This window comes from Monodelphis domestica, chromosome 8, assembly GCF_027887165.1.
Source record: "Monodelphis domestica isolate mMonDom1 chromosome 8, mMonDom1.pri, whole genome shotgun sequence".
Taxonomy (NCBI): domain Eukaryota; kingdom Metazoa; phylum Chordata; class Mammalia; order Didelphimorphia; family Didelphidae; genus Monodelphis; species Monodelphis domestica.
The window spans coordinates 17139631-17200578 of NC_077234.1; the positions used below are offsets into that span (position 1 = coordinate 17139631).

At 41.2% G+C, this 60948-nt stretch overlaps 1 protein-coding gene across 3 annotated transcripts; it reads left to right on the forward strand.

Annotated features, from left to right (window-relative positions):
* Positions 1-5662: 5662 nt before the first annotated feature.
* On the forward strand, positions 5663-52566 carry VN2R653 (vomeronasal 2 receptor 653). 3 transcript variants are annotated; one of them, XM_056806797.1, is made up of 6 exons: positions 5663-7578; positions 40941-41232; positions 43487-44359; positions 47393-47620; positions 48841-48964; positions 50883-52566. In XM_056806797.1, exons 2-6 carry the CDS (start codon positions 40975-40977, stop codon positions 51863-51865), a joined length of 2466 nt encoding a protein of 821 aa, XP_056662775.1. In that variant the 5' UTR covers positions 5663-7578; positions 40941-40974; the 3' UTR covers positions 51866-52566.
* The last annotated feature ends 8382 nt before the right edge of the window (positions 52567-60948 follow it).

A 60948-nucleotide genomic window follows, 5' to 3' on the forward strand; every position in this document is an offset into this window, starting at 1 on the left:
AGGAAACTGAGGCATAGAGAGCTTAAGATTTGCTCAGAATAGTACAGTAAGCCTTTAAGGGAGAATTTGAACTCAGCTTCTTCTGACACCATACTGCCTAATTGAATTGAAATAACTTAGCTCTTTTTGGCTACCTTGTCACTCTGTTGAGTTATATTAAGTCTATAATCTTCTCAAACTTCCCCTTTCCCTCCGGTCATTTTAGTATGGCTATTGACTCATAAGTCCCCTATCCTGTAAGTGTATTGTTATATTTGTTTGAGCCCAAGTTTAAGACTTAAAATTGATTCCTATTTCATTTCATTGGGGATTCAATCCATTTTTTCTACCCTGTAGAAATATCTTTGGATCATCCATCATCTAATGAGGGATAGTTAAAGGTATAAATTCTACATGTGACCTTTGGGTGTGTGTGGAAATTTTGAACATATGTGGGTGCACTTGAGAGTGTGAAATAAATTCTAGGACCATTTCACTAAGGTCTTCTTTGAATTCTTCAGAACAGCATGGCAGTGACTAGAGGAGCTTGAAGTCATCCACATTCTCCCACGAGCCTGGAAAGAACTGGATTCAAGAATCGACCTAGTGATGGATTGTGTCTGTTGTTCTAGGTCTAGTATAGCTAAGTTGGAAGAGACTCATTGATCAGGAGACTGAGTGGTAAAATAGTAATTTTTAATTCTTGACTGTACCATCTAGGAAAGACCCACAGGGCTGCGGTGAGCATCAGTGAAGTTTCTTTGCCAATTGATTTGAGAATTCTTGATTTATTGAAGCAAGACCGTTTGCATAGCAATACTGATTTTTTGAATTGTGGCTATAAAATTCTCCAATATGCAAATACAACAACTGAGGCAGAGCTCCAAGCCAGTAGCTATTAAAGGGACCTGCCCGCCCCCCAACAAATAGGATTCCAGACCTTCCTCATGATCCGAGACCCTCACCTTTTCCAAAGTACAGCTGTTATAGCCTTCATTGCCTAGTTCTGTTATATGTCTGGTCAGTCCAGGCATCAGTGTGTTATCTCATTGGTGAACTCCAAACTCTTTGTATGCCCTTCTGGTCACATTGCTACCAAATAATAAAGGAGACATATGGCAGCCAGCCCACTGGCAACCAACCCATCCCTATGGAAACCAGCCCACCTATGCTGTATCCTCAAGACATCATCTCCCCCTTCAAATTTTCAGGCCCCCAATGGGAGGGGAAACACAGCGGAGACCGAAACAATATCGAGAACTTGTATATGGAACATGGATAACCTGGATAGCTCTTGAAAGCTCCTAGGGCCACTCCTCTGCCTTCAGATTTGTCGTTCCAGGTTTCCCCACAGGAATGCTGATGTCCTCAGTTGGGTCCAGTCCAGCCTGTGCTACCATTTGCTGACTCTCCACTACTGCCATCTGCTGGATCTTCACTGGACTAAAGTAGCTCATTCATCTTTCTTTTATGAGTGTTATTCTGATGGTGATGATGAATTTTTTCTCCCTTCTTCATTCCCATTTTTCATGGTTCCTTTACCACCTCAAGGCTGTTGATGTGCACTAACCCTTAAAATGGCGGTGATGGGGGGCAGCTGGGTAGCTCAGTAGATTGAGAGCCACGCCTAGAGATGGGAGGTCCTGGGTTCAAATTTGATCTCAGACACTTCCCAGCTGTGTGACCCTGGGCAAGTCACTTGACCCCCATTGCCTAGCCCTTACCACTCTTCTGCCTTGGAGCCAATACACAATATTGACTCCAAGACAGAAGGTAAGGGTTTAAAAAAATAATAAAATGGCGGTGATGCTATGACGCTTGCTGTTGTTCATATCTGTGTAGGGAGCGTATTGTCCATGCTTGAAAATCCAGGCTATTGGAAGCCAACCAGTCAATAGGTAGCCATTAAGTTCCCATGTGCTATGCCTTGAGAATAAATAGAAAAGAGAAAGACAATGGCTGCTCTTGAGGAGCTTATAATCTCTGAGGGAGACAAAGTGAAGCACAGCCTCCCTTGGTGAAAATCCAGGTGTCTCTGGCTCTACGGCCTGTCCCCTAAGGCAGAGATTCTTAACTTGATGGCTGTGAACTTAAAAACACATTTTGTGACTGTATTTCAATACCATTCGTTTCCTTCAAAATCCTACATATTTTATTTTATGTTAAAACAAGAACATCATTCTTAGAAGTGGGTCCAAAGACCATCAGACTGTCAAAGGGGTCCATGACTCCCCAAAGGGTGAGAATGCTTTGTAAAGAGAAAAGTGGAAGGATCATCTGGCCAATTATTTTTGGAATTCATAGGCTCATAGACTGAGCTGGAAGGGACTGACTGCAGAGGACACTTTGCCCAAATTTCTGTATTTTACTAATGAGGAAACCAAGCTCAGATTGGTTCTTATGCCTGAGGTAATAAGGGGCAGAGCATGTTCTTTTCCTGGTCCTGCTAGTTTTACACTGCTTTGGTTCATGGGAGTTTTGCCATGTGTTTCTAAATTCCTTCTAGTCCTTATAATTTCTTACTGTACACTGCTGTCCAAGATTCAAGTCCTGCAGCATGTGGCCTCCTCTTTTGGAGCTTTGCTTGCTATATTCCGATGTTTCGACTGAACTATAAACAAAACAGTAGTTTAGTCTCTTTATTGCCATTCTTGAACAAAGAAATTAATGCCTCCACGAAGGGTCGCAATAGCCATGCTGCATGCAGGTTGGTTCTTATGCCAAAAGCTGGCTGTGCAAATGGATTGATAGGGCCAAGTGCCTGTTAATTTACTTGGAAGATGCCATGTTAAACTCCATTTAGGATAGAAAGACAGAGGAACTGGGATCATCTGTGAATTAGGAAAGTAGAATTCGGCTTGAAATAAATCAAAAGAAGAAATGGCCCAAGTGCTATTACCAACCTCTCCTTTCCCTCTTTTCTCTTCTGTTCTCTTCACTTCCCCAGGAATAATCAGACAAGTGCTTCATCAGTAGAAGCAATGGAAAAAAAGAATGAAAAACTCCATATCGTTGCTTAAAAAGAAGCCAGAAAATAGCAATAATGATAGTGGCAGGGCTATTTTTTCTTTATTTAAGTGCAGTGTTGCTTCCAGGTCCATTAATGTAGATCACAAAGAGTATTTGTCAGTTCTGGACAAGCCTTGAAATTGTCCCCCATTCTGTATTTTTCTTGCCTTTTTTTTTTAACAACATGGCTAATGTGGAAACATGTTTTGCATGACTTCATATGTATAATGGGCTTTTCTTGCCTTCTCAGTGGGCGGGAGGAGAGAATTTGGAAGTGAAAATAAAAATTAAAAAAAGAAAACCTAGGAAGTGTCCCTAATGGGTTGTTATCCATCAGAAGTGTTTGAATAAGTTTTATTGTTGCCTTTTTAAAATTTCACAACAATTTCCAGCTATATCCCTACCTCCAGTGAGTCTTCCCTTGTAAAAACCAGCAACAACAAAATGACAGTAAAGTAAACCCATAGTCCTTCACTTCTTGAATGAAAGCAGGATTTGATCGGAGGCTTTGCACTTCTTAGAGCCGGAAGAGCTCTTCTCATCTGATCCCTTCCTTTTAGAGATGAGGAAACAGAGAAGCAAAGGGACCTGTCCAAGTTGACAAATAATAAATGACAGACCTAGACCTTCGGAGACCAAATCCAGGGCTTTTTCTACTATGTTACACTATTTCTTACACCTTGTCCAAAATAAATGCCAGCATGCTCTGGAAAGCCGAATTCTCTATCCTTAAAGCCTAATAAAGGGAATATTGAACATCATGCCCCTTTGATAGCTCTCTTGCTCTCCCTGCTCTGCCTTGTGTCCATCCTGGAGATCTACTTTGTCTGTTCCTGGCTATGCAGAACCAAGTAGAGAATCACAAAGGCAAAGGAGCAAAGCCCCTGCCTCTGGTTTTCAATATAGCCACCCCCCCATGAGCTTGGTCACTAATTCTGTTCTCTGTGAAGGCTGGCCTGAAGTTTTGCAAACCTTTTCTTTGTAGAAAATGAACATTAATCTTGTAAACAAAGGCACAAAAATGTTCAGCATATCTGTGAGAATAAACTATGATCGAGTAACTTCAAAGCAAAAATTTGCATATGAAAACTACTCACTGCTAATTCTAAACCTGTTCATTACAATACTTTGCCCAAGAACTATACCAAATCTAATCCTGAACACGAGTCCACTTTGTTAGTCCTACTTGAATCATTCCATTTTCTTGGAAATAATAATTTATCTCCCTCCTTCCCTTTCTTGGTTCCTTCTTTCTTTTGTTCATTTTTTCCTTTTTCCCTCCCTTCCTCCCTCCATCCCTTCCTCCCTTCTTTATCCAAGTTATGTTCACTAGCTTTGGATGGCCCCAAAGGCTCTCTCTTGATATCTCATCTCTTTATTCTATATTGTCTTACTTGGTGATCTCAAAAGCTCTCATGGATCCAACTATCATCATTGAGCAAATGATTCTCAGATTTACTTAATCAACTCTAATTTCTCTCCTGACCTCTAGTTTTTCATCAAAAACTGCCTATTGGACACATTGAACTAAATGTTCTAGAGATATTTCAATGTCATTATATCTACAACATGGCTCACTATTTTCTCCTCGAAGCTGTTCCTTCTTCTCAATTACTCTATTACTTTTCTAATTAATTAGTTAAGAAAGAATATTTTCCCATGGTTCCATGATTCATGATTTTCCCCTCTCTTTCTCCCTCCCCCCTCCTGGAGCTGATGAGCAATTCCACCGGGTTATCCATGGATCATTGTTCAAAGCCTATTTCCATGTTATTCATATTTGCAATAGAGTGATTTTTTAAAACCAAAATCCCAAACCTATCCCCATCAAACCATGTAATTGATCCCATGTTTTCCTTCTGCATTTCTGCTCCCACGGTTCTTTCTCTGGATGTGGATAGCTTCTGTCTCCTAAGCTCCTCCTGTTGTCCTGGTTCATTGCATTGTTAATTACTCTGTGACTGTTGAGGGCACTACCATCTTTGTTTTCATTCAGGCTTATAGCCTTAGTATTTTTTCTGTGAGGAATCTAGGCAGTACAGACAAGAGAGAGCTAGACCTTCAGTCAGGAAAACCTGAGTTCAAATTCAACCTCAGATACTTACTAGCTGTGTGACCAGGAGTAAGTCGTTTAATTACTGACTGCCTCAGTTTTCTCACCTAGGAAATGGGGATAATATTAGCCCCTACCTTCCAAGAGATCTTTGCAAACCTTCAATGGTGGTTGTTATTATCATTATGGTGTTAATGAGGATGATGAATATCCTTGATTCTTCACTCACACTCTGCCCACCATTCCCCCTTTTCCAATTTATTGCCAGATCTTCCTGTTCTTACCTTTATGACACCTATCTCTATACATTCCCTTCTTTCCACTCCCACATCTGCCATAATGCCAACACTCCCCTCCCCCCCAACCATCTTACCCCCTCCCTCATTCAATAAACTCATCTCCTCCCTCCTGGACCATTCAATCACCTGCTGGTCGAGTTGCCCGACAAGTGCTCAGTTGTCAAAGTGATCTCCTAAATGCACAGGTCTTACCATGGCACCTCCCATTCAGTCAACCCCAGTGGTTCCCCAGGACCTCTAGAATCAAATAGAAAGTCCTTAGTTTGGCTTTCAGAGCCTCGGAGATCTTGCCCTTTCCACCTTTCCAAGCTTATGTTTTACACCTTCATGTACACTTTATGATATGGTAGCAATGCCTCCCTGGCTGCTCCTCACCCATGACACTCCATCCACTGGTTCTGTGGCTTTTCACTGTCTCTCTCCCTCCCCTTCCCAGTGCCAAAAAGGCTGTCTCTCCCTTCTCATCTCTCTCTCCTGCCTTCCTTCAAGCCTTTCCCAGAACCCCCATGATGGGTGCCTTTCCTTTGGCACCATTTCTCATTGATCCTGTTATATACATTTTTTGGCATGTTGTTGATTGCATGTTGTCTCCCACATTCGAAGAGAAGCTCCTTGAGGGCAGGGACTGTGTTTTTGCTTTTCTTCACATCCCCAGGGCTTAGCACCATGCCTGGCAGGTGGGAGATGCTTAATAAATGCTAGCTGACTTACTATTGATTGTCTCATTGGCCCTTATTAGGAATTGGACTCTCCTTTATCCCAAAGAGAGCTGGGCAAAAACACTTGATAGAGAAACTAGATCAGATGGTGTGTACAGCATTCTTCCCTCTAGTTCTCTCCTTTGCCAAGAGGTGGGAGCTACACTTCATTCCTTCTGGAACAAAGACCCATTGCTATAGTGATTCAGACTTCAGTTATTGTTGAAGTCATCACATACACCATGTCCTGGTTCTGCTTCCCTCTCGCTCTTGTTCAGTTGGCTCTTGCTCTTGGTGACTCTGTTTAGGGCATTCTTGGTGAGGATCCTCGAGTGGTTTGCTGTTTCCTTCTCCAGCTCATTGGACAGATGAAGAAACAGGGACAACAGAGGGACTTGCCCAGGGTCACACAGCTTATAAGTGTCTGAGGCCAGATTTGAACCCACGAAGAGGAGCCTTTCTGATGCCAATCCCAGGCTCTATACACTGTGCCCTGTAGCTGTCCTAATACCCTCTTCCTCAGTTTATAGAAGTCTTTCCAGGATTCTCTGAATTCTTCCTATTTGACATCTTTTACTTCACTTTGATGCCATCATTTTTTTACCCAGTCTCTAATAGACGGATACTCACTTTGTTTCCAATTCTTTGCAACTAGGAAAAATGCTGATCTGAGTATTTGGGTAGATTTTTTTGGGTAGATCTTTCCAAGGTGCTTACTTCTGGTTGGGTTCATTATAGACTTAAAAAAATTATTGAGTATCTTGGGTAAACCACCTCATTTTTTTTTTCCTGAGCCCTCCTAAGACTCATTCAGTGTAGGTAGAGTTCATAACACAATTGAGGAAAGAAAAGCACTTAGTAAAGATGACTTAATGCAACAGTGCCACCCTGTGTTAGTGAAGTCCCCTAACAACACCCACCAGTCAGGAAAATGAAATAAGGATTGAGAGACTGAACCAAGACCTGAGAAGTTTTAGAATTATCTTAGAAAAGGGAGGATTCAGAAACAACACCTGTAGTCTTTGGCTACTTAGAACTATTGATCTTAGATAGGATTAAAGCAGTGAATATATTAAAGTATGGATCTATGAAGATTGAAATATTTAGAGAACTGGATTGCAAGAGTTTCTCAGATGGCTGAGACTTTAGGAAAGGTGCTTGTAAATCTGCAAGAAATCCTAAATCTAAGGTTGGGAGGGATCTCAGAGATAGTCTAGCTTACCCTCCTTCCTTCCTTCCTTCCTTCCTTCCTTCCTTCCTTCCTTCCTTCCTTCCTTCCTTCCTTCCTTCCTTCCTTCCTTCCTTCCTTCCTTCCTTCCTTCCTTCCTTCCTTCCTTCCTTCCTTCCTTCCTTCCTTTTTTAACTTTTAAAAAGGGGAAATTTTTGGAGAAGATATGGCAAAAGCAGGAGTGCAAACAATCCATTGAACTGAGAGTATCTTTCCCTGTTTCCATCCTGGTTCCTGAGAAGAGTGGGCTCAAACTTCAAGTGATGCTACAGAACATTTGACCCACCAATGTCACTGCCAAATTCATTACAGGTAAGAATGAAGTCACTTCCTTGCTTGCATATTGTTGGCCTGAGTCAAGAAGGGGACTTGGTCCTTCAAAACTGTCTGAAAACTGGGGTCAACTCCATTTCCTGGACCCTTGGTATTGTCCCAACATTTTTTTTTACCTTCTGTATATGGATTCAGCAAGGGCTAGGCAATTGGGATAAAGTGACTTACCCAAGGTCACACAGCTAAGAAGTACCTGAGATCCAACTTGAACTCAGGATTTCCTGTCTCTAGGCTTGACTCTCAATCCACTGAACCACTTAACTGTCCTCCATGATATACTTAATCTTAAATATTTTTGTCTTCTCCATCTAGAATTTTAAAAGCCTAGATAATCAACAAAACATTATATCAATCCCTGATATGTAGTATTCTAATTTTCCATCTGAAAATGCTCATCCCGAGAATTTAACAATTGGCTCTTACAAGCCAGTATAAGCTTGTCCCAGAATATCTGTGCTTCTGCTTGAGATGGGGCATACAAAGCATTATTGAAGACATTGGCTCATGGATTTAGAAGTGGGTACTTTGAAAGTCTTTTAGTCCAAACTCCTAATTTTACAGATGAGGAAACAAATAATGAGAAATTAGGTGACCTTTCCAAGGACACACAGAGTTAGGATTTGAACCTGAGTTCTATGACTTCCAGTAGAGTTCCCTTTCTATTAGGCTTCAAGGGAGAATGGGCTACAGAAGTGACACAGCCCTATGGCAAAAATGAGATAGAGAGCCTGAGCCCCAAGATCTAGAAAAAAGCAAGGCTTTCTCCAATCCATTGGGAAGAAGATTTATGGAAAGACACATCCTGACATGGGAAGAGAAGCAGATGGCTCGGGATCTAGACAAAACTTCTTTGACTCCGACTCCCTCCTGTAGTACCTGGATGGTTGACAATGTCTCACCCTTGTATTTACAACCCTCGCACAGGCTCAAGGTGCCTGGTATGTAAAAAATGACCACTTGATGCTTGCTTTTTATTCATCAGCCTTGATGAAGGGAATGAACATGTGTTCCAATAAGGTAGCTGCTAGCTGCCACCATGGTAAATGCTTCAGTGGCTAGAGAAGGGCACCTATGTAATAGTTAAAATTAGTTTCTCTCTGTCAAGGAGTATTATATTTTATGAGGTTTATTAAAGGTTAAAGATTAAAAAAAATACAGAATAAGAAAGCACATGTCTAGGCCCAGAGAGGCCCATTCAATTTCACTTACATCATGAGAGATGTGTCTGCTGGGAAGCGGAAGCAGGAAAGAGCCTCAGTAGGTGGAGAACTCCTTTAAATAATAATTTGTGATCTCGCCCAGGTGAGAATTCAGTGTGATTACAAAGCGTTCTGGGAAGTGAGCAAGGACTTCTGGGGACTGGAGTCCTGGGTTCAAGTCTCCATTTTTTACATTTCTCTGTGTGATCATTTTGGGAAAGATTTTCCCCATAAGGATCATGAAAACATAATCAACTTACAGATTACAATAATTTGAGGATAAGAGAGAGAAAAAACCCCCCAAAACCAATAATTGCTGGACACATTGAGAAAAAGCCAGTTAGGGGGCAGTCCCCTTTGGCATAAGAGTGTACATTCAAAATAAATGTTCAATCAACTGCACCCAAAGTTCATTCTTGATCTTCTTGTGCAGCTTGTGGTCTGGAGGCTTCTTCATGGTGTCTTCTCCAATAGTTCAGTTTCTGGATTTGGAGAGGTAGCATCTTTCTTTACCTAAAATTCTTCTCAAAAGGAATTTAAACTTTGCAATTTAAATAATGATATTTTTTACATTTCCCCGTGTTGTGGGTGATTGAAAAACACAGGATCACTTAGGGATGCATGGCTGAGTTATGAGGTATATGAATCAATTGGCAAGAGATATTAAAAAGACATCACAAAAATCCAAATAAAAAAGAAAATTTCTGGATGAAAATATAGACTATCAAAGTCTTATGTGTAAAAATTCTAAGTAAAAGAAAATAAATCTATAACAGGTCCTTGAATTAGGGCCCAATTAAAATGATTGAAGCAATGATGCATTGATGCATTTACCCAGTTAGTAGCCAGGACAACAGAAAGGTACCACACTATGAAAGGCAGAAAAGGGACCAGATTATAGGAGCCAGGGGAGATTACAAAGCATCCTGGGAAGTGAGCAAGGATTTCTGGGGACTGGAGTCCTGGGTTCAAGACTCCATTTTTTACACCTAGAATAAGGAAGATCTTTAAACCTTGCCTCAAACATTTCCTAGCTGTGGGATCCTGGGCAAGTCATTTAACCTCAACATGACTCAGTTTCTCAACTATAAAACTGGGATAATAATAGCACCTACTTCTCAGGAGTTTTGTTGTGAGAATATCAAGTATCTGTTCTGACTATCTTGGAATATGGTATGAGATGGTCTGTGCCTAGTTTCTGCCATATTGTTTTCCAGTCTTCCCAACAGTTTTTGTCTATAGTGAGTTCTTCCCTTCCAAATCTTAAATCTTTGGGTTTATCAAACATTAGGTTGCTATGGTCATTTATGACTATGTATTGATTACCTAACCCATTCCATTTCTCTGATTCTTAGCCAGTACCAGATTGTTTTAATGATTACCACTTTATGAGACAATTTGAGATCTGGAATGGCTAGATTTCCTTCCTTTATATTTTTAAAATTAATTCCCTTGATAGTCTTGACCTTTTCTCTTTACAGATGAATTTTGCTATTTTGATTTATAGTTTTTAGCATCACTCATGTCTAGGAAGAGAGTGATTCCTTGCTGGACATTGACTTTCAAAGCAAGGAAGAGAAAGGGGCAAGTGATGGTACATGAGCAGGGGCCTGAAGTGGTGGCAAAGTGCCACCACTTTGGTTAAATGATTACAGTTTTGACTTGACAAGGACTATTTTAGTTTTTGGTGACTTTAATAAACAGACATATGTGTAAAGATGTAAAGAAATCAGAGTCTGTTTTGTATGCCAGAAGTGATCTGTGGTTACATTGTTCTGATATTTGAGGGGGTGTTTAGGTTACTGTCCAAATTTCTTATTTTTGTGGTTTTTCCTTGGCAGAGAGGATAAGGAAAGTTAATTAACTGAAGGATTTTATAGCTATATGAGAAGAATAACTAAATACCCAATATGTTACCAGGAAGGTTCCTGACTGACTGAAAATTAGCTTGGTATATTATAGAATGTACCATTGAGTTCAGGCTAGCAATCTAGATTGTGGAACCTTAAAATGGACTTGGGGGAGGTAGATGGTACTAACCAGAAGTCATCAAGTTCAGGAAGTTAGAATGATACAGCCTAGACCTGAGGAATATTATTTAAGGAGTAGATTAGTAATTTGAGACAGTGTAGACAGTGTATATTTTTAAAATTTCTATTTTATCTTTTCTTAGCAATTAGCTAATTCTTAGAAATTAGCATTTCTAATTATCCCATTGTATTATTTCAGTATTTGCATGTTTTGACTATCCTTATAAATACCATAACTCATGTCCTTGGTTTCTTTGTAACACAATGGACCAAGTTACATTTTAGGACCTCTGATTCTTTGCCCCACACCAAATATTGTACTTGAGAATATCAGTAGCTGACATTTCCCTAAGGAGAGTTACCAGCTCCCCTTAAAAGCATTTAGTCTCACAAAGCAAAAAATGGAAGTTCCCTTTACATACTAAAGAGTACAGAATGGACTTCCATCTGAGCCCACAGAATTGATAGATTCACCAGTGAGCCACATCTTCTCTTTCCACCAAAGACCCATGTACTCATTGTGACTCAATGGGACTCTAGGAAAGGGGAGATGTCAAGGTTTGCCCTTTCACATAAGAGCTACCCTCTGAGGATCCCTCTGTCAATACCATGCCATTCTCTTACCACCAGTTCCTTGGAGGCTCGCTTTTTGAATCTGGTAGATCAGCATTTAGCACCACCATCCCTCAAAGATCTGCCTCCTATTTTTCAGTCCTTGCATTTTATTGCCCTCTTACAGCCTCTTACAGCTCAGAACCCATTCAGGTTTAAACAATTTTGCCATTCTCCAGAAGATGGCAACCATCATCTTCTCCTGAGGTGTAGTTCTCTAGCTGCTGGTTTGAATGATGAGATAATTCTGTAGCCTAGATATCTTTGGTTCATTAACAGGATTATGAATCAGAATGTATTTGTTTTTTATGTATCTAATACACATAACCATATCTTCCCATTCAAAAGGTCTCTCTTAGTGTGATGGGAATTCTCTTTTTTTGAACTACTCAAATGAATTTGTTGTTCTTGACTATTCATGATGATTAAATTGTGAGTTCTTTGAGGGGAAGGGCTCTCTCTCTTTCTCTCTCTCTCTCTCTCTCTCTCTCTCTCTCTCTCTCTCTCTCTCTCTCTGTATATATATATGCCTATTTCTGTAGATCTTAGCACAGTGCCAGGCACAGAGTAATTACTTGATAAATGTTTTTAACTGGCCAGTAATTTCTCTTTGCCTCCTCCCTCTGCTACAAAGGTTTGCTTCCTTTTTCATACCTGTATGAACCACTGAGTCCTGGGATTCAAAATAGTATTTCGGACTCTTCATATGTTTTACTCTCTTCTGCCTTTCTCTGGGGCAAATGTATGGGATTATTCAAATTTTAATGGAACTGCTTTTCAAAAGACCTATAAATTTGATGGAGGAGGACTTTCTTAGTTCAAGCATGTAGGAGAGAAAAAAAGGAGAGAGGCAGAGATAAATAGAGAGAAATATACAGAGAGAGATAGAGATGGTGAGAGATACAAAGATACAATACAGAGAGTCAGAAGGATAGAGAAACAGAGAAAGAGAGAGAAAGAGAGAAAAGAGAAAGAGAAAGGAGAGGAAAGATAAGAGAGAGGGAGAGAGAAAGAGACAGGGAAAAGAGGGAGAATAAAGAGAAGAGAGGAAGGGAGAGAAAATACAAAGAAAAGAGAAAGAACAAAGAGAAAAGAAACAGAGAGAGAAAAAGAAAGGCAGAGAGACAAGAGAAAGTGAAGAAAGTCACAAAGAGAAAATGGAGAGAAAGAAAGAGAATAGAGAAAAAAGAAAGGGAGAAAAGTGGGAAAGGAATAGAGAAGAGGAGAGAAAAGAAAAGGAAAGGAGAGGGAGATTTCAAGTTCTTAGCTACACTTCAGATATTTCAAGAATCTGTGATTTTACCAAGATGGTTACTCCCTTTACTGAAATAAATCATCATCCCACTATTTTAGAGAAGGAAGATCCAAGAAGAGGTTCAAGGAGTTTGGGAAGACCAAAAGGGATTGAGAGATGGCAGAAAACTGTTCAACTTTTTGTGTTTTTATTTTTCTATGGTGAGGAGAATGATCTCTGGATTGGAAAGAACAGAACAAAAAAGCCAATAAGGAATTGATACCCAAGATAAATAAGGAGATAGTAAAAGAGCAGCTAGATGCCCTTGATGTAATAAAGTCACCTGGGCCAGATAAACACTATACCTGAGTTTAGAAAAAAACTGGTTGATGTGATTGCTGAGGCACTCCATGAGGAAATCATGGTGAATTGGAGAGGCAGTACAGCTTTGGAGAAGGGCAGGGTTTTGTTTTTTTTTCCTCTTAGTAGAATACTAACAAAAATTCATTTGTTGTCATCAGCTTTGTCTTAATTTTTTAAAAGAGGAAAGAGAATGGAGCCTGCCAAGCCAGTGACCTTGACTTTGAGTCCTGGAAAATTATAGAATGCATTATTAAAGAGATGAGTGGTGAACAGAGTCTAGAAAAGGAAGCAACTTTCTCTCCCAGCTCCAGTTCTTTCGTTGCTCTCATAGAACCAGGTCACACTTTTAGATTCATTCTTTATTAGCTATCTGTGTTTCTGTACTTAGTAAACATCTTTTTTATTTAAAAGATAATTTATTTCCCAACTACGTATAGTAATTTCCAGAAACATTTTCTGAAGTTTTAAGATCCAAATTGTTTCCCTATTTCTTTTCCCTCCCCCCTCTTGGAGCTGGTAAATAATTTTACCTGAGTTATACATGTATTATCATGCAAAACATATTTTCATATTGTCCATTATTGTAAAAGAATATTTATATAAAGCCAAAGCTGCACAATAAAAACCCAAATAAATTAAAGTGAACAATTGTATGCTACCTGCATTACAGCTCCATCAGTTCTTTCTCTGGCATTCTTTGTCATAAGTCCTTCAGAGTTGTCCTGGATCATTGTATGGCTGAGAATAGCTAAATCTTTTACAGCTGATCATCACAATGTTCTCCTGGTTCTGCTTATTTCACTCTTCATCAGTTCACATAAGTCTTTCCAGCTCTTTCTGAAATCATACTTTTCATCATTTCTTACAAAACAATAATATTCCATCACCGTCACATACCACAATTTGTTCAGCCATTTCCAGTTCCTTGCCACCACAAAAAGGGCTGCTATCAATATTTTTTTTTGTACAAGCAGACCACCCCCCTTCCCTTTAAAAAATGTCTTTGGGATAACAATCCAGTAGTGGTATTACTTGATCAAAGACTATGCACAGTTTAATAGCCCTTTGGGCATAGTTCCAAATTGCCCTCCAGAATGGCTAGATCAGGTTACAACTCCACTAATATCCCAATTTTGCCATACACCCTCCAACATTTATCACTTTCCTTTTCTATCATATTGGCCAATCTGATAGGTGTGAGGTGGTACCTCAGAGTTGTTTTGATTTGCATTTCTTTAACAGAGTGATTTAGAATATTTTTATATGATTATTGATAGCTTTGATTTCTTCATCTGAAAACTGCTTGTTCATATCCTAGTATACATTTTTTAAAAATTTAAGTTGACTTTAGAAGAATCATGGTGGTTGTTGTTGTTTCTGTTCAGTTGTTTTAATTGGGTCTGCTTTTTTGTGACTCTCTTTGGGGTTTTCTTGGAAGTTATTGGAGTGGTTTGCCGTTTCCTTCTCCAGATCATTTTATAGATGAGGAAACTGAGACAAACAAGGTTAAGTGACTTGCCTAGGTCACACAGCAAGAAAGTGTCTGAGGCAGGATTTGAATTCAGGAAGATGACTCTAGGTCCAGAAAATACACCACCTAGTTACCTTTACCTTAGGAGCACAGAATTTCAGGGTTAGAAGGTCTCCAGGGCCATCTGGTCCCACCTACATCTGAAAAAACAAACCCCTCTGAAAATTGAAACACTAATACACAGTTGGTGAAGTTGTGAACTGATCCAATCATTCTGGAGGGCAATTTGGAACTATATCCAAAGGGTTATAAATTTGTGCATACACTTTGCAATACAATTTCTAGGTCTATACCCCAAAGATATGAAAAAAGAAAAGGACCCATATATTAAAAAATATTTATAGTAACTATTTTTGGAGTGGCAAAGAATTAGAACTTGAGGGGATGCCTATCAGTTAAGGAGTGGCTGAACAAATTGTTGTATATGAACGTGATGGAATACTATTGTGCTATAAGAAATGATTAGTAATATGGTTTCAGAAAAACCTGGAAAGACTTCTATGAACTGATGCAAAGTGAAGATAAGCAGAACCAGGGGAGCATTGTACACAGTACCAGGAATAATACATGGCTATCAATTATGAATAACAGCTATATAATGATCTAAGACTATTCTGAAGGGTTCATATTGAAAAATGCTATCCATCTCCAGAGAAAGAACTGATGGAGGCTGAATACAGATTGAAGCATACTTTAAAATCTTTCTTTGTTTCCTTCTTTCTTTGTTTCCTTCTTTCTTTGTTTCTTTCTTTGTTTCTTTCTTTCTTTCTTTCTTTCTTTCTTTCTTTCTTTCTTTCTTTCTTTCTTTCTTCCATACAGAAGCATGTTTTTGCATGATTACATATATATTACATATATATAAAACATATATGAAATTGATTGCCTTCCTAATGATGAAGAAGGGGAAGGAGAGAATTTGGAATCCAAAATGTAAAAGAAATTGTTAAAATATTACTACATGTAATTGGAAAAAATACAATATATTAAAATAAAACACCCAGCCCCACAAATGGTCATCCAGTCTCTGACTGAAGAAATTCATTGATGAGGAGTCCATGATGTCCTGAGGCAGCCCCTAACCATATTAATGCTGAATTAACTTCTTAACTAGTTTTGTTAATTCCTGGTTCAGCTGATCTTTAGGTACCAAATAGTACCAATAGTACCAATTCTAATCTCTCTTCTTTTTCAACTATTTTAATATGGCTTTTGTGATCCTCACTGAGTCATCTCCTCGTCACTTTCATATGGCATGGAGTTGAGCAATTTAAGGTTGGGCTCCTTCCCTATGTAGTGGACCTTTGGGAACTGTGTTCCTCAATACCTTTGAGATGGACCGCGTGTCCCCATCACTTCCTTCAGCAAAGACTTCCCTCTGTACCTCAATATTAGTCTCTTGAGACAATTCTCCTTGTTTCCCTCTCCAACAATTTTTCCCATTGACTCTTTAGAATATTATCGAGAATATCATTTCTGGGATGACTTCCCATGTAGAATTTTAGATGACTAGATCCACAGGACCTAGTGTCACTAAGAAATCAGGAAAACAATAAATCAAGCTTGGATTTGTGGTGTTTGTTGATTTCCTAGGTGAAATAAAAAACTAAAACTAAAATAAAAATGGAACAATTTGTTTTAGTGAGCTAGTTCAAACTGGCTCTGATATGCCTTTTAAGGTTCCTTGAAGTTCCATATAAAATGGTAGTGTGAGTCTAAGATCAACATAGGCATAATATTCATACCTTCCTAGACATGGTGGTCTTTAAATAGCAGATCATCTTTGCACAGCACCTCTCTGTTATATGCTGGCCCCTAATTAGTTGATATTTGCAAATATAGCATATACAAAACATTTGATTTTTATAAGTATCAACAACATCAATAAAACACTAAACTAATAATCATATGTCCTTCTTTCCTGAACACTACTACAGATATTTACATGGAAGTAGTCAGTTACAACGTAGGAATTTTGAGATGTTTGTGGTTATTAAAAATGGATTCCGCTTTCTTAGGCTTTCTATGCTTTCTTCAGCTAAATTTCCAATTTCCCTTTTTATGGAAAATCCATTTCCCTTCATGAAAGCACCAACACCTTTTTCCTCTCTCTGCTCGCATAACCTTTGATTTCTGCATTTCCAAAAGGTGATATCTCTCTATAGTTTGAATCCATCAATGTGCACAAATCAGTTTTCACTATTTTTAAAGTTGGTTTTAAGGTCTTGCTTTGGAGTTGGAGGACCAACACCCATTTCTATTTCTCAAACTTCTCCAAAGTTGCCTTCCACTTATTATCCCCTTGCCAAGGGCAATGATCCATGAAATTAAACTTTAAAGCCAGTAGCAGCAGCTTAATAGGAAATGTGATTTCAAAGCTCAGTAGTGAATTCATAAAGTGGCGATAGAAAGTCTTTTCATCATATGTGTTGGGTCATGGTTGGTGTATATCTGGTTGACACACGAGCAGCTATATATAAAAAATCTGAAGTTTTAGAAAGTTAATACAGTGTGGTGGAAAGGACACAAGACTTAGGTGGAGATACTGGGATTTGAATTCACTTCTGATGTTCAGAGGTAGCTAGGTGGGAAAGTGGATAGACATCTGGGCTTGGAGTGAAGAAGAACTAAGTTCAGATCTGACACTTTCCAGTTGTGTGATCTTGGGCAAATCAATAAAAGGAAACCGTGTGCCTTACTTTCCCCATCTGTAAAAAGAGAACAATAATATCTACTACCTCCCAGGATTCTTGTGAGTATCAAATGAGGTCATATTTATAAAGTATTTAGTACAGTGTCTAGCATACAGTAGGAATCTAGTAAATGCTTATTCCATTCCTTTAATAACAGAGTGAACACGGGCAAATCACGCAATTGCTATGAATACCACCAGCAATAACTATTCTATTAGGTTATTGTAAGGATCAGATTCTATCTTGCATTTAAGTGCTTTGTAAATCTTAAGAGAACTCTAAACTCCATTCTGTTATTACATGGAATTGTTTTTGTAGTGAATGGCCAGTGCAACCTCAGAGGCAGAATTTATGAGGAAATCCCTTCCTTTTCAAAGGGAACTCCATGGTTTTCCTTAAGTTCTCTTAAACAAACTCTCATGGAATCTTGAATGAATCCCTCACTAGAGAGCCCTTCCTTGGGGCTCTTATTATTTTTATTCCCCAACACCTCTCTAAAGTGACATTGAGCTCTGATTATTTTAGAATTAAATATGATTGTCTAGAATAAAAGTCTATAAAATCCCTTCACAATAAGCTGTCAGAGGACACAATCACAAGGCTAGAGAAGTCTACCAATAGTTATCTTTGATAAGGAATGACTCAATTGAAATCTGATGCAATACGAAGCTTGCAAGGTGTTCACTGATTCCTTTGGTTACTTTCTGCCTTAGTCTTCTCCTCTCCCTTAAGAGAACACAGATTCTTGGTAATCAGTTTTGCATCTTGACGAATAGTTAACAACGATCACTGGTGGGCTGGAAGGGTGACAGATGGATGGAATTTTGGGGGGATGGTTAATTCAACTTAACAAGGCAGCTGGAGTAGTGGACAGAGAAGGCAGAAAGGACATGATAGGGGCTGGTTCTCTTCGGAGACCGACTCTGGGGAAGAAGGGAGAAGAGAGAGAAAAGTCCTGCGTGGATGAGAAGTTGACAGGGTCAAGGGGGCCATGAATGGGATCCTAGATTCCATTTTATTGAGCACTCAGGTCCAATATTTGTACAGTTTCTACACTCTATGATCAAAGGAAAATAACATATCAAGAGCAACCATCCTCGGTGCCAATTAGAGCGTCCAGCTGCAGTTAGGAGTGTTCTTCATCCAATGGTAATCTTCAAAGCTCCTTTTGTTCTGTCACTGCTGACATAAGGATTTTTTTAGCAGTATAAAGGTACCAGGCTATGGCTGGGCAGATGCATAAAGGCCTCTTGTCCCAGAGACAGAGCTCAAGGTTTTGTGGTAGTAAGTTAGCTGATCAGGATGTTCTGAGCCAATTAAGAAAGCCAGGTGTTCTTAGACTGTGATTTGTAGACCTACGAGGTCCTTGCTAGGGTCTGAGGCAAATCTGCAAATATGTCTTTTCTGGCTGCTTTTGCCTCAATGGGCCCAAAATGTCCTTATGGACTTGTCAGATACAAGCATTTACTAAGACCCTATGATGTGCCAGGCATTATTTACAAATAGTATCTCATTCAAGCTTCACAACAGGGGATATTAATCCTGTTTTTGGGATGAGGGAACTGAGTCAGACAGAGGTTAAGGAACTTGTCCAGGGTCACTCATCCTGTGTCTAAGGCCAGGTATTCCTGGCCCTAGATTCATCCTGGCCACCAAATTGCTTCTCAATAGAAAATGGAATGGAATAGCAGAAGCGGGTCACTTTCAGCTGCCTCAGTTTACTTGGGGAGAAGTTATTTACATTATGCCAGCAGTAGGTGAGAGGACAAACAACCTGAGTGTGTGGAACCCCCTCCCTCCCTGAAAACTTCCTGAAATAACTCCCATTTCCACGGTGATTTGAGCTTTGCTTCTAACAAAATCTGTCTCTGGCACCTCATTCTAGGGTAGAGGCAACTCTTCCTGGGTTCTTGAAGGCTTTTCCAGGATGGCACAAGTTTAGAGAGATTCTCCCCTGCTGGAAGGAATCCTAAGATTGGTACCTGGATGGGACCTTGGAGTCCTTCTAGTCTAACCCTCTCATTTTTATAGAGGAGGAAACTGAGGTTCAGAGAGGGAAGTGAATTGCCCAGGATCACACAGGTCATATGGGATAGACAGGTTGTGGACTGGTTGTGCAGGGAACGACTTGGATAGTTGTAGACAGACTTACTGATAATAATAATACAAAGAACAAGAATAACAACTTACCTTTACATAATGCTTCAAGTTTGCAAAAGGTTTTATATTTATTTCTTCATCTGAGCCTCTCAACAACCCTGTAAGGTAGATGCTATAGGTATCATCTCCATTGTAGAGGCAGGTAGGTGGTTCAGTAATTAGAGCCCTGGTCCTGTAGTCAGGAAGAGCTGAGTTCAAATCCAGATTCAGATACTTATGAGCTTTGTGACCCTGGGCAATTCTCTTGACTTGTTTGCCTTAATACACTGGAGAAGGAAATGGCAAACCACTCCAGTATCTTTGCCAAGAAAACCCCTTGGATTATATGGTCCACAGAGCCAGATGTGACTGAACAACAACAACAGCAGCAACATTTCAGCTCCATTTTACAGTCGAGGAAATTGAGGCTCAGAGAGATATTAACCCAGCTGGGAAAACTCAAGGATGCTCTTCCAGGCTCCATAGCCAGTCTGATTTTTCTCCATCACGCTTCCACAACATCAGAAATAGGAATGAGTCTATTTCAGTGCTTTGGCTTTTGAGCAGAAAGAGACCTTAGAAAGATAATTCGACACACATCGTCTAGTGGGTCCTCACAACAGCCTTGTAAATGACCACTTTGGGGACAAAGAAATGAGACTTTGAGAGATGAAGTGACTCAACGGAGGTATCACAGACGGTCAATGCAGCTGGGATTGAAAGGTCTCTGATGCCAAGCTCTGTGAGTTTCCCATGATGCCCTGCTCACTCTGAAAGCTTTGATAACTGGCATGCCTGACCAAACTAGAGAGCAGATTTTTCGTCCACTAGCAAGCCCTCTCAGAAATCTAAGCTCAGGCTGGGTAAAATCTGACGCCTTTTTACGCCTCTCTGTTTCTCAGTCAGTGCTAGCGAAAGAGGAAACGAGTTCCAGATGGAATTAGCAATCTCGCAAAACTGAATTACAGGTAACACAAAAAATGGATCGGAGCCACGAGTCAGAATTGATCTCTATTTCATGTGGCCAGAAAATGCATTGAAAATGGGTTCCATGCTGTGCCGTATTTACATTTAGAGAGTCTATTTAAAAGGATGCAGGTGGATTGATGGCCTGCCCAGGATCCACAAAACAGGGGGCAGCTGAGGCAATTCTCAGAGATGCCAGTGATTCTACAGCCCAGGGAAAGCAGGGATCCCCGAAAAGCTGCATTGTCGGGGAGCTGCCCCTGCCCCAAAGCTTCTCTTCCAGCAGGGAGCTCTAGGACTGTCCTGGCCCTTCCTGGCTCGCCAATCCTGGGCAGGACCTCTTGCTTAGGCTGTTAAGGAGGACCAGTTTTTCCAGGAACATGCTTAGAACACCTCTGAAATCATTAGCACCTATTAGGGCGACACTCCAGGCTTGTTTTGTCCCTTGTCAGGAGAAGATACAGGTGTTCCACCTGCCTGGAAGGAGGGACAAGTCAGGACAAGTCTGCAGGATTGTATGGAGCAGTGCCAGCATCCTCAGAGGAGGGCAGCAGGATGACCAGCCGGCATCCAGGCAGGAAGAGGCAAATTAGAGCCTCTCACAATGGATGACAAAGTCCATCAGATGCTTCTTTCTCCTCAAGTCTAGGTTCTTGAGACTGGACTCTGGTGGAAATGGAAACAAACATCCCCTCCTCCATGAAGTCTTCCCGATTCTCCCCCACGAGGAAGTGATCTGAGCCTTCTCTAATTTTCCCATTATTTTGATTGGCCCTCTTCTCTACATTTGCCTTATGGTACATTGTAATTACATGGGTATTTGCTTTATCTTCCCCTGCAAGGTGGATCTGGAATCAGGGAGACCTGAGTTCATCATGCAGCAGCAGACACTTACTGACTGTATGACCCTGGGCAAGTCTCTTACCTGCCTTGTGCTTCAGTTTCCTCATCTGTAAAATGAGGGTGATAATAGCATGTCTAGCACAAGATTACTTTAAAGACCAAGTGTGTTAACATATGGAAAGCATTTTGCAATCTTAAACTACTGTGGAAATGGTAGCTCTCTATTTTTTCTTGGACAAGGACTGTGCCATTTCTCATCTTGGGTATGACAAGCTCCTACGTCTGGGCTTACCAGTAGGTACTTTTTACATTTTTTTGGGGGGCTGGCCCAAGTTTCTCCACCAATGGCTCAGCATTTTATACTCTTAGAAAACTGCCTGGGACACCGAGAGATTGTCCTTGAGCTGGGACTCCCACCTGCTGGTGTTAGAGGCAGGACTTGAACTGGGATATTTCTGAGGGTAGCCCTCTTCTCTAAATGCCTTTAATATAATGTTATTGTTTTAATGAACCAAAATCCATTTTCTCTCTTTCCCTTCTCCTGGTGTGGGATCCAGACTCCTCTTGAATACGTCCACCAAGGAGGAAGCCAGGGAGGCAGTTCCTCTTTGGATAAATCTCCTTGTTAGCAGTTTTTCCTTATATTAAGCCTGAAATGTTCATGTTACAGGTTCTGTCCATTAATCTTGGTGCTGCCCTCTGCAGTAAAAATGGAATCAAACCTGATAGGAGTCTAAATGACTTACTGGATAGGTCAGTGGTCCTGAGTTCAAATCTGTCCTCAGATATTTGCTATCTGTATGATTTTGGACTAGTCAATTTCTGTGGCTCAGTTTCCTCAAGAGTAAAATGGAGATGATCCTAGCATCTCTCAACAGGGGTGGTTGTGAGAATAAACTGAGATAATATTTGTAAAGAGCAAGCCATATGTGTATGTGTGTGTGTATATAAATAAATAAAATACATACACGCTATATAAATGCCCACCAGTAGGATTAAATTCTGATTGTCTAAATAGACATAATTTCCTATTCTTGGCATACAGTTATGTTTTGGATATCTCTTTTAAAAATGAAAACTTTTGAAATACTTGAAGCCAGTTTCACATTTTCCAAAGTTTCCTTCAGCTCAAAAAGTCAAGAGAGCCTCTGAGCTCCTGTAAACCATTTACTTTCCTACATTAGCTGTTTGCTTGGCACCTTTGGGAACAGACAGGTGGAAGCAATGTGCCCTGGCAAAAAACGGTTGGGGTCTGAGAATCACAGATTAGTTGGACACCAGAGGCTGACTGCCATCCCCTTAGCCCTGCTGTTAGCAGCTAGAGGAGCAGGGATGAAGTCTAACTGGCTTTTAAAAACCTGTATACTGCCCAGGGGACTGATGACAGAGCAGAACTAGGGACCATGATTCCATCCTCCAGTAGTAGTCTTGGGCAACAAGTCCCATAGGGTCTAAGAAATTGTTTTTGATGACACACCATTGAAGGCAGAGAAAGCAATTCCTGGAGTGCCTGGGAGGTGGTCCTTGGGAGAATGCATCAGAACACAGCCAAGTGCAGACTTTCTTCTTCCCTGTTCTCTTTCCTTGCCTTCCAGCCTTTAAATTTTTTTAAAAGCCCTTACTTTCTGTCCTAGTAACAACTTTAATACAGAAGAGTAAGGGCTAGGCAATAAATAGGGCTTAAGTGACTTCCCTAGAGTCACAGAGCTAGGAAGTATCTGAGGTCACATTTGAACCCAGATCCTCCTGACCCCAGGTCTGTCTCTCTATCCACTGTAACACTCAGATACCTCCAACCTTTTTTCTTTTTTTTTGGCATTTAAAGATATATATTTAAATTATTATAATAGTAGTGTTGCTATTTTGATTAATCTAATAAGAGTGTTATAAAATATAATTATTCTCAATATTATCATTATTTTAAAAGTTTAAATTAATTTTAAAATTTAAATTTAAAACTTAAAAATGTGATATTTTCATATCACCTTCATTTCCAAATATATCTCCTCCCCTCCTCTCCTCAAGTAACTATCTCTTGTAACAAAGGATCAAAAAAAGAAAGGAAAGAAAAAAAGCACCCTCAATCTTTTAAAAAACTATTTGGTTTTATAGCTCAGAAGAGAGATCGCAGACTGTTAAGTATGAAACATACTTGTTCTTAGTGAGTTGCCAGCAAGTTGGGAAGGAATCAAACCCTGCAATTTGTTTAGTGGAGCAGCTGGTCCTATATCCTATGGGAATTGAACTTTTTTTTTTAATAATTCATTGTCAACATCCATCTTCAAAGTTGCATGCTCATGATGGGTGCAGAGATGAGGATGGGCCAGGAAATAATGTTCATATTTTGGAAAGACTTATTATTTGTTATTTAATTTGAAAGACTATTAAATTGGGGGAACAGTGGGAGGGAGAGATAACAGATGCTTGTAAAAATAGAATCAATTAATTAAAAAAAGGCACCTTCCTTCCTTCCTTCCTTCCTTCCTTCCTTCCTTCCTTCCTTCCTTCCTTCCTTCCTTCCTTCCTTCCCTCCTTCCCTCCTTCCCTCCTTCCTTCCTTCCTTCCTTCCTTCCTTCCTTCCTTCCTTCCTTCCTTCCTTCCTTCCTTCCTTCCTTCCTTCCTTCCTTCCTTCCTTCCTTCCTTCCTTCCTTCCTTCCTTCACTCCCTCCCTCCCTCCCTCAGCCATTCTGGGTTTTTTGGTGTTCTCCTCTGTAAAAAGAGGTGGATGAACTAAATGACCTCCAAAGAGCGTCCCTTCTAGGTCTACCTTACTAGGATTCTCTGACTAAAAGGGTATGACAGAAAGGAATGCCTGGAAGGAAACGTGGGCTGATGTAATGTGAGCAATAGGGATAAAGTTAGGTCAGGCTCCCAAATGATCTGCTCTACTAGAGTTGCCTTGAGGGCAGGAAGCTGCAGAGCTATTGGGCCTGTGATGGGCAGGAGAGGAGGAAGAAGGGGCCATGAATTAGAACTGGCATTTACCTAGGGGTTTAAGGTACCGACGTTATCTCATCAGATCTTTACAATGACCCTGTGATGTGGGGGCTCTTATTATCCCCATATTATAGATGGGGAAACTGAGGCCAATAGAAGTTAAGTGGTTTGCCTCTGGTCACATACCTAGTATGTATCTGAGTTTGGAATTCAGCCAATTCACTAGGCTGTGTCTCTTACATAAAGTGAATGTCTAGAGAAGATGAAACATCCAATGAAGGGATTTTCCTTCCTTTTCATCCCTCTCTGCCACTCACTCCCTGTATGACCTGGGACATGTTGCTTAATCTCTCTTTCCTCCTCTATAAAAAGGAGAATTGGATGAGATGATCTCATATACCCAATTTGCAATCTGCCTCTATGATTCTATGATTCTACCCATTCACAACAGCTGAGCCTGTGAACTTGCAAGCAAAAGGAGGTGGGGAAGCTGCCCCTTTTTGCCCTGAGAGCTGTATCATAGGGTACAAAATGGTGGCCTTGAATGGGTGGAACAGAAAGAGCTCTAGGAAATGAATATCATAATTCACAGAGTAAGAAATCTCTTTGCAGGTATGCCTTGCCTCTCCTGGATGGATCAATGCCTCCCTTCCCCTTTCTACACCCTCTACCTTCCAGCAAATTGATCTATTTGCTGATCCCTGTGTGGAGCATCCCAATTTCCCCTCTCCAGGCATTTGTAAAGCTCTCCTCTATGTCTGGAAAACATTCCCTCCTCCCCTCTGACTCTGAACCCCGGGCTTTCATCAAGGTTCAGCCCCTCCTCTAGGGTTCCTTCAGTTGTTATCTGTCACCTGCATATGACTTTGTTGTACTGACTTTTCTCTGGGTACATCCCCCGGGGGAATGAAAGCACCTTCCATCAGGCAAGCAAGTATTTATTAAACATCTCTTCTGCCTAAGCACTCCGCTGTATGCAAGGTCTACAAAGAAGGAAGAAAACATCCTGCCCTCACAGGACCCCCCTTCTATAATGGGGTAGAAAACACCTCGGTTTGTCTTTATATCCCCATCGCTTACACTAGGGTTGGCCCATAGTAGGTGGTTTACTTAAATGCTTATGGAATGAATACTTTCTCCCTTTTGCTGTGGACAATATTGATCCAGAGCCATTATTGTTGACCTAGATCTGAAGTGTGTTTTGCCAGGCCCTTTCCCTCGCTTCTTCCTCCAGCTCCACCTGCTTCAGGTGAGTTCCAGGTTTTCTGATTGATTGAGGCTCACCAATTAAGCAGAGCGACAAAAGCAGCAGCAAATCAATCCTTGAGGGAAATCACACACGTACACACTTCCACAGGCTAATGACTACAACTTGCTGTCAAAGGCACTCATAAGAGCTCACCCAGGTTTGGGCTGTTTTGCCTCCAAGTGGATCTTTATAAAAATGGTCTCCACCCAAAAGGCTATGATTTCCGCTTTGCTGGTTTTCCTCCTGCTCACCTTTGTGATCTATGGCGAGGAAGAAGAACCAACTTGTCGATTGCTGGGGAAGTTTGACTTACACGGTTATGTGGAGTCCACAAACCACTCACTCATCATAGGAGGAATGTTTCCGATTCACTCTCGGACCATTCCAGAAAATGAGTCTATTTTGGAGCCAGTGTCAGCAAAATGTGAGGGGTAAGTCTTTGTTTTGTGGATGGGGAAAGAGTACGGCGTAGTAGAAATTCAGGAGCCTGGGGTTCCATCCATGACTCTGCCACTGTCGGGAGACCCTTGGAAAATACATTGAACCACTCTGGGGCTGTTTTTGTCCCACTGGAGGGTTCTAAGGTCACTTTGAAAATCAAAAAGTGCTCCTTTAGGTCATGGTAGTGACACTTTTCAGGGAGAACATATTTGGATCTGCTTACCAGGGGTGTCAGAGATCCACGTCAACAGACAGGTTCACAGAAACACTTTTTGGGGACTCTGATCTATTTTGGAGCTCATATTGATGATCTGAAAAGGATTCTATTGATTATTGGACATGCCTGTCTTATCTAGAGGCAGACCCCTCTTATCATAAAAAATCAAAACATGGGCCAGATTTCCAGATGAAGTTTTTTTTTTTAAACCTTTACCTTAGTATCAATTCAAAGACAGAAGAATGACAAAGGCTAGGCAATTGGGGTAAGTGACTTGCCCAGAATCATACAGCTAAGTATCTGGGATCAGATTTGAATCCAGGTCCTCCCATTTCCAGGCCTGGTGCTCTCCCCACTGTTACCTAGCTGTCTCTATAGTATACCAATTTCATGAACTTCCCCCCAATTCAGTTTGAATTTGATGCCTCACAAGGCTCTTCCTTCTATAGGATTTTTATAATAGATTTGAAACATTTCAAAAGGATTGAATGGAATAAAACTTTTGCTTTGTGAATCAAAAGGGTAACTCTAAACAAAACTTTTCTGGATCATTTCCTTGCTGAGCCATGGTTTTATTCCCACTCCCCACATTTGGGCAAGGGGAGAGAGATGACAAGAGAAATAAAAGGTGGTTCTCAAAGCTGGAGTCTGGAGACCCCTGGAGTCTCTGGAACCCTTTCAAAGGGACTTCAAAACCAAACTATGTTCATAATAATACTAAGATGTTTTCATTTTTGAAATGGTAAATATCAATAGATATAACCCATATAAACAAAATGTCCTAGGAAGAGTTCTGAGCATAAAAGGATTCCAAGATCAAAAAGCTTGAGAACCACTAGTCATCTAATGTACCCAGAATTTGGTCACTAGTTCTTAAAGCAGTGTGAAACAACAACTAAAATCTCATTGTTAGAATAAAGTATATTGCAGAAAAGTTAGAGGGACCTAAATACTGCTCCTTTTAAGGAAAAAAATCATAACAATTAGAACTTTCCAAAAGTGGAATGGACTCCTTTATGAGGAGGAGGGAGCTCTCCTTCACTGGTGGTCTTCAAGCAAATCTGAATGAGCTCTTGTTGGGTATGCTCTAGAAGGGATTCTTCCTTCCTTCCTTCCTTCCTTCCTTCCTTCCTTCCTTCCTTCCTTCCTTCCTTCCTTCCTTCCTTCCTTCCTTCCTTCCTTCCTTCCTTCCTTCCTTCCTTCCTTCCTTCCTTCCTTCCTTCCTTCCTTCTTTCCTTTCTCTTATTCATTATTCATTCATTCACTTTTATATTGGCTGGATTAGATTGTCACTGAGGTCCCTCTCCTAACATTGAGATTCTGTGATTCCTACCTTTGTGGTTGAGTCATTTAAATCTTGTTTGATTCTTTGTGACCCTGTTTGGTGTTTTCTTGGCAAATGAGTGGTTTGCCATTGCCTCCTCCAGCTCATTTTGCAGATGATGAAACTGAGGCAAACAGAGTTAAGTGCTCATAGTCACATACTTGGTAAGTTTCTAAGGCTGGATTTGAACTCAGGTCTTCCTGACTCCAAGCCTGGTAGGTACTCTATCCATTGTGTCACCCATACCTTATTTATACTCTCCCACCCCCAACAAAGAATTCTGACACCCAAATCAAATGGTCAGATTGGCAGAGGGGTGGTGGTGCAGAAGACATCCATTTCCTCAACACTTGCATTGGTTTAAGTTCTACCAGGAATCCCTGGGAGAAGGCAAAGGAGTATCAAGCTACAGTTGGTGAATAGCATAATGAGATAAAAGTGGCATACTTGTGGTATTTTGTAGTAAATGGTAGATGGGCTGAGAAAGACATGGCTGGCTGGGGGACTGCCATGGAGAAGGCATTTGCCTCCCTGTATATTGGAACTCCAAGACAAAGCCCAGGTAGACCTAAACTAGTTGAAGCTCTGACATCTCTTCTTACTCCCCTCCTGACTTTGCCCAGGCAGAAAGTTTTGAAGGGTTTTCTTATTAGTAAAGTTAAAAGAGAAACAAATATAGGTTTTCCTTCTTGATAAAAAATTACTTCGTTCACTTCCAAATGATCTAACATGTTTTCTTTTCTTTTTTTCCCAGATTAATACCCATTTTATTTTTTGTAATTTTAAAAATTTTATTTAGAATATTTTCCCATGGTTAAATGATTTACGATTTTCCCCACCCCTCTTTCCTCCCCCTCTCCTGGAACCGACAAGCAATTCCACTGGGTTAAACAAGGATCGTTGTTCAAAACCTATTTCAAAATTATTTATATTTGTAATAGTGTTCTTCTAACTCCAAAACTCCAATCATTTATCCACTGAATCATGTAGTCAATTATATGCCTTTCTTCTGCGTTTCTGTTCCCACAGTTCTTTCTCTGGATGTGGATAGCGTTCTTTCTCAGTTACTGCTACTAGAAAAGTCTATTACATTTGATTGTCCCATAGTGTATCTGTCTCTGTGTATAAGGGTCTCCTGGTTCTGTTCCTTTCACTCTGCATCATTCCAGTCTCCATGGAATCCCTCCAGTTCATTATTCCTTTGAGCACAATAATATTCCATCACCATCATATACCATAATTTGTTCAGTCATTCCTTAGTTGAAGGACATCCCCTCATTTTCCATTTTTTGCCACCACAAAGAGCACAGCTATGAGTATTTTTGTACAAGTCAAAACCCAGCAATGCTATGGCTGGATCAAAGGGCAGACAGTCTCTTATCACCCTTTGGGCATAGTTCCAAATTGCCCTCCAGAATGGTTGGATCAGTTCACAACTCCACCAGCAATGAATTAATGTCCCAACTTGGCCACATCCCCTCCAGCATTCATTACTTTCCTTTGCTGTCAGGTTAGCTAATCTGCTAGGTGTGAGGTGATACCTCAGAGTTGTCTAACATGTTTTCTGAGGCATAAAATATGAAGGGTAGAATACTATTCATAAATGCAATAATTTTAATTTTCAGTGTCTATAAGACTGTGATTATCAGGATATGAAAGTTTTGATCCAAGTCAATGATTCTTACACTTTGTGGATGCCACCTCACTTCTTTTCCTTACTTTTGGGGTATTCCCACATCTCCCTCATGTCCTAGTCTATACTTCCCTGATTGCTCTTGTTTGTTGTGAAAACAAACAAACAAACAAACAAAAGAGTCCAAGAAAACCCAAACTGGTAGAATGTCTATGCTGGTAAAAAAAGGGGAGAGTCAATTTTATATACATGCATACACACAAATATATACATATATATATTTCCCAGAGAAATGATGCTAAAAGAAGGCCAATTTCTACTCTCTCTTTTTTAAAGCCCTTACCTTCTGTCTTAGAATCAATACTGTGTGTTGGTTCCAAGGCAGAAGAGTTTTAAGGGCTAGGCAATTGGGGTCAAGTGACTTGTCCAGGGTCACACAGCTAGAAAGTAGCTGAGTCCAGATTTGAACCTAGGACATCCCATCTCTAGGCCTGGCTCTCAATCCACTGAGTCACCCAGATTCCCCCTTCCCCTCTCTTTTTAAAAGTCGAGAGTGGATGACATGACCAATACATAATGAAGGCATCAGGGTATTTGTGATGTAGCTCCCTACTTTTCTGTAAACTCCAGGAGGGTAATTTATTGAAGCTTGTATCTCCATCAGAACCTAACTCAGCAATGCTGACACCTCAGTCTCTCTCATCTCATCTCAGGTCCCTAGAAACAACTCTACACCCTTCACTCTTTGTTGGGGCTTTTCTAGCAGGAGGCTGAGATGAATTTCCCAGGATTGCGTTCTGAAGAAGGGTTGAATCCCCACCAAACATGTTGGCACTAGGGAGGCAGGCAAAAGAAGAACCAAAAGGATTGTTTTCTCACTTTCCCCATAGCTGGGGAAATTAATTACCTTTAATTAAGAGCTAATTACCTTTAAGGTAAAGCAACTGTGCAAGTAAGGCATGATTAAAGGTCTACAGGGTCAGCCCCCATATTGACCGCCCTTGAAGAGAGAGTACAATTTCATGTATCTGGCCTCGGTAGCATCGTGCCCCAGAAAGCCTCTTCTGGAATTGCAGAAGGTAAGTTATAGGGACTCAAGGTAAGTTGTACTGAGGAGATTGAAGATTCGAAAGTATCTTTGCTCACATGAGGCTAAGCAAGGCAAATTAGAGAATACACTGAAAAGGACCACCAAGGAATGAAGGATAAAAGGATTGGGAGGAGGAAAAGAAGTTGTCATCCTGATGTGAATCAATAAAAAAGCATGAATTATGTGCTTACTATGTGCCAAGAAATGCCAAGGGTGAGGGATACAAAGAATAAAGACGAGACAGTACTTTTTCCTAATTAGTGGAAATAATACATAAAGCTCAGTTCAGTTGTAGGGTGCATGACATGGATATCCTAAGGGTGCAGTGTCCAGACTATCTCCTATCCCTGGAATGAGCCCTTATTTCATCTCTTCCTTACTGAGTACCTAGTCTTATTTCCAGGACCCAATATCACTTCCTATCCAAGGACCACTCTGATTCCCTTTCATCCCTGCCCCTAGTCTTCTTCCCCATAGAAATTACTTTGTATATATTTTGTTACTTTTCTCTGTTTGGGTTGTTTCCAAGTGAATGTGAACCCCTTGAGAGCAGGGACTTTTTAAAAATTCTTTCTTTGTAGCCCTAGCACTTGGCACAATGCCTGACACATAGTAATTGCTTAATAAATGCTTGTGATTGCTTTTGCACACAAATATAAAGTGTGTTGGTAAATATAAAGTACGATAGCAATGTGAATCATTGTCACAGCTCTCATTAATATGATTTTTACCATTAGGGTCTTCCTCCTGTTTGCCTCACTAAAGTGTCAGAAATTATATTGCTCTGTTTCTGCCACTGTTCCCCAGGGGTCCCTTCTTTTAGTCTGAAACAATAGTGACAGACTGGAAGGGAACAAAGTAGAAAATGATTCTGCTGTGTCTTCTACTGTGTGCTCAAATTCATTCTAATTTCTAGCTTGTTTGTATTTTACTAGATTTTGAATTTGATGATTTGAGTGTAGTGCTCCCCCATTTTTCTCAGGAGGAAGGAATAGCAATCTAATGGATTCTAGGGGGTTACCTGAGTTTAGAGTTTTCATTCTTATCAGGCCAGCCTTAAAGGAAAACTGAGTCTCTACAGCAGTGACAGATGTGATCGTATAGGATATGCCCCCCCCAAAACATGGGGGTACTCTGCACCTATGTCTCTGACTGTAGACTATATGTACTCTCGATATTTCCCCTAGTACAGAAGGATTCTGTTTTATTAAAGGTCATTTGGATGGAATTAGGTCCATTCATACTGTGTGTCATCCATCACTCTGACTATAAACTGCTGATGGACCACAAAGAAGTCAGTGTATGTCCTCTTTAGCCTCAATATAGGTGCTTAAATATGCACCTCTTGCACTTTCTTCCTTTTCAGTGCTCCTCTTACTTCTTACCTTCAAAGAAGGGAAACTTCCATGTTGGACAGGCTCTGGATGGATGATGGACCCTGAGCAAGAGATGGCATTGACCTGTTCTGTCTGAGGATCCCTGTTGACTTGTTAATGCCCCATTGTGCCAGTGACAGAAAGGTGGCTTGTGGCTGTGACTTGCTATAGAGCATCCAGAGAAAAGTCAGGGGAATTTAAATGAAAATTTGACCATGGCAGACTTTATAGTTTCTTGTGATTGCTTTTACTTGTTGCTTTGGTCACCTGGTAAGAATGTGTTTTTAACCTGACTCTATTTGAGTCAGATTATAGAAAGAAAAGAAGGTTTTTATTATAGCCAGGGGGAACCAGCTACTCCAGAGCTCAAGAAGGAACTGATGGAAGTGAGGACAAATGAGCAATCACTCCTCCTGTGGACCTTTTGGTAGGAAGGAAACCCTCTGGGAAATGTTCATCTGGGAGTGCTGTCCTTCTTTCTGTCTGAGATGTTTCTTTGGGTGGGTGACCCGTCAGAAATGGCTCCCTCAGGTCGTCTATGTCGCCTATGGCGACATCTCTATCATGGAGGGAAGGATTTGTGTTTGAAGAGCACATTCTTCATTGAAATGATTCATTCGGATCACTTTAGTGAGTTTGTATTAAGCACTTACTTCATCCCAGACTTGGGGTCAATGTCTGCCTTTATGGGGTTTACAACCAGTAGGTTGGATGGGTGAGAAGATAATCAAACAACAAAGTAGACCAATAATGATTTTTGGAAGGGTAACTATTTGCCACTCTATCCTGTAAGGACGAGAAGAGACCCCTTATTGGAATTACCATTGGAGCTTATCCGTGAACAGTCTCACTTCTGTGAGAAAGGACAGCTTCTGCAAAGTCACAGAGGTGGGAAATGTAAAAGGTCATTTTGGTTGGAAGGAAAAGTGTGTGAAGAGGCACAATGTGAAATCAGTCTAGAAAGATGAACTGGATCCAGACAATTTAATATTCTTTAAATTCCAGAGAGGAGTTTATATTTTACCCTTCTGACAACTGAGACCAAAATGGTGCCTGGAAGCAGCATCTAGTGCTAGGCAAAAGCAGAATATTAATTGGTGTCTTAGATGGTTTTTAGAGTATTTTTAAAGTCACTAATCCATCTGAGATTTTCAAACAAACCCTCCCAGGTTTCTCTACAACCATACCTTTCTTTTTAAAAACCTTTTACTTTTTTTTTAACTTATAAAGATATTTTATTTTACCAATTAGAAGTAAAAACAAATTTCTGTGTGTTTTCTGAAATTATATGATCCAAATTGTCTCCTTCCCCCTCCCCACCCTTTCCAGAGCTGGCAAGCAATTCAGTCTGAGTTGTACATGTATTAACATGCAAAACATGTTTCCATGTAGATCGTTTTAAAGAGAATAATCATATAAAGCCGAAACTCCAAAGTAAAACCCCAGATAAAGTATTATAGTTTGCTTTGATCTGAATTCTGACTCTTAACAGTTCTTTCTCTGGAGGTGAATAGCATTCTTTATCATAAGTCCCTCAGAATTATCTTGGATCATACAGCCTTATCTTTCAATATTTCTTATTACATAATAATATTCCATTGCATCCATATGCCATAATTTGTTCAGCCATTCTCCAGTTGATGGAAATTTACATAATTTCTAGTTTGCTGACATTTCAAAAAAGAGCTGTTATATTTTTTTCTATAAGGATCCTTTGTCTCTTTCTTTGATCTCTTTGAGCTATATAGACCTAGTAATGATATCAAATGGCATGCACAGTTTAATAAGTTTTGGGGCATAAGTCCAAATTCCTTTAGAGAACAGTTGAATCAATTCACAGCTCCACCAACAATGCATTAGTATACATCTTTTTCCACACCCCCCTCTAACAATTGCAATTTTAAACATCTTTGACAATCTGATGGATCTGAGGTGGAACCTCAGAGTTTAAATTTACTTTTCTCATATTAATGCAGATTTGGACTACTCCCCCCCCCCAATCTGGCTTAGCTTTCAGCTTATGAGAACTACCTTCTTATATCCTATGAACATTTATCTTTTGAAGAATGACTTTTGTTCTTAAAAAATTGGTAGTTTTTTATACATCTTGGTTACCAGACCTTTGTCAAAGAAATTTGCTGACAATCCCACCCCAAGATGTTTCTCTTCTAATTCTAATTTTATTGATGATTAGTTTCTTCACCACCATTTTAATTTTAGGTTATCAGTATTGTCCACTTAACCTGCTATGGTCTTCTCTATTCCTTGTCTTGTCAATACTTGTCTCTCTATCTATTATTGTGAAAGGCATTTCTTCCCATGTTCCCCTGATTTGTTTACTATATGACTTTGTATATACTTTATATCATATAATATGTTAGCTAGAATTTATATAGTGCTTTCAGGTTTGCTCAGCACTTTGCAAATATCTCATTTCATCTATACAACTCTGGAAGGTAGGTACAATGATTAATTCCCATTTTACAGTTGAAGAAACTGAGGCAGGTAATGGTTAAGTGACTTGCCTAGAGTAACACAGCCAGTAGGTATCTAAAACAGGATTTGAAACCTGAATACATGGAACATCCAGATCATATATATATATATATATATATATATATATACACATATGAAGCTTCACATGATGTGAGATGTTAATCTATACCTAATTTCTACCAGATAGCTTTCTAGTTTTCCCAACAGGTTTGTCTTTACCCTTTTTAGTTAGAGTCCTTGGCTTTATCAAATATTGTGCTACTATGTTCAATTGTTTCTGGGTCTTTTGTGCCTGATGTATTCCACTGATCAACTTTTTAATTTTTTTAAAGCCCTTCCCTTCCATCTTGGAATCAATATTGAGTATTGGTTCTAAGGCAGAAGAGCAGTAAAGGCTAGGCAATGGGGGTTAAGTGACTTGCCCAGGGTCACACAGCTGGGAAGTGTCTGAGGTCAGATTTGAACCCAGGACCTTCTGTCTCTGGGCCTGGCTGTCCCATCCACTGAGCTACCCAGCTGCTCCCCAATTTTTCAATTTTTAACCAGTAATAAGTAGTTTTGATGATTACTGCTTTACAGTACAGTCAGAGAACTGGTGCTCTTCAGCCCCCTTCTTTCCTACCTTTTCCATCAATTTTCCTTGAGAATTTTTGGCCTTTCATTCCTCCAGGTAAATGTCATTTTTCTGATTTTATAAAATAGCACTTTGATCATTTTCTTGATATTCTGTGGATCCTGGAGATTAATTTGGGTAGTATTATCACTCTGCCCTCCTAATGTGGTCTGGTCCTCTGTTAAATCTGTATCCTATTCTGTCAGAAATGAACATGAGCTGTCCAACACTGGTCAGTCAGCAAGTATTTAGGAATGGCATGAATTCACATTATGTGACTTCCCATCTTCTTTATATTTTCCTGTGTATGTGTTGTACACTGCCAGCAAGTTCTACCTATTCCAGTCCAGCCTTCACTCAGATGTTAAATGACTGTGTAAGCACACGGTTTAGCATCCCCTCCTCCTCATTCTATTCCACTGACTCCCTGTTACCTCTAGCATCCTTTGTCTGACTTGTAAAATCCATGATCACCTGGTCCTTGCCTACCTTTCTAGCCTTTCCTTTATTCCCCTCCATAAACTCTATGAACCAGTGCTATGATCCCTTTGCTGTTCATTTCCCAAGACACACTATCTCTTGGTTCAGGCATTTTCCCTGGCTATGCTCCATGCCTGAAATAGTCTCCCTCCTCATCTCTTCCTCCTGGCCTCCCTGGCTTCTGCCTCCTACAAGATACCTTGTCCAATGCATTTTAAAGCTAGTCCATAACCAAGAAGATTCGTTAAGTGCTTACTGCATGCAAAGTTGGGGCAGCTGGGTAGTAGGTACCCTGGATAGAGCTCTGAACCTGGAATCAGGAAGACTCATCTTCCTGAGTTCAAATCTGGCCTTGGGCATTTTCTGTGTGACCCTGGGCAAGTCACTTCACCCTGCTGGTCTCATTTTCCTCATCTATAAAATGAGGTGGAGAAGGAAATGGCAAAGGCTCTAATATTTCTGCCAAGAGAACTCCAAATGGACTCATGTAGAGCCAGATAGGGCTGAAATAACTGGACAACAATAAATACAAAGCACTGGAAGGTTGATAGAAGACTGAAGGCAATCCCTGCCTTCTGGGACCTTACAGCTCCTTGAAGAAGGTACCATGTAGACTACCATGTACAAATGAGCTAGAAATAGGACAAACTGGAGATAAACTGAGGGGAAGCACTAAGATTAAGGAGGTCTAGGAAAGCTTCGTGTGATTGCCTTGTCTCTGAGACTCTCCTCATTTATCTCGTCCATATCTTGTCTGTCCAAGGATAGTTGTTTAAATATGTTTCCTCCCACTGACTTGGGAGCTTCTTGAGAACCGAGGAATGGATCCTTTCTTTGGATTTCCAACCCTTAGCGTAGTGCTTGACAGATGTTATTGGTTCAGTCATTTTCAGTCATACCAAGCTCTTTGTGCTCCCATTTGAGGTTTTCTTGGCAAAGATGCTGGAGTGGTTTGCCATTTTCTTCTCCAGCTTATTGTATAGATGAAGAAACTGAGGCAAATAGGGTTAAGTGACTTGTCCAGGATCACACAGCTAGTAAGTGTCTGAGGTTAGATTGGAGCTTAGGTCTTCCTGACTCTAGGCTTAGGGCTCTATCTATCCACTGTGCTGTTTAGCTGCCCAGAACATAGTAAATGCTTAATAAACGTTGACTTGACTGATATGCAATTTCTAAAAGAAGTTGATAGTTCAATAGTCTTTTTCCTCAGGTTTAGAGTCCCCGCAGTGTTATTTACCCTGGAAGTTGCACAAATTTAGACATGATGAAAGAAAACACTTTGTCCCCATTAGAGTTCTTCCAGGGTGGAACAGCCTGCCTGGACTTTGGGCTGAGTAGGGTTCCCCTGGCTCCAGTGTAAGCTGGACGACTCTCACTGGATCTGTGGTGGATGGGATGCCCATTCACATATGGTAGCCTCTGAGGTTCCTTTACTGAAATTTCCAGGATGTGGGGTCTCTGCAGGCAAAGCCTTTGAATGCTTCCATTGTTTTCTCCAGCTGCTTTGATCTTAGTATCTTCTGGCAGGGCCATTTCAGGGCTCTCAGGGACCATCTGATAGTCACTCAGTAAATCAGCACCCTCTTGGAATTCATTGATGTGAGAAACTATGATGTGGACACTCTTTCTACCCAGGCCACTGGGGAACATCCCAGCAATTTACAGGCTCAGAGAGTTACCTAGAGGAGGAGTACATATAAAAAATGAGCATTTGAGAGAATTTTAGAGGGAGGGTATTAGGTATGATTAAATTAATTCTAAATTAAAGAAATAAATTAAAGAAAGGAGAGGCATATGCTGAGTCTTGGTGGAAGCGAGGGATTCCAGGAAACTGAGGTGAGGAGAGGACATGGCAGTCATGGGGAACAGCCTATATGAAGTCAGACAGAAGAAGTGGAATGCTGTGTCTGGGGGGACAGAAAACAGGCCAGTTTGACTGGGCAGCTGCACATAGGAAGAGAGAGAGAAGTATGTAATAATGCACCAGGCAGTAAAGGGCATTTGATGCCAAGCTGAGAAGTATTTTATCCTGGAACCAAAAGGGAGCCATGGAAGATTCTTGAGCTGGGGAGTGATACAGTCTGATTTTTTTCTTAAGGAAGACAGTCCAGACAGGTCAGTGAATCATGGAGAGGATCAGAAGAGAACTGTGTGACGTGCAGATTCACTTTTGATTCCAGGACAGAAGAAGGTCGTGGTAGGGCTAGTCTGATGAGGTTGTTTTTTAGTGGGCTACTTCAGAAGGGAAGCATGAGGAATAATTAGAGAATTTCTAATAATTTGCCAGTCAAAGCAACACTATGGCCATAATATTTAGTAATAAAGTAATCATAATAGAAAGGAGGCAGGTGATCATGGACCTGGGCCAGTAGAACGTGGGTTCCCTCCAACACCTCCTGACTTTGTGACCTTAGGCAAGTCACTTCACTCCTCAGTGCTCTGAGTAACTCTCCAAGGCTTGAGGTTGTAGAGAAGGTGCCAGCTTGTCCAGGGAGAGGGAGCTTCCTTCCCTAGCTCAGACCTTGTTGCTACCTTTTTAGGGGGAAGGACAAGAGCCACAGTCCATGACATCCTCCTTGGCGGCTCCTCTGCTAGGGCTTCCCCTGGCCTCAGAGCCCTTCGGGTAGAGCACAGCCTCCGTCAGGACCAGCTCCTCTGAGTCTGTGTGTCTGCAGTCTGAGGGCAAGCTGAGCCCTGGTCAGGGAGGACCCTGCCCACATTGACCTCAGAAGGGGCTGCACGCTCTCTTCATGGATAGTGTGCATCAGGACCAAATCAGAAATCCTTCAAATACCAAAACATCAACAACAATAATCGATCAATTAACCACGTGTGGTCTCTAGTGTCCTGCCTGCACGGAGGGCGTTTACAAGGATGGGATGACATCCTCCTGTTTTTACGCAGCTACAAAAAATACCTTTTATTTCCTTTTTATGAGTCCTTGGGACAGGTAGTGAGTGGCACAATGCTAGACCTGGAATTAAGTTCAAATCTGATTTCTAATACTTCCCAGCTGCATGATCCTGGGCAAGTCACTTAACCCTATTTGCCTCAGTTTCCTCATCTGTCAAATGAGCTAGAGAAGAAAGTATCCAAGCGCATCCAGTGTCTCTGCCAAGAAAACCCCAAATGGGGTCACAATGAGTTGGGATGTGACTGAAAAAATGGCTGAACATGAACACAAAGTCCTTAGAACACTGAATATCACAGAAGAATGGCATCATGGCACCTTGTTCCAAGAGTGTTTCTGGGGGCACTCCATTGAAGAAGATGAGGAACAAAATAATTATAATTTACTCTTCTGTGTAAAAATTCATATCTGATTTCATCCTTGAACCCAAGTTCACAATGGCTAGGTGATCCCTGACAGGCCACTTGTCTCTTAGGTGATCCCTAGCAGGCCCTCAGTATCTTCAGCAACACTGTAAGACTAAGTTTCAAAGCAGGGGCTGATCTGGATTGATAGACATAATTTCTTCCGGGGAGATCCCTGTGTCAAAAAAGTCATGGTTCTAGCTGGAAAAGGCCATTCTTGCTGCGCAGCTGTCTTTTACCCTCAGGATTGGGCCCCTCCAATAGGCTGTCATTGGTTGGAGGCCACCATGTTGGAAGAGATTTCTTTCCCAAATTAAAACTTGGTTTTTAGCCATCCCTACCAACAGCTCCCTCCCTTGTCTCTCCAGCTCCCTACATCCTCAGTGGCCACCAGATCCTTTCTTTGCCCACCCTTGATGTACTTTCCCAAAGCCAATGCCAGTTTGGGAATTCTCCTCCCCTCCTGCCTGCCTGGCTCAGATGGACAACCTCACCGCTAAGTCGGGTTCCTTTTAGTGCCAGCATTGGTCGTCGTTGCCCTGGCACAGTGAGTAGGCAAAGGAGGGCACCAGCAGCCTGTGAATTCTGCGGCTGAAGCATCCCTTTCCCTTCTTGTTTGTTCTGCCAATCCCCATCAGCACAAGTTTGCAGAAGGGTAGATTGCTTTGTCTTTGGGCTTGAGTCGGACCCCCAGAGAGTGGATAGTGAGTAAAGAGGAAAGTTATTTTGTTTTTCTCTTTGTTCTAAACCAGGGAAAGAGAGAGGGGGGAGAGTTAAGAAGAAGCCTGACAGAACAAATAATGAAACCTACAGAGAAATGGAATTCGAGGCACCAGGAGTAGGAAGAGCAAGCAGCCTCTTGTTCAAAAAGAGAAGAAGTTGGGAGAAATGGGAGGGAGGTGGTTATTTTTAAATGAAGGCGAGCCAGAAGAACAATCTAAATAATGGAGAGCAAAGAACTTATATTTTTTTAAAACCTTATTTCTGACAAGAGAGCAAAGGGAAGAAGATGCGCTTTTTTGTGTTTTGAAATGGGAGAGAGTTACTGTTGCGGTCTGGAAGAATCGCTGGTTTTCTGGCCCATTCCTTTGTCCATGCTTTAGTGGCAGCCCCTCTCAGTGCTTGATATTCCTTCTCTGGTACTGTGGGACTCAGTCCACCTTTCACCCTTGACCCTTCTAGGACTGCAGTGTTCCCTTAAAAATACCAGTGATTCTCTGACCTCTGAACTGCTCATGGTCTAAAAGATGGACGTAGAAATTCAGGACCGTCATGGGATCGTAAAGATAGAGCCAGAAGGGGCTTTAAATGCCATCTAAGTTCATTTCCTCTTTTAACAAATGAGGAAACCGAGACCTGGAAAATGAAGTAACAAGCCCAATGCCATTCAGGCAGTAGCTTGTACAACTAGGATGTTTACTCGGGTCCTTGCCTCCAGTTCCAACTCTTCCCACTGTTGTTTTCTCCCTGCTTCTCCAATGGACCCACTTTCCTTCTTCTTACTATGGTATTTAGATTGATGTGCTTAAGATTTCTGGTGACCTCCCTGGCTGTACCTCTTTCCCAGTCTTGTCTTGGAGGGATCGTTGTGGACCTCGGCGTGAGGGGATCAGCCAGCTGCCCTAGGGCCCTGTTGCTGCTGACTCTCCAAAGGAGGTCCATGGAGGATCTTCAGTGGATCTATGAGCCTCTCCTCAAAGCAGCCAAAGAACCATTTCTTTCAGTAGGGACTGGCTATTTTGATCTTTCCATGAAGCCCCTTCAGTTCCATTTGAGCACTTCCAAGAACCGGGGGCAGAGCTTTCTACTCCCTTATACAAAGGCAGCCCAGGGCCAGCTAGGGAGCAAGGTGTGGGCATGGGTGCCATGTTGTATAGTTCAGGGCCAGCGGAGCACGTGCAGGCATAGGGACAGTCGCCCCGATGAGGATTCTCTAATGGCGGACCCTGGGCTAAGGCTCCAGTCACTGCACCCCAAGTCAGAGCTCTGTCTCTGGGGTTGTGCCAATTAAGCGCTTTGACATTTTGAGGAATAGTTCAGGGAATTTTCTCTGAGATGGCATTCATGAGCAACAATAACCTTCTGACCTGAATTCTAAAGGAGCCAACAGATGGGTGATGCACCTAACGGACATCTGGAACTTAGTAAGCATTTAACCAATCCTTAATCAGTTTTTTTTTTTTGTGGAGATTTTTGATTTATTGGAATAGGAACTCCCAGTAAGAGGATTCCCTTTACCAATATAGATCAACCCTTTATAAAAAATTTATAGCCTTAGAGAGTCCCCTGAGAAATGAAATGATTTGCCCAGTCCTAGTCAGTAATCATCACAGGTGAGACTTGAACCAGGTCTTCCAAACCGTGAGGCTGGCTCTCTGGTGGATCTTCCATGCTCTTGTGCTGGGCAGTGGTAGATATTGGCAATTTGAAGACAAAATAGTCTTCTTATTCATAAAGGCTTTCATTCTGTATCACCAAGCTCCTACTAAACAAGGCAGCAGCAGGAAGATGTTGGCAATTCTATGTCGCCCAACCCAACTTTGGCCTCTTCTTTTCTTTCCAGGTTTTACTTCCGAGGTTTCCGCTGGACCAAAACCATGATCCACACAGTCAACGAGATCAACCAAAGGAAAGATATCTTGCCCAATATCACCTTAGGCTACCAGATTTTTGACTCTTGCTTCACCATTTCCAAGTCCATGGAAGGGACGTTGTCATTCCTGACGGGACAGGATGAACACAAGCCCAACTTTCGATGCAGTGCTGGTGCCCCCCTGGCTGGGGTCATTGGAGCAGGAGGATCTGCCCTGTCTGTGGCCACTTCAAGGCTCCTGGGCCTCTATTACTTCCCTCAGGTACTTCAAGAATTGGATGTAGACTAAGGCTCAAGAAAAGAAGGACAAACTATGTTTGAGGGAGATGGTGGCAAACGTGAAAATGTCATTTACTTCATTTTTGGCTAGAGGATTGGAAAGGAAGGGGTAGTGTTATCTTCCTTGGCCCTGTCTTCCCTTGGGTACTTGGGAGAAGTTAATTCTGAGGCAGGTGAGTGATGCAATGGATAGAGTACTAAGAAGACCTGAATTCAATTCTGCACTCCTACTAGGCAAGTCAAATTTAATTGTCTTAATGTCATGAGTACAAGATGGCAGAGTAATGACTAGACATTTTAACTTGTCTTAAAGAAACACTACCTACCACTTAGACTTCTTTCCCTCTACCAAGGGGAATGGGCTACTTGGGTAGGTAGCAGTGCATTCCTCTTCCTCCTCCTGGAAATAGCCTAGCAAGTCTGGATGGCCCATGCCCTTCCCTGGGGATTCTTGTCCAAAGTGTAGGCAATCTCTGAGGTTCCTGCTAACTCTCAAATGCCATGGTTGAAGAAAAAGCTACTCAGCAGCAGTCATTGCCCCAGGAGAGGCCAACCTTCAGGCAGGCTTGTCATGTTGCTCCCCAGTATTATTGGCTGCTACAGCAGTGGATTTCCAGGAGAATCAGAGGGCCATGAGGTTAGCGTTGGAAGACACATTGGAGCTGATCTAGTCCAAATCACTCATCTCCCAGAAGAAGAGCCTGAGGTAGACAGAGGTTAAGCGTTGACTTAAGTGCCAAGAGACACACAACTAGTAAATGTTTGAGGCCATATTTAAGCCTAGGTCTTCATGGTTTCCAGTCCAGAGCTCTTCCTAATTTGCCATACTGCCTCTCAATTTTGACCAATAGGGATAAAGGAAGAAATATGAGTGAGGAAAAAACAAAGTACACTCACAAATATTTAAACAATTTTTCTTCTTCACTGGTAGAATTCTTACTTGGCCCAACTCAAATTCCACCACCTCCAGGAAGCCTTCCCTCATCTTCTGGTCAGAAGTGATCTTCCCCCTTGAACTTGACTTAGAATCATGACATTTTAGAGTTAGGAGACACATTGGTGGATATTTCATCTGATCCATCCTTCTTCCTCTCCTCCTCCTGCCAAAGTACTCTACTCCACCATAAACGTGTGTCCATCCAGTCTTTGCTTGAAGACCTCGCTGTATGAGCTGCTCTAACTGTTGGGATATTTCCTAACGTGAAGCTTCCATTGGCCTCTTTACAGCTTGTACTCATTGTTCCTGGTTCTGCCCATGGAGTCCAAATAGAATGAAATCAATCCCTCTTCTACTTGCCCACTTTTTCAGCTATTAGAAGACTCTTATTGTCCTAGTGAACCCCTTAAATAGTTTGCTTTCCCTTTCTAAGTGCCATCTATCCTGTAATGTTATGTAATTTAGTTATTGAAGTGGGTGTTTTATTTCCCAACTAGACTACATACAGGCTTGATGAGATTCCTAGTGAGAGCTCGGTACATAGTAGAGGCTTAATAAATACTGGTGAAATGATTCATTGAGGAGCTTTGGGGCTCTGCCTTATTTAAATTCTTTATCTCCTCTAGTGTCTAGAACTCTGTGCTGTACACACTAGGGTCTTCATAAGCAGTTGATGCTGGGCATAGGCAAGTAAAGCTGAAATAAAAAAAAAGCAAAGTACTTTTTAGACTTCATACTGCTTTAGACGTATCAGCTATTATTATTATTGCTGTTGTTTTTAGAAACAATCATCACTTTCAGAGTTGTATTTATTTATTTTCATTTTTCTAAACCCTCACCTTCCGTCTTAGAGCCAATACTCTGTATTGGCTCCAAGGCAGAAGAGTGGCAAGGGCTTGGCAATGGGGGTTAAGTGACTTGCCCAGGGTCACCCAGATGGGAAGTGTCTGAGGCCAGATTTGAACCCAGAACCTCCCATCTCTAGGCCTGGATCTCCATCCACTGAGCCACCCAGCTGCCCCCCCCCCAGAGTTGTATTTATAAAGAAATCTGCTTGTAGGATGCAAGCTGTTTAAGGCAGAGATTTGTTTTGGTGCCATCTTTGTATCCACAGTACCTAGCTCAGTGCCTGGTCTATAGTAGGTGCTTTATAAAATACTTGTGAAGTAGAATGGAAGAAAACCTTTTTTTTTTCTCTGTTGAATAGGAATGGGAGAAGGCTAGAGCCCCCAATAATCAGGGCCTGATGACTTACTTAAATTCTTTTTAGTGCTAATGAGGCAAATGTATTCTCTTGTAGGTTGGCTACGCTTCATCCTGCTCGGTTCTTAGCGACAAATACCAGTTCCCAGCTTACGTTCGTGTAATAACAAGTGACAAGTTCCAGTCCACAGCCATGGTGGAACTTATCAAACATTTCGGGTGGGTCTGGATTGGCACGATAGCCGCCGATGATGACTATGGGAAATACGGCATCAAAATTTTCAAGGAGGAAATAGAGAAGGCCAGTCTCTGCATCGCATTCTCCGAAACCATCCCCAAGATCTACAACCAGCAAAAACTGGCAGCTGTTGTTGAGACCATCAAGAACTCTACAGCTACGGTCATCGTGCTTTACACGTCAGATATTGACCTCAGCCCTTTCGTGTTGGAAATTGAATATAATGGCATCACAAATAGAACGTGGATCGCCAGCGAGGCCTGGATAACGTCCTCCCTCATTGCGAAGCCTGAATACTTCCCCTATTTTGGGGGAACCATTGGGTTTGCTGTTCCGAGGTCTGACATCCCAGGCCTAAAAGAATTTCTCTATGATGTGCATCCCAGCAAGGATCCCAACGATAACATCACGATCGAGTTCTGGCAGACGGCTTTCAACTGCACCTGGCCCAACAGCAGCGTGCCCTATAATTCTGACCACAGGGTCAACATGACTGGAAGAGAAAACCGAGTCCACTCGATGTCTGATAAATTCTGTACCGGCGAGGAGAAGTTGGAGGACCTGGAAAATACCTATCTGGATATGTCCCAGCTCCGGATAACAAATAATGTGAAAAATGCCGTTTACGCTTTGGCGTACGCTCTGGATGAAATGAGTCGATGCATAGAAGGACAAGGACCTTATCTGCCAGGAAATACATGTGCCTATTTGGAAGACTTTGAGCCTTGGCAGGTATGAGTTTTCTTCATCTTCTTTGCGTCTCAGCACACCGGCCCCATTTTCGATCTGGTGGCACGTTTCAAACTTTTTATATTGGGCTTTCTCAAGGGAGATGAACCCGCCATTTTCTGAGCTTGTTGGTTAGAAGGTTTTCTACTCCTCTTCTGTAGCACACTTGAAGGCAGGGCCTCCGCTCCTATTCAGGAAGGAAAAGCCAAATGGGATGATTATAAACTCCCATAGAGCATGCTATAGAGTTCCAACGTAGAGATTCTCCTCTTATCAACACTAGAATTTGGGCTGATCTATTCAGTCGATTGTCTATTTGCTGCTCTCCGATTTCGTTCACAAACACCCTTGAAACATTAGGGCTTAGTTGGATTCTTGTTATTTTGGGCGTCATGACGGCTCATCATCTTCCTTGGTATTGTTTCACAAGGATGATGGGAGTCTACATGGAAACAGCCCTGGGTGGCTCCATCCTGCTGATTTAGAGGAAAGAGTGCTGGATTGGGAATCAAGGACTTGGGTGGGCTCTATTCTTACTAGCTAGATGATCTTGATTCGATGACTTAACCTCCGTCCAGGCTCCAGTTTCTTCTTTAAATAAAAAGACTGGCCTACAGGAGACCAAAGATTCCTTCTGCTTCTGATTCTGTGGATCTATGAAGCCCTATGAAGGACGGGTAGCCATAGCCCTTGGAAAAGACTCTGCTCAAGCATAGTAAAGTGATGGGAAAAAACAAAAGGGGAGTACTCGACAGAAATGACTCTGAGCTTTGTCTAGGAGCTGAGAGGCATCGATTAATGATGCCTCTTTATTAATTAATAATTATAAATATATATAAATAATAATATAAAAAATATATAATTTAATTAAATTAATAATGCCAGTGAGTTCTTGGCTTAGAGCATTGCTAAAGAGCCCATCATGTTAGCCATCTGCTTGGAGTGAGTGGCGAAGAACTTGTATGACCGTAGCTAAACCCTGCCTTCTTCTGTGTCAGAAGGACATTCAAAATGCAGCAGCTGGGTGAAAGAATTGTCAAAAGTGGAGGGATGGCAGTGCAGTAAGTGAACTATGGGTTGGGGATCTCAATCCTCGCTGGGATAATACATTATCCCATATTGGCTATCTTTTCACAGACATCCACTACTTTTGTCTTTTCTTCCCCATTTTCATCCCATCAAAAACTTGGTCTCAGAAAAAAGACCAAATCTCATTAATTTCTACCTTAGTGTTACTCTAAGGCAATCCCCTAAGTCTGTCATGACATTCTTATAAATAATATTATAGAGAGAGGTGGACAGAGTGACAGTACAATTTGGCAAATGGGAAACTGGCTTAATGATGGTCTGAGATGGCTCAATGTTACTTGGAGGAAGAGCTCTGGTGGTATTCCCTAGAGATTTGTTCTTGGCCCTATTTGTGCTGGCTGAGAATTTAATCGGTGGTGTGCCTAATGACACAAATAGCATGCATACTTACCTAGTCCACAACTAGTGCATGATGGGAGAGAGACTGAATATGCTGGACACCAAGAGTTGGAATCCAGACTATTCCCAGCTAGAGACCAATGGTAGTGAGTTGAATGACATAAATATTAGAGAAAGATTTTTGTTTCTATTCTTGGGTTCCAAGAATCAATTTCACAAATATAGGATGAGGAAAACAACTCCTGTGACAAATGAAAGGATTGAATGTGAGGGGGCAGCCAGAAGAGCTGATGATTAACCTGGGCTAAATTCAAAGAGGGATGATGCCTAGAACTAGAGGGATCACAGTTCTCAAACATTTGACCCTCCCCCAGGGACCTCTAGAGAACTATGTTCAGTTCTGAGCACCATGTTTTAGGAAAGGCATAGCTGAGATGGAATCCAGAAAGGGACAATCAGGGTACCAAGACAACTGGACAATAGATATGTTGGGAAAATAGAGGCTGTTTAGACTATACAGGAGAAGACTTAAGGAGGGGAGGGGAAATATCTGCTTTCAAATATTTGAAGAGTTGCTGCATTGAAGAAAGTTAGATTTCTCTGCTTAGTTTCAGAGGGCAGAATTAGGGAAAAGTAGGAGAAACAGAAATTTGCTAATGGCAAGAAAAAAGTCCCTAGCAATTAGATCTAACTCAAAATGGAATGGACTCTCTTGTGGTTGAGCTGCCCCTCGTTGGAGGTCTCCAAGCAGATCCTGAATGAACACTTGTTGTGGGGTGTTGTAGAAGAGAATCTTGGGTGGGTATGGGTTGGATTGGGTGGACACGGAGGTAGTCTTCAGTTGGGAGGTCCTATTGCTCTGTGATTCAATGAATGAATACTAGAAGGATCAGACCTGTCAATAGTACCAATTTTTGAAAGAATTAAAAAATATTTTAAAAGTAATATAATTTATCATAATTTTTCCTATCTATACAAATGTACTTTAATAAAACAATTATATATATATTTTAGATATATATTTAATTAAAGATATATATTTAATTAAAAATTAAAAATATTTTTATATTTTTTACTTCAAAATAAGAATTTTTCATCTATCTTTAGTGTGTTCAAAAGCATTGTGTGAATGTACAAAGCTTGGCCCTTTGAGGTAGTATTGAATTATGGTCCCTCTAATTAGGACTATGAAACTTCAATGAAGAATGTGGTCAGAATTGGATGGGAGTGATTAGGGGTACTTCATTGCCTTCTACTCTGGAAGACTATCCTTATTCATCTGTTGTGCACCCCCACGTCCTATAATCTCACACAACAGATTTTACTATAATATTCAGTAATACTACACATTGCCTGGCATTGAATGTGATGCAATCCCCCCTTTTTCTCCTACTCAGAAGTCCATAAAGACAATTTCAGCATCCATCCATATTGGTATTATCTTTCAGTTAGCTACAATACAGTCAGATATTATGACTAAGAGCAGGGCTCCAAGTTTAGTAATGGCTATCCAGGTTCAAAATAGTTTGCTTTTTTAAAATCATAAAATCGTGTTTTCTAAACTACGAAGATTTTGACAAACTTCTGTTACTGTCACCTGATTCCTAGTTAATGTACTATCTGAAAACACTTAAATTTAAAGCCCATAATGGTGACGAATTGGCACTTGATGAAAATGGAGATGTGACTGGATATTATGACATCTTGAATTGGCAACTGAATGATGCTGGTAAAGTTGACTTTGTGAAGATTGGGAAATTCAAGTTCACCCATTCCAAACATGAGCTGATCATGAAGGAAAATACATCTGTATTCTGGAATACTGAAACACTGGAGGTTAGTCCTCTTAGACCCCTATTTTGTGCATTTCTATTTCTACAGAGAACTCTGATATTGTAAAATTTAAATGAATGTCCATAACTCCAAGTATTATATTTTATAAGATTTATTAGTAATCATTTGAAGTAGAAGAACAAAAGTAAAAGCCTGAGTAAAACCATGTGAGTAAAATTCTCCTGCCTGGCTCCCCCCAGCCTCCACAGCCCCATTCTGGGAAGAAGAGAGAGGGAGGAGCTACACAAAACTTATATATGTTCTCTATGGTAGTAGGTTAGAGTAAATACGCAAATGGAATGCTGGGAAAGGGAGTCCTGGGGAGCCGATTCTAATTACACAATAGCAAACTCCTAGCAATGACGTGGCCCCTAAGGGTCTGGTATGTGCTTTCACTGTGTTGGAATCTACCTTTATTCCCCAGATCTGGTCTTCAAAGTGACTCATTCCCTTTTTATGGAGGGGGAAGGCTATGGAGCTGAATAGGATGTTTATATAAAAATATTTTCTTCCCCTACAGAGGAATGAACTCTAAATCTGTTAGGTCAGAAGATTTGGGTTCAAACCTTATTTTTATTTAGATAACTCTCTAAGTCAATATTAATCTTCATTGGCAGGGAGGGTGGCTACTTACTGTGCCCCTGGCACCAGAAGACTTCTAGGGAGAGCTAGGGAGGAGAGGCAGAGTGGAACTCTGGGTCATGCTAAGATTTTTGCAGTCCCTCAGCCATTTGGTATCCCTCCTTTGACCTTTTCCTCATTCCACTCTTTAATTTCTTGCCACCATTTGCATGAACCCATTCTGGGACCATGGGATCATTCCAAGAATACATCTCTTGTTGGCCAACTTCTCTCCAGTTGAGATCTCACCTCCCCAAACCCCAATTCTTCCATCTCCATGGCTCCCCTTCAAATAGCTTAAAGAGCATCCATTGGTGGGTTAGAGAGGAAGATATTGACACAGAAGAAAGTTCAAGGGTTGGAGTTGCTCCCATCTTTCTTTCCTGTTCTAGAGGGAGCCACAAGGCAGAGTTGGTAGTGAGGTTTCATGCTGGATTTTCCAATTATTGGTTCTCTTTTCCAGAGTAAACCCTTAGTCTGGACTGGGGAGATGAGGGAAGAGAAGAACTGTATTCTAGACCTGGATTTGTCCCTATCACCCCAGTTTCAGTCTCATTAATGGTGTAGATTAAAAGTCTATATCTTATCCTTGTATTCTTTAGATTCCCCATTCAGTTTGCACCGATCTTTGTAAACCTGGAACCAGGAAGGGGATTCGTCAAGGGGAGCCTATATGCTGTTTCGATTGCCTCGTGTGCGCAGATGGCCATGTCTCCCGGACCCCAGGTATCGTCCAGTCACCTTTTGCCTTCTGTGAAACAGATGGTTGGGTGCAATGAGGGTGTTCTTTTTTTTTTTAATGTCATAGAATAGGTAAATGAACTTTGTTCTATTGTCTTTCTTTTCTGGACATTTGAAAATTATTTTTTTCCATGACTATGTATGATGAGGTTGTATTTTAGAACAAAGTCGCTGCTTTATTTCCATAACTAAAACCTCTTGAATGATAATTAATGCAAACTTATTCCTGATTCCTCTATGGTGATCATTGATATTCCTCACCAATTGTTATCACTTGGTTCCATGCAAAGAGAGTATTTGGCAGAGCAGTGACACTCAGGGCTGTTACTTCCCCAGGAGCAACATTATAAATGGAAGAGAAAGCAACCACCCATAGTTCCAAAGTACCACTGATAAATCATCTCCTGAGAACACTATAACGAACTTGGGTGCAGATTGAGACTTATATTTTTGGATACGAGAAATATATGAATTTGCTTATTTGGTACAAAGATCAAGTTTATCCTCATTTTGGAAGGGAGAGGAGGAACCAAAGGGGAAGTGAGAACTAACAATAGCACTGCAAAAAATTCTGAAGAATCATTCAACAAGAAAATATAAGGGCCTACTGTGTGCCAAGGACCCTGCTGGGGTGGAGGTTTACAAATACAAAGAACTTTCTATTGTTACTCCTTGTGTGACCTTAGGCAAGTCAAAGAACCTGTGTGGTCCCATCTGTGACTTCCTATTGCACCCAGAATCAAATACAAACTCTTCTGTTGTTTTAAAAAACCCTTTGAGACATACATGGCTTTGAGGAAAATTAATACTGAATGGCGATATTTTTTGAGAAGTGTTTCCTCTTTTGGCCCCCAAGAACAGGTTGATTTAAAAAACTAGAAATTCTTCCTTTCCCAGGCTATGAAACTGGGTTGGGCTCTTCCTTCTTTTGTCTAGATATAACCTCCTTCAATGTTCACTTCAAGTACCATCTCCTACGCTCCGTAAGGCTTTCCTAAATTCCTAGCTGCTAGTGCCTCCCTCCTGAAGTGAACCTTGATTTATTTTATCTAGTTGCATATATGTTAAGTGTTGCTTCCCTGATAAAATATAAGCTCACTGAGGCCAAGGACTATTGTTTTTTTTTTAATATTTGAATACTTAGCACTTGGCATAGTTCTTGAGTTCCTAGTAGATGATTGTCAGTGCTTAGCTGATGGATTTATTCCAAGTCAGAAGGGGCCTTAAAAGATATGTATACCAGTTTTATAGACGAGCAAACTGAGATCCAAGAAGATTAAGGGACTTTTTTTAGTTAATTTAAAAAAATTTATTTAATTAATAAAATTAATTAATTTAGAATATTTTAATAATTAATAATTAATTTAGAATATTTTCCCATGGTTATATGATTTATATTCTTTCCCTCCCCTCCTCTGTATCCGATGTGGAATTCCACTGGGTTTTCCATGTGTCATTGATCAAGACCTATTTCCATATTATTGATATTTGCACAGGGGTTATTGCTTAGCGTCTATGCCCCAATCCTATCCTCGTCAACCCATGTGATCAAGCAGTTGTTTTTCTTCTGTGTTTTTACTCTCACAGTTCTTCCTCTGAATGTGGATAGCATTCTTTCTCGTAAGTCTAAGGGACTTTTTATAGGTAACACAGGTAGTAAATGCCAAGGCTATGATTTGAACCTAAAATCCAGTTCTTTCCATGATGCTTTTCCACTACTTAGCAGTATAGGTCTTGGCATGCCATTATCTTATGGAAGTCTCGGTTCCCTCATCTGTAAAATGAAGGAGTTGGTGTAGATAACCTCCAAGATCTCTAATTATTCAATTAGTACAAAATACAAAGAAAATAGGATTCTCTACTACTACAAAGACTTTCCATTTCTCTAACCTTTGTTTTCCAGGTTCAAGGGAATGCGAAAAATGCCATGAAGATTACTGGTCCAATGCTGCCAAGGATGATTGTGTTTTGAAAGAGGTGGAATTCCTGGGTTATGACGAAGCCTTAGGTTTCACCCTTGTGACCTTGTCCATCTTCGGGGCCTTGGTGGTCGTGGCCGTCACAGTGGTTTATGTGATTTATAGGAAGACCCCACTGGCCAAAGCCAATGACCGGGAATTGAGTTTCCTTCTCCAGCTTTCTCTCATTATCACCCTTCTCACTTCTCTCCTCTTCATTGGCAAGCCCTACAACTGGTCTTGCATGGCCCGCCAAGTGACGCTCGCCATGGGCTTTTCTCTTTGTCTCTCATGCATTTTGGGGAAGACCATTGCCTTATTTTTATCTTACAGAGTATCCAAATCAAAGGTCAGATTTACATCCATCCGGCCCCTTTATCAAAAGCTCATTGTTCTCTTTTCAGTTCTCATTGAGTCAGCTCTTTGCACTGCCTATTTGGTGATGATGCCCCCAAAGGTGTATAAAAACATGGAGTCCCAAAACATCAAGATTATTCTGGAATGCAACGAAGGGTCCATTGAGTTCTTGTGCTCAGTATTTGGCTTTGATGCCTTTCTGGCCTTGCTCTCCTTCCTAACCACTTTCGTTGCCCGAAAGCTGCCTGATAATTACAACGAGGCCAAGTGCATCACGTTCGGGATGCTGGTGTTCTTCATCGTCTGGATCTCCTTTGTCCCCGCGTACTTGAGCACCAAGGGCAAGTTCAAAGTAGCCGTGGAAATCTTTGCCATCCTGGCGTCTAGTTTTGGTCTGCTCGGCTGTGTATTTGCCCCCAAGTGCTACATCATCCTGCTGCGGCCCAAGAGGAACACGGATGAGATCGTTGGCGGGAAGGTCCCCACCACCGACAGGAGCATCCAACTGACGTCGGCCTCCGTCAGCAGTGAGATGAACGTCACGGTTTCTACCGTTGTACTTGATGACTAAATTAGGTTCGAGTCATGGTTCAAAATGGCAATAATGATAGGCTTTGTTCTTGCTCCTGGGATTTGGGGGTTCTCACCTCATTGCTTTTGGTTCCTTTAGAGGAAAATATTGATTTAGGCTCTGATGGGTTCATTTTCACCCAGAACATGGAAGATCACACCAGAATTTTGCCCAGGCAGGGAAAGTAGCTTATGAAAACATTCCAAAGATTGGTATTTGGTTGTTTGGGGCTTGGTGTTTCCATGATGAGTAAATGAGTTAGCAGGGGAAGGGATTTACCTTTGGGTTCACTTAGCATGAAAGGCAAAAGATAAATTTGTAGTTACAACAAAACTGACCACGGGTTATCCAAAATGGTGGGTAATCGCAAATTGTATTTGGATTTAATTGCGGTTTTAATTTTTAATTTTGCTGGCAGGATTTAGTTTTGCTGATTATTTGCAAGGCCCAAAGTGTTTTAAATGAACTCTGTATCCAAAGTCTTCTGCTGACTTCCCGTGTACATATGCATTTCGTTGTGATTGGCTCATGTCCAGCAATTGCCATTAAAATGATAAAGCCATGGGAGGGAAGCCTTGTTCTATTTCCTGGAATTATTTCTCAATCATATTGAAATATTTCTTCTATGGTGGGAAGAGAATTTCCTTCTGGTCTTTTTCTTAAGCAAATGTGGCACTTTGAAATAAATCAAATGGAGAAAATGCTGTGAGACTTTTTATTTGACTATAAAACCTTATAAGATAACTCAATTCTAGGGTATTATTTGCCTTAGTGTCTGCATGACCTCCATGATTTCTTCTAGCTCTGTTATTCCATGAGTGGACAAGTCCTTGCTCTGAATGAAAATCTGGCAGGACCAAGGAGAGACACAGGAGAAGGAGCTCTGGTTACCTAATGGAAATGGTGGTAGTGTTGGCTCATGTGAAGAGTGCCAGCCAGGGGGCACCTTGATGGAAGAGAGCATTTTTAAGCAAACTGGCTCTACCAGCTGCTGATGGGAGACAAGAAGGGATGATTAATGTTATTTCCTATTAGCTTGTTTAGTACCCAGAACTCCAGCTACTGGGCTCATTCCCTTTGGGTTAAGACCTTGAAGATGTCAACTGCCTCACTTTGTTAATAGGCATTTCTATAGCGCTTTCAGCTTTCCAAAGTGCTTTTTACCTATATTATTTGAGCCTCAGAATAACCTTGAGAGAAGGAGGGAATGTGATCTTCTTCTTTTAGAGGTGGAGAAACCAAGGTTCAGAAGGCTCCCTAGGACTGACTGGTCCTTGCGATCTGGTATTACCATTTCAAGGGCAAACTCGGGGGATGCTCAGCCATTTGCATTCTCTAGGGTCTTGCTGTTTACAGCTTGGTCTCTGCCCCACTGGACCTCTCATTAAGGTGTGTGTGTGTACCCAGCAGTTGGCACGGAGGGCACAGCTGCCCTAACTGTCCTTGGGGATCTAGAGCTAGGAGAGTCTCAGAGACCATCTAGTTCAGCCTTCTGATTTTCTAGATGAGGAAATGGAGGCAAGAGCACCAAAGAGAGTTCTACAAGTGAAAGGAGAGAGTCAAGATTCATGTCTAGTTCTTTGAACTGGGAACCCAGTTCCATTTCCCTTGTGTTATAGGACCTCCTTGACATACAGAATAGCTACGTATCAATGGCACATTTTAATTCATCTTTCTGTGCATGGAAGCTCCCAAAGTTCCTCCTTCTCCTGGCTCTTCCTATCCACTTCCTCTGCCACTTTACTTGGTTCTATTGAGAAAGAACAATCCACCAGTAATATTTTATATTGACTTCCAGAATTGCTGAGTCTGGGCTCTGGATGCCAGAATTACTGGGCATATGCTGCTTTTAATTCTCTCTCTGAAAGGATTCTGAAGAGATTGTTGTGTATCATTTTTCCTTCATTTTCTCCCCCCCCCTTCCATTTAGAAGTCAATACTATGTTTGGCTCTAAGGCAGAAGAGCATTCAGGGCTAGGCAATTGAGGTTAAGGGACCTGCCCAGAATTACACAGCTAGGAAGGGTCTGAGGACAGAATTTGAACTCAGGACCTCCCATTTCTAGGCCTGGTTCTCCATCCACTGAGTCACCTAGTTGCCTCCTTATCCTTCATTTTCAAAGAGGACCAATGATATCATAGGACAATGTCTTGGCTTAATCATAATTGGATTTAAGCGAGGCAGAGTTGCATGAAGCCAACCAGCCTCACTCTCTCTTCCAGGACAAGTGGCAAAGGTTCAGGATGCAGTGGGTGACCATGTTCTAAGTGCTCCCCAACACCCGCTTTCAGCCCCCTTCATGGCTATCGAAACAAATTGTTCTCATCTGCTTATTGTATTGGGGGGCGTCTTCACATGATTGGGCTAGACCACCTCATCTCTACAACTCATCAAGGGGTTTGAGGGCCATCAAATTTGTAGGGCAGACTAGAGGTAAATAAACAGGAAAGGAAGGAAGGGAAGGGAGGGATAGATGTATGCTTTGTGCAATTCTCTAAAATTCTTTCCAAGAGAATTTTTTCCTATTTTTTTAATGAATGAAAATAAAATCTTAAAATCAATAACTCACCAATCTACCCTGAAACAGCTCTCTCTGCCTCATGTCTCCTCTTGTTTAGGGGGCATGAACCGTAGTTCCTCTGGTTTTAAGCATCCTGAAATGGAGTGCTTTAAGGTGAATTGATGGAGTTTATTTACCTACGTTGTGTCATTTGTTACTTATGAGGCATTATTATCCCCATTTTGCTAATCATTTATAGAGTGCTTACTATGTGCCAGGCACTGGGCTAAGCACTTTGAGTATTATCACCACAACCCTGGGAGGTAGAGGTTCTTCTTCTTCTCATTTTACGGATGAGGAGATTCTGGTCTTGGCTCTGGGTGCCTGTGGGCAAGTTATTTACTGCCCTGGGAAGTCTATTTCCTCTTTTATAACACGATGGAGTTGGATCAATAGGATCGCTAATATCCTTTCAGCTCTAACGTCTATGACTTTATTACAACTAGATCCTGATGACTGAATTATGAATGGTGAATCCCAAGAAGTGGATACACTATTTGAATTCACACTCTATTTCCACTGGGCTGCAATCCATTGTAACTTTAAATAGTATGAAGTTGGATACATCTGATTACTGCAGGGGAGCCATTATTTACCCTAATAAAGATCTAGCTTTCCATTCAATTGGAGATCAGTGACCTTGGAAGTTCTGATCAGTAGAGACTACAGATACAAGTGACTTTCAAGGAAGAAAAATGATGCTTCCCACATTATGGCCAGAGACCTATGTCAAGGAAATGCCACACAATGATTCTTCTTTTATTTTAATAGCTAAATAGATGAATTTTAAATAGACTAAATTTTAATTAATATTTTAATAGACTAAATAGCTAAAAAGGAAATGTGGAAAGGTGGGGGGGGGTAGTACAGGAGATGAATGATTCTACTAAATGAAAAACATTCCCTTCTTTGTACTTCTAAATTTTTATTTTTTTGAGGATGATGGGTGACTTTTTCATTGATAACAATTAGAGGTGAGATCCTTGCCCTTAAGTACTCTTAAGAATCACAGGACACTTTCAAATCCAACTACCTTCTCTGTTCTTTTTAAAAAATGATAGACTGACATTGGAAATATTGCTGTAAATAAGGATTAGGGGGGGAGAAGAAAAATCTTTTTGAAGTACCACTTGCAGAGCTGTGGATGTGCAAGAGAGTGAACACTATTTCTGCAGACCTGAAGACTTTTTCACCTGAAGATGGAAGTTTCTCCTTTTCTCTTTTCAGCCTCCCTCCAAGGAAGCCAGGCTGACTTTGGGCTGACAGACACCACTTCATTTGGAGAAGACAGAATTGTAAGCTATGGAACCAATCATTCTTGGGCTTATTCATCTCTCTCTCTCTTTTTTTTTGATAGGTTTAGTTATAAAAGTTGTTTTTTTTTAAACATCATTCTGAGATGACTTCTTTGACAAAATGGTTTAGCATGCGTGTTTGGGTCACTTGCCCTGGTTGAGGTATTCTTGGATTCTTTGATATTTAGAGGGTTCCATTCCAGGTATTTAGTCCCTACTCCAGGGATCAGAGACATTCCAAAGTCCTTTCAACTGAACCCTGATCAGAATTCTTGGCATATTTGGATCACCCTTGAACTCCTCAGACCTCACATGCTTTCACCATTCTCATTTCTCACCATGCTCACTTCCCTATTTTAAAATTACATCTTTGGTTGTAGCTATCCTCTTATCACAGATGTATATACTAATGTATTTTGTATGTAAGCAGAACATCAAGCTGCATGTAGTTGTAGACATTCAGGAAAAAGTTTACGAGGCTCAGCATTGTTGAGTGTTCCCTTGAGATACGTTCTATGTTGAAGCTCTTGCACACTCTTGGCAGCTTACTCTTCAATGGGGCATGATGGGATTTGAAAGGAATTTACTTGCCCCAAATATTAAGTGGTTCTGGAGAAATTTTTGAGGTATTTCAGAGCTTGTGACTGTAGGAATTTTCTTTGCCATCTGGGTACAGCTGGGGGCTGACTCACAAAAGAGCTGAAAGAGCCTGAGGCGTTGGATCTCATGATAGAGCAATCATGGACAGGTGGGGAAAAAGAAGTCCAGCAGCAGGTAACAGTGGTTCAGCAGAGAGGATTCCTAGCAGTAGACAGCAGCAAGAGCCCAGTGAATATGCATCTAGAAGCAGATGATAGCATCAGCTCTACGAGGAATCAGTATTTGCAGCTTTGGGGGTAGTAGGGAACAGCAGCTCCAAGAAACGTTAGAGCAGCAATGAGAGAGCAGTGTAGGATTATGAATAGTCTGGGCAGAAAGGTATAGGGCTGTTATAGGAATCTGAAGGAGATGGTACCTCTTTTGTAGAGGGAAGGAATAATTTCGGTTTCTGTTTTTTGTTTCATTAAATGCTTTTCCCCTTTAAGTTCATGTATGCTGTGGGTATGTCTGTGTATGTGCATGTGTGTACCTCTGATCTGGTGCAAAGAATCATTGGGATTTGGAGGTGAGAGATTTGAAAAATAGGTACCCCAAAATAAGGGTTAGGAATATCAGAAGCAGTGAGGGAACCCTGAATCACGTGGGAACCTGTGTGTGTGTGGGTCTGTCTGATGTAAATTAACCTAGAATTTCCAATGCTATTTTAGGGTTCATTAAGATCTGGTCCTTTTGCCTCTTCACTTTCTAGTCCTCCACAAAATAACAGATGAATGCTAGGGTACTCTCTAGCTAGAACATCCTCCAAGTATGACATTATTAAGGTCCCTTTGCTGGGGCTGGACCACAACCATCAGGCAGATTAGCCAAATGTTCATGATGCTAACTTACTTCCAGGGGATGCTGATTGATATGTTTTCTTACTGTACCTCTGACTTCCCTACTATGTGTCCTTGTTCTCCCCCCTCAAAACTCAAGTTGCCATGAGATAAATGTTTCATGATCCTTAGAATGACTTCTTCTTAGAGATCCCTGGGTGGTGCAGTGGACAGAGCAATGGACATGGAGACAGGAAGACCTGAGTTCAAATTTGATCTCAGACACTAGCTGGGTGATCCTGCATAAGGAACCCTACCATAGTTCTCCTTGTCTGTAAAATGAGGATAATAATAGAACCTCCCTCACAGGATTCTTTTAGAGAGAAAATGAAACAATATTTGTAAAGTGCTTAGCTCAGTGCCTGGCACATTGTAGGCTCTTAATAAATGCATGTTTTCTTCTTTCCTCAAGAGAATTAGTGTGGTTTAGTGAAAAGAAGGCTAGATCAGGAGTCAGAAGATCTGAGTTCCAGTCATGATTCCATTACTTATTAGACATGATCTTGGGTAAATAATTTTATCTCTCTTTGCCCCATATTCCCCCTCTATAAAACAAAATGGGTCATCATAGCCAGCTATGGTTACAGAGTTAGGTCTTTTTTTGGTGGGTACAGGATGAGGAGAAGGAAATCCAGACTAGTGATTGGTGAAGAGAGCTCCCAGGGTGGATCAGCAATTATTCTGCAACTTGGTTTCTTAGACTACTGCCTAGGATAATAAGAATTTAAGAAACTTGCCCAGGGTCCCTTTGCCAGTATGTGCTACAGGCAAGATTTAATCTCTGGACTTTCTGACTCTAATACTGACTCTAGTTTCCTATCTACTACACTTCTCTGCCCGGATCCAATGAAAGAATAAATGTGACAGTACTTTGTATGGTGCTATCAAACAGTAAATTGTAGAATTTCAGGCTGGAAGAAACTACTCTAGGCTTCATTGAATTCAACCCTCCCATTTCATAGATGCAAAAACTGAGGTCCACAGAGAGACATTTAGGAACTCAGGGTAGAGAGTACTAGACTTTATGAGAAGGAACTGAGTTCAAAACCTAATTCAGATAATTACTAGCTCTGAACCCTGGGCAAGTCTCCTTCTTTCTCCCAGATGATTCCTCATATGTAATATGAGCAGGTTGGACTCAATGACCTCTAAGTTCCCTGTCAGCAGTTAGTCCAAGGCCCTATACCTGGTTAGTGACCTAAATAGGACCAAACCCAGGGTCTGCCTGCCTTCCTGCCTTCCTTATGCTCTCCATTTAAATGACTTTGATTGAATTTTCCTGACCTTCTGATAGTTTCCTTAAATTTGTTGTTGAATAGATGTGCTGATGCTCCTTCATCCAGGAGGTTCTTCCCCTTCTTCTGCCAATCCACATATTAAAAGTCTCTCCAAGTTGAGCCCAATTACTATCTTTTCCCTAGAGTTCAACCTGCCCGTTCACATTCCTCTCTCTCTCTCTCTCTCTCTCTCTCTCTCTCTCTCTCTCTCTCTCTCTCTCTCTCTCTCTCTCTCTCTCTCTCTCTCTCTTTCTCTCTCTCTCTCTCCCTCCCTCTTTCCCCCCTCCCATCTCCCTCTCTCTCTCCCCCCTCTCTTTCACTTTTTCTTTCTTTCTTTCTCTCTCCCTCTTTGTCTCTTCCCTTCTCTCTTTTTTGCTATTTCCCTTTCCCTTTCCCTCTCCATCAGGACACATGTGGCATCCTTCTAATAGAATCCAAACTCTGTGAAGGCAAAAAGTCTTTCATTTTTGTCTCTCTCTCCCCCCTGTGCCTTTCCCAGTGCTCTTTGTTCAGAAGCTGTTATTTAATAATGTGTGTATTGAATAGAAACATGCCAGTCTTGTCTCCTCTGAGTGTTAGTTTTCTCACCTGTAAAATGAAAAGGATGACCTCTGGGGTCCCTTCTTTGCCCTAAATCTTCGTTCTCCAAATCCTGACATCTTATGAATTTGCTTGTGAACAAATGAGCCACAGTGGCCATGGATGGACATCGCTTGTTGCTCTCTTCCCATAGTGAGTAGCACACTACCTGATAGTAGACCCTAGTAGACATAGTAGACCCTCAAGAAATATTTGTTGATTGATTGAACTCATGAAAATAGGAAGAAATCCAGGGGCTTGATTATGAAAAAATACAAGTCTCAACCCTTTGAGGTTTTTATAGTCGTATTTCCTCTTCTTATTTTCTGTCTTATTTCCCTGAAGAGAAGGGAAGAAGGGAAGGAAATAGCCTGAGAACAAGCTGACTCCATTTAGAGCCCGAGTTCTCTCCTCTTCCAACTCTTTTCATTGGCAGCAAAGCAGCAGTAATGGATATGGGGCTTTGACCTGGGTACATTAATGATACATTTTTAAAGCCAAATGAGAGGGGCTCACGTACCATCTTTCCGCTGCAGGATTTCACAGCCCCCTATCACTGTGCAGTATCAGGTACCTGGCTGACCCCAGGAGGCCAACAAGTTGGCTCAACATGACCAAGAGAGCTGGTGACATTGTGGAACCTTGAGGAGGGCTCAATTTTACACACGAGGAAAAGCACAGAACCTGGACCTGTGATTTCTTTGCTATATGGAGCTCCCAGACAAAGAGCTGCTTACTACCACAACATAGACACCCTGGCAACTTAGACTTAGATCCAAAAGACTAAGTGACTTACCCAAGACCATACACCCAATATATTCCAGAAGTGGCCAAGGGACCCAAATCTTCCTGATTTGGAGATCAGCTCTTTATATTAAATATCTATCTTGAGGCAGCTGGTTAGTGCATGGATAGAGTGCTGGACCTGGGATCAGGAAGACCTGAGTTAAAATCCTGCCTCTTAAAATAGCAATGCCTACCTTTCCCCAGTTTCCACCCAATACTCCTAGATCTGACTGGTCTTCCTTCATTTTTTTCCTAGGGCAATAACAAGGGTGAGGGCTGTTTAAAAAAATACATATATAGAGAGGGAAGGGATGCACCCCAAAGGGCAATTTCACATACTCTTCAGTCTGGCACTTTTTCTCTAGTGCCAGCCTCTATCACAGGCCATAAAGGCTCTGCTCAAAGGCAAAACATTTAGACCCATCCAGGGATATGCTTCCTTTTTTACCTTGTCCTGTCTCTTGTAGAAGCAGCCTTAGCTGAAGTATAAAACTGCTTCCCCCTTAAGAGCTTGGAAACCTTGTGGCATTTGGGGAATGTGTCCCTTTTCCATAGTAGTGGATCATCAGTCCTGTTTCACACCATTTTCTCCTCTTATTCCCCAGAAGAAGCCTCAGTAGCATAAATATTTCAGTCTTCTGCCTCTTTCCCCCTCCCCGAATCCCCCCAAAGCCTTCTGGCTCTGTCTCTGACATCTTAAATTCTTTCCTACCTTTATGGCCAATGGCCATATTCATATAATGGCACAACTCATTGTGCTTTGAATGATGTTATTATTTTTATCTCATCTCAAGAAATATTATAGGGTCAACCTTCAAGTTTATTGGGCGACAGACATTAGAGCTTCAGGAAAATATTTCCCAGGGGAGAAAATTTTTTAACCTTAAAAATTCTCAGAATTCTAGAGAGTTTGTTGGAAAAGAGGTTGACTTTTCAGAGTGGTTCTCTTCCAATATGGAGTCAAAAGAACGGGCTGTGGGGGAGTAATGGGGTTAGAGAAGTCACTTTGCCTGTCTGCGTCACAGAAAAGTCAAGCAATGATTACTATTTGTAAGGTCTAGTGGCATTCCTGGCTGTGGAGGGGAGTGAGAAGATGGGTTGGGTTTACGGT

Coding starts and splice junctions, on each gene's coding strand:
- VN2R653 (XM_056806798.1), top strand. CDS start 25,588: ATGGTCTCCACCCAAAAGGCTATGATTTCCGCTTTGCTGGTTTTCCTC. Junction 47,621..48,840: donor GGAATACTGAAACACTGGAG/GTTAGTCCTCTT, acceptor TGTATTCTTTAG/ATTCCCCATTCAGTTTGCAC. Junction 48,965..50,882: donor CCATGTCTCCCGGACCCCAG/GTATCGTCCAGT, acceptor TTTGTTTTCCAG/GTTCAAGGGAATGCGAAAAA.